This window comes from Malus domestica, chromosome 03 (genome assembly GCF_042453785.1).
Source record: "Malus domestica chromosome 03, GDT2T_hap1".
Taxonomy (NCBI): domain Eukaryota; kingdom Viridiplantae; phylum Streptophyta; class Magnoliopsida; order Rosales; family Rosaceae; genus Malus; species Malus domestica.
Window position 1 is genome coordinate 20628381 of NC_091663.1, and position 72089 is coordinate 20700469.

The 72089-nt window shown below is 36.5% G+C and overlaps 1 protein-coding gene across 3 annotated transcripts; it reads right to left on the minus strand.

Annotated features, from left to right (window-relative positions):
* Positions 1-47960: 47960 nt before the first annotated feature.
* On the minus strand, positions 47961-52118 carry LOC114823157 (Holliday junction resolvase MOC1, chloroplastic-like). Of its 3 annotated transcripts, none has more exons than XR_011579328.1 (6): positions 51418-52118; positions 50979-51084; positions 50859-50911; positions 49767-49884; positions 49308-49380; positions 47961-48372 (listed from the first exon to the last, which is right to left on the minus strand). XR_011579328.1 is itself a non-coding variant. In XM_029098536.2 (6 exons), exons 1-6 carry the CDS (start codon positions 51781-51783, stop codon positions 48281-48283), a joined length of 822 nt encoding a protein of 273 aa, XP_028954369.1. In that variant the 5' UTR covers positions 51784-52118; the 3' UTR covers positions 47961-48280. The 3 variants fall into 3 exon arrangements, 2 of the variants coding, with proteins under 2 accessions (XP_028954369.1, XP_028954370.1); XM_029098536.2 differs by having other exon boundaries at positions 49753-49884; XM_029098537.2 differs by lacking the exon at positions 49308-49380 and having other exon boundaries at positions 49753-49884.
* Positions 52119-72089: the final 19971 nt, after the last annotated feature.

Consider the following 72089-nt stretch of genomic DNA (forward strand, 5'->3'; position numbering starts at 1 on the left):
GGGTGGCCGGTTTTAGATAGAGTGAGGAATGCAAAATTTTGAAATTTTTCAACAAAGTCATAAAGCCATGCAAGTGGTGTGTGTGACATAAATTCATGCAAGTGGTGTGTGTGTAAGAGAAGTACTTCTTACACACCCATCACCATTTCTATCACCTTTCAAAATTTCAATCACATTAAAACATTTGATAAAGCACAAAACAAAGACTTTATGAAATAAATCAAAACTTTGAATCAAAACACCAAACTTTTTGTTCTTGGCTAAAATGTCAAGAACAATGAAGAACATTCATGAAAAACCCATAAAAGCTTCATGAACATTTTTCATCCAAAGACATCCCAAAAACACTCAAACTTAAGGGAAATAACATATAACCTAACTAGGGTACATAGGGGTTCCAAAAGTCACTTGAAAACACTTTTAACAAGTCAAACATGAACCCAAAAATCCACCCTTTGGATTTGGCCGAATTTTCCCAAAAACATGGCCCCAAATTTTAGCTCCAATATTCATGCTCATATGAACTACATCTACAACATTTGAGATGGCAAATTTTCTAACAAAATTTACATTCAAAGAAACAAGAATAAAGCTTGTAACATATTACAACTTTTAAATCAAAGACTACGAACTACAAAACCCAAAAGGATTCACCAACTACTAGACCTAGGCTCTGATACCACTTGAAGGAAATTTTGTGAAAAACATGTTCATTTAAGCAACATCTATAGCATGCAGTTAACAATTAAAAGGCGGAATCATGCTTGCATGCACTCAAAAACAAAACATTAACCATGAAATTCAAAGCCTAGTAGATTGGTGAACCTTGACTCAACTTAAAACAACATTTGTTAGTTGAGAAATTATATCTTTGTAGATTCCTCTTTGCATAAGCAAAGGCTAATCACCCAAAGAGAGGGCTGATAGGAGCATATTTATGCGCCTTAGTTAGCTAGTTCTGATGCATCTTTGTTATGTTTTCTTCGTTAAAGTAGTCTTTTAAGCTACTTTCATGTGTTTTCAGGTTTAAAGGACATGTTACATGAAATGATGCAATTTGGAGCTTTTGGAGCAAAAAGTGAGCTTGGAATGAAAAGGACATGCTTGGAACACAAGGTTGGGATGAAATTGAAGAGTTCGAGATTTGAGGTTTCCTACTTGAAGTAGGAAAGCTAAGCCTAAAAGTTTCCATTTTGGGTTGATCTTTCCTAAATCGGAATTGGCAACCAAAGTTTCTAAAGTTGGAAGTTTCTATTCTTGGAGGTTTCCATTTTCGTGAGTTTCTATTCTCGGCTTTGGGCTTTTAGATGACTTAAACCCTAATTCCTTGTGAACCCTAAGTCCATGCCGCATCCTAGGGCCTAATCATTCAATTTCTGCCATGTTAAACCCTAATCCATTTCTCCTAAGCCCATGCCGCACCTAATGTTCTAGAAACCCAATTTTCTGGTGGATTTCCAACCCTAGCCGCACCTAACCCTAGCCCATTGTCTAATCTGATTTCTTTAGGGTTTAGGTGCCTATATATATGTGTTTTACATCCTTTGGCCGATCCTCTCCCATTCTAAAAATCAGAAATTCATCCAACCCTTATTTCCCCACCTTGCCGCAGCCACCTTCATCCATTCCAGCCACTTCGCAACCTTGCCGCAGCCACCATCCACCTCCATACACCATTCTACACTTCCCTCCACCACCCCCACACCTTGCCGCACCACCATATCATCCTAACTCCATTCTTGAACCAAAACCACATCCAAAAACCCCCAAAACCATCTCTGCCGCAGCAAGGAGAAGAGAAGAGGAGCTTGACGTGCAGAAATTCAAAGTGGAATTCTTGGGCGTTTTAGGTGTAATCTTTCTTATGTCTTCGATGTTTCAATTCAATAAACTTTATGTTGTGAGTATGAGGAACTAAACCCCCTTGGTTGGGGGGTAATTCGAAACCATGTACATGCTTGCAATTTGATTCGATTACATTCAGTTGTTATTTCATAAGTTGTGGATTCAATTCGTTCATCTATTTGATTGATAACTTATTTGTGTATGTTGATTAAGAGTGCACGCTTAGTTTTCATGCATGAATATGATGCTAGATTATGAGGGAGTTTCACCTAATAGTTACAATCTTATAATCACAAGTAGTGAAGATCGCTTGAAAACGATCGCGTTGAATGAATTCTTAGCATAAGTTTCATGCAATTCATAGTAACAAATGCTTCGTCAATGCTTATGTTTTTCATAGAACGTAATGATTCTTGCTTGTATCTCTATTATGCAATTCATGTAGGGAACTTGTAGGGAATGTTTTGGGTTGTCGTATGCAATCATCCAACTTAATAACTTGTGGAAAAACTGAGGGTTAATTAGTGCAATTCACGGTTAATTTGGGGCGTTGAGTATTCATAGTTTATCGGAAGAACAACTGAAAATCGTTTTGTTTGCAAGTGTGACATGTGTGGAGAAGAACCTCCTAACTAGCCTTTTAACCATTGATTTCACCAAAATCGTTTTTACAATCTGTTTAGTTTCAAGTTTCTGTTTTGTGTTAAATTTTCGTCCAAAACAAATCCCCCTTTTATTTGAAGCCTTAGATTAGTTAGAAAGTGTTTTGATTTGTGTTTCTAAGTACTTTGATTCAAGTTTTCATCAAATTTCGTCCAAATTAGTGTAGGTGCTCAAAACTGCCAAGAAAGTGGTTTTTAGGCAGTTTTGAGCCTTCTAGTTGCTGTTTTGAGTTTTAGGTTTGTTTAAGTGTTTTAACCTTTACTTTTGCATTCTTTGAGTCTAGTTTAGTGTTTTAAACTTTGTTTTTGAGTTTTTAAGTCAGTTTCCAAGTGTTTAGCAATCCCTCCTAATCCCCGGTTTAGAACGATCCCTACTTACATCTTTGCTACAATTTGACAAAAAGAGGGTTTAATTTGTGTGCTTATCTATTTCGCATCAAGGGCCTTCATTCCTTGCATCTTAGATTTATGGATTTGGATGGATGAAAAGGTTCTCCAAGTTCCCAAAATTGAGAACCTCTAAGTCTGTTCACCAAGGTTAGATTGGAGAAGAAATGAGTGACCTTGGAGTAGTAGGATTGCTAGCTAAACCCTCCAAGGAGGCCGGCCTCTTAGAGAGAAAAGAGAGAGATATGTTCTCTCCAATTCTCTAAAAGAAACCCTAAATGAATTTTGGCTATAAAGTCATATTTATACCTTAATTCATTGGAGTGGCAAACTTGTAAATAAGTACAAAACTCACTCCATCTCTAAATGGCCGTCCTTAGGGTATTATTGGGCTAATTGGGCCTTTGTGAATCATTATTCATTAAGTTGTCATACAACTTAAGTCTATGGGCTTGACGTTCGAAGCCCATTGGGCCTTAAGGTCCAAAACTATCCCGAGGTCTTTAACGAACTTATTCGTTTGATTAATTAACATATTAATGAATCCTTGCCATAAATAATTAAACCATTTAATTATTCTTACTCATCTCCATTGTTTCTTCAATCTCCACCTTACACGGTGTATGATCCATTAGGTTCCTTTTAGCGAGGCAGTGGGCGATTAAAACCATTTCAAATCGATTGTGAATTGAAACTTACTTTCAATTCTCCTTTTAGTGATTATACATGTTTAGGGCTTCCACAAACCATGAGTGACACCTAGCAGCATATCATGGTTACCCAAGCTAATCAGAAGAGGTGGAGAACCTATTCAGTTTAGGATTACAAATGCAATACGGTCTTTCTCTAATACAATACTCTTGACCACATTGTTTGGTTTGATAGTTTATTCATGTCTACTATCCAATGTGATTCGTGTGCTTATATGATTACCTTGAATGTGATTTGGAACAACTTCCTAAATCTCTTTCATACTCTGGCCAGGGATTCTTAATCATATCATAGAGTATTCTCCCCCAAACGGTTTGAAGGTTAGAAATCCCTTGTTGCGCATTCACTTGCCTCCATGGCTGAGTGGCTTAACCCCGACGATGTCGTGGACACCCTCCTGATGGAGTGACTTTGACATAATCAAAGATCAAGGACTTAACCACAAGATAACTATGATGCCTTAGGTCAAAGGACTACTTTGCATTATCCCAACCATGAGTTCTCATGTGACATGAGTATGAGAACTCCTCGTTGATCGTGTTCAGTGGACTCATTCATTATTGAGCACCTACATGCTTGTCTTGATGTCACACACACCAATGACTCGAGACTAGTCACTCTCCCTAAGAGAAGACACAGCACGTACTGATCTTAACGGATTGTCAATGCCCAATTGGCAATCCTATGATCAGGAACGTTTAGGATGTGTCTACGAAAGAATGGTCTCATGAATTTAACTTCTTTAGATCGCATTCTCCCAATCACATATTCCTTGGACTTATCGTTTAAGCGTATAACATTTATATGAGACGGCTCAAACAATAATTTTTGCCCTTGATATTAAACTAGATTAGTTTAACATGTGAAATGTCCGTAAAGTATCATCATATGATTGGTTTTAGGGCACATTTCCAACACCTAGATCTAAAATGACAGATTCAAAGCGAGTATTTCCTATAACATAAGGAATTGTAAAACTGCCGGGATCTTTGCACATAGGAGGTAATTTTCGTTGCAACACAGTTGAGACATTCTCACTTATGCTTACCATCTCTTTGTTCGAAGCCTTCTTCCTTGTAGGGCACAGCTCCTTCAGGAACTTAGCATACTTGGGGACTTGTTTAATTGCATCTAGAAGTGGAATGTTGACTTGCGCCTTTCTGAATGTGTCAAGGATGTCTTTGTCCCTCTCATCCTTTTTTGATTGCATAAACCTACGAGGAAAATGTGCATTGGTTGGAATGGAATTAGAAGTCATGGAATTTGAACCCAACTTACCTTTGGTGGTCGAGTTAGGGCGTGTAGGTGGCTGCGGCAAAGATTGCTCAATCCTTGCCGAGGGCAAACCTTGTTCCTTCTCCCCAGATTGCATATTTTCGTCCTCCTTTTGATTGGATTTAGATGGGCTGGGATCAGATCCAGCTTCTTTTCCACTTCGCAAGGTGATGGCTTTGGCAGATTCGAAGCCTCCCTTTGGATTCACATCTGTCGAACTAGGTAACTTACCTGGTTCTCTACTAAATTGCCTTATAAACTTTGCCATTTGTCCCATTTGTCTCTTCAATTCAGTCACCTCTCGACCTTGATTTTGCACTTCCTTGGCGTAATTGTGCATATCTTTGGCTTGATTTTCCTGACTCTTTGCCAACGTAGTTAGTAACTGAATAACTTGAGCATTATCAAAAGACGAACCTGAGTTATTTTGGGCAGGTTGTGTTTGGGGTTGTGCGGGTGCATACGGCCTTTGATAGAATCCCGGAGGTTGCTGTCTGAATGCACTTTGTTGTTGGGTTTGTTGGGGATCCCTCCATTTGAAATTTGGATGATCTCTCCAACCTGGATTATATGTATTCAAGAAGGGATCATTCCTTGGTTGGTTTGGACTCCCAAAACCCACGGCGTTGGCAGATTCCCACCCTCCGTTCTCGATCAATTGAAGGCACTTATCCGTGAGATGTCCATTCATTGAGCACACGTCACAAGCGGCTACACTTTGTTCTTTTGGTTTTTCAACCACCTGTGAAAGAAGAGTAGTAAGATTAGCCATTTGATTTTGAAGTTCGGAAATAGCACTTACCTCATTAACTTGTTGCTACCGTGGGTTGTCTCTTTGACCAACGCCTTCATATTGTTGGGCATTCAATGCTCGGTTAGCAATTAAGGTCTTGGCATCCATGGGTGTTTTATCCACCAAAGCTCCTCCCGCTGAGGCATCTAACATTTGGCGTTCAATTGGTAGAGGCCCTTCGTAGAAATATTGAAGAAGAAGCTCATCATTCATCTGGTGCTGTGGACATGAAGCAACAAGGGTTTTAAAACGCTCATAGTAAGTGGGAAATGATTCACCTTGGTTTTGCTGAATGCCACTAATCCTTTTGCGTAGTAGAATGACTCGAGAAGTTGGGAAAAACTTCTCTAAAAATGCCCGTTTCATACTCTCCCATAATGTGATAGTTCCAGGGGCTAGCTCATACAACCAATCTTTAGCCTTTTCCAAGAGAGAAAAGGGAAAAGCCTTCATTTTCAGAATGTTCCCATCAACATTCACAGGGGTCATGCTCGAACTCCTTCAAATGTTTATTAGGATCTTCCATGGACAACCCATGAAACTTAGGAATATGGTGCAATAAACTGGACTTTAATTCGAACTCGTCGGTCTTGTTTTGGGCCGCTCTTGGATATTGAATGCATAAAGGCAGAGCATTGTCCAATCCCGAAGCGGAAAGCTCCTTAATTGTTCGATTGTCTACTACCATATCTTGGACTTCTTCAAAAGTCCTTGTCGTGGCCTCCTCTTACTCTTCTACTTTGTCTTCTTCAAGATCTGGTGCAGGTTGAGATGGTTGGGGATCTTGTTGATTCCTTGCTCGTGTCAAAGTTCGTTCAAAATCGTCGTCAAAGTCAAAGATGTGCTTATGAAGAAGTTGAGAATTTCGAGTCATAAACCACCTAAAACAAGAAAACAAGTAAAATCAGCAACTAGGAACAAAAACACATGAAAATAAACAAAAAGAAATAACAAGGGATCAGCAAAGTTGCTAATCCCTGGCAACGGCGCCAAAAACTTGATGCGAAAATTATCTTAACATACAAATTTAACCCTCTTTTGACAACTGTAGTATAAGTATAAGTAGGGATCGTTCTGGACCGGGGATTAGGAGGGCTTGCTAATAACCTCTAAACTGACTCAAAAACATAAAACTAAACTTAAAAATACTTAACAAGACTCACAAGACTCAAAGCAAACTTAAAATACTCAAAACAGCTTAAAACAACTAAATAAACTTAAACTAGACACTAGGAATGACTTTGGACGAAAATTGATTTTTACTTGAATCAAAACATTTAAAAACACAAATTAAAACAGATTCTAACTAATTAGACACACTAAAGTAAAGGGGGATTGAGTTTTGGACGAAGTTGAAACAAACAAACAAGTATGAAAAACTAGATAGATTGTAAAACAAATTTGAGAAATAAGATGATGGATGGGATAACTAGAGGCTTTTTCTCCACACATGACATGTATGCAAATAACTCGATTTCCAGTTACTACTTCATTGAATTATGAACGACAATGCTCCAAATTAACCGTGACATCACTAGTTAACTCTCAGAATTATCTTGTTTTATTGGATTGGATGACATCATTCGACAACCCAAAACATTCTTCTAAAGTTCTCTACATGACATCATAATAGAGATACAATCAAAGATCATTACGTTTAATGAAAATCATAAGCATTGACAAAGCATTTGTAACTATGACATCATGTCACTCATGCTAGGAATTGAACTTAACGCGATCGTTTATAAGTGACCTTCACTACATGTGAATATAAGTTTGTAACGATTATGTGAAACTTCCTTATATTCTAGCAACGGATTTATGCATGCCAATTAAGTGTCGACCCTTAATTAACAAATACAAATAAGTTATCAATCAAATAGTTAAGCCAATTGCATTCACGATTCAAGAGTTCATAACTGGAATTTATCAAATTATATTGCACACATAATCATGGCTTTAAAATCACCCCTAGCCAAGAGGGGTTTAGCCACTCATATGTACAACAAAACGAAAGGAAATGAATTAAAACATTAGAAACAAAAGAAAGAAAACACCTAAACGCTCCAACGATCCAAGTTGGATAGCAAGCACGTCCAAGCATTTTCCTTCCCTTCTTTTGCTACGGCACAAGGTGATGGTGAGTGTTTGAAGGTTTGTTTGTATAGAGGAATGGATATGAAGATCAATGGATGTGTTTGGATGAAGGTTGTGTTGAAATGGGAGTGAATGATCTAACAAAGTATGAACTCAATTTATGTTACACACATTTCCTTTTATAAAGGAAGTGCATGGCAATGGAGGGGAACATGGAGTGGTGTAGCAATTGAGTGCAATGAGTGGTGTTTGAAATGATTCAAAGGTGAAAGTGAAGTGATGATGCAAGCATGGGGGTAAAATGGAATGGTGTTGCAGCTAAGGAACATGAATGATTGTACACATGGTGAGAAAGGAAATGGAGGTGGAATGATGCAACAAATGAGTTAATTGAGGGAACATGGATGATGATGCACGGCATAGGAATCCAAAGGGAGTGCAATGGTGGTGCACGACAATGATGGAAAGGTGAATGGTGGAGTGACACCCCTTTGTGGCTGAGCTCTTTGTCCTTTTTACATTAATTCTTCTTTCTCTTTCACACATTCCTAGCCTCTTTAGTCTTTAATTTCATCCATCCACCTTGCTCCATGCATGTGCTATTCATTCCAAGCCCAAAACTACTCCAAAATGCACCAAAATGCATCTTATTGCTTCATAAGGCCTATGGACCTACAAACACACGAAAATAGCTTAAAATACATAATTAACTAAGAAATAACAACATAAATGCATGAGAACAAGCTAACTTAGTCTCATAAATATGCTTCTATCAGTAGTTGAAAGCTATGCTACCCTAACAAAGGAAAATTCAAGAAGAAGTAGAGAGGTTCTTGACCGAATGATTGCGTAACTTCCAGCGTAACGAAGTCACTGACAATGTGCTCTGACAAGACACAACCAACATAAGTAGGTCATATTTCATTAACGAGATCAAGCAGACAGAACCATCATCATACATTGGCAGATACAAAGATTACTTATGTTCAAACAAATAAACAACTTAACCTAATGGCACATCGGGGGCACATAAGTACCATAACGACACACAACCCAACCACCAAGAACCAAGGGGCATGTTTTGTTTTCATCACTCTAGAAGATTCATTACTAGAGTAACACATTACCAATAGCTGAACACCGCGAACCCAATGGTCCAATTTCTCTTGCTACACATAACTTGGCCCAAGTTAGCCCAGCTCCGTGCTCACAGTTGTCCCTACTTGCTTCTTGGTTCCCGACCTCCCTCGATCTGTCACCATGCCTCCCAACTGTGTCAATCTTGAACCAAGACTCCTAACCATGTTGATCTTGCACCACGGGTCCCAGTCGTGCCGATATTTCCATACGACTCCTATCTACGCCAACTAAGCCTACGACACTTCAAACATCAAAGCATCCAACGACGGAGCAGATTATGAGGCTTTACTGGCAGCCTTTGCTGGCGAAAGAATTAGCAGTGATGAAGCCTGCAATCCATGTAGATTCTCAGCTGATCACTAACTATGCCTCAAGAGAGCACGTGACAAAACATCCAAGGATGCACAATAAGGTCCGAAAGCAGTTCACTGCGCTCATACATACACCCTTACGCAGGTTCCATAAGCAGTTCAAAGTCTCAAGCAGATTGCCGAAGAATAGCTCACCGGTTGAGTATTATTTTAGTTATCTAGCAGTCTAGGTTTCCTTAGTTGTGCTCATGAAAACGACTTTCATGCTCTCCAGTGCAAGAGGGTAAACCAATCCCCGGACACCCATCTGGGTAAGCTCTCAAGTGCGAGAGGGTAAACTAATTACTCTCCAGTGCGAGAGGGTAAGCCAATTCCCCGACACATATATGGGTATGCTTTCCAATGTGAAAAATGATGTGAAAATTAACTTTACACACAAATTAAACCCTATTGAATATGTAATTGTAGTATTAAGCAAGTAGGGATCATTCTAACCAGGGATTAACTAGGTCTGCTAATCTACTTCAATTAAACTCTAAAACACTAAACTAGACTTAAAAACACAAGACTAGACTCTATAGACTCTAAACCAACCTAAAACACTCAAAACAGCAAAACTAACTTAAAAAGACTCAAAACAGGTTCTAAGGACTATTTGGACGAATTTAACACTAATGAGACTTAAAACACTAATTTGGACAGATTGAAACACCTTTTTAACTAATCTAAGACACTTAATTAAAAGGGTGGTTGATCTAGACGAATTTGATTAAACTAAACAGATTGTAAACTAAAGCAAACTAGATATGAAATTGGGTGAATTGAATGGTGAAATAGGTTAGTTAGAGGATCTTTCTCCACACATAAACATATGCAACATAAATCGATTTTCCAGTATTTTTTCTTTAAACCATGAACGACAATGCCCCAAATTAATCGTGAATGCACAAATTAACTCTCAGATTTCCCTAAATTCATCGAATTGAATGGACAACGCATCGCAACCAAATTATTCTCATCAAGTTCCTTATATGAACAACATGATAGAGATACATTCAAAGTTCATTTAGTTCCATGGAAATCATAAGCATTGACAAGGCAATTATAACTATGAACTGCATGATACTCTTACCAAGAATCTACTTAACACAATTGTGACTAACAATCTCCACTACTTGTAATTATAAGTTCCTAACGATTAGGTGAAAGTCCCTTATAATTTAGCATCAGATTCATGCATGCAAATTAAGTATGCATCCTTAATCAACACACAAGAATAAGTTATCAATCAAATAGATAAGTAAATCACATTCATGTTTTATGAAACAATAACTGAAAGGAATCAATTCATATTAACATATGTCTATGGCTTCAAATTCACCACTAACTAATAAGAACTTAGTTACACATGTCTTTAAAAACTGAAGATAACATTAAATTAAACATTGAACTAAAACTAAGGATAGAATACACCTAGAAACACTCCAATAATCCAAACTTGAATGGCAGGCACGACTCCAAGGGTCTCCTCTCCTTCCATCCTTACAAATCTGTGCAAAAATATGTATTTTCTGATGTTTTGGCTCTTGTATGTGTGGTGTGGATGAAGGGGATGAATTTGTGATGAAAGGTGGGTAGATGGTGGTGATTTGATGGTAGAGGGTGGTGATTTGATGCAGCAGGGATGTGTATTTATAGGTTGAAATACATGGCACAATCCCTAAGGATTTGGATTGCACAATCCTTGAGAAAAAGGACTAGGGTTTGGCAAAAATCCAAAAGGAAAAGGATTAAGGTTTCCAACAGATTCTAAGGCTTCTAGAACAAGGAAAAACGCCAGATTTATAGGGTCTTCTAGAATGGGTGGTCACGGCACCAATTTAGGGATTCTAGAACATTAGGATATGCCTTTTAGAAATCAGGTTTTTAGGTCCTCTTCCAGCTGGATTTAAGGCAGAAACTGATTTAGATAAGATAAGATAAAGCTAGATTAGGCAAGGATAAGATAAGATAAGATTGGATAAGATAAGGTTAGATAAGGTTTTGGATAATGTTCATTCTTTTAAGCTGATTCCTTATCTTCTTTGTCTTGAATTTATTTTCTTCATCTTTTCAGCACATTCCTAGCCTCTTGAACTTCAAATTCGTCCATCCATCTTGCTCCATTAATAAGCTATCAATTTGATACCCAAAATTGCCTTAAAATAATCCAAATTGCACTTTCTTGCCAACTTTGTCATTTGGACCTACAAACACATGAAAATAGCTTAAATCACTATAATAAACACAAACTAACTACGAAAATGCATGAAAACAAGCTAACTAAGTCGCATAAATATGCTCCTATCAAGAAGGTAAATCAATCCCCTGATACCCATCTGGGTAAGCTCTCCAGTGCGAAAGGGTAAACTAATTACTCTTCAATGGGAGAGGGTAAACCAATTTCTCGACACCCATATGGGTCTCCTCTTTAGGGTGAGCAGGTAAACTAATTGCTCTCCAATATGAGAGGGTAAACTAATTCCTCGACACCCATCTAGGTAAGCTCTCCATTGTGAGAGGATAAACCAATTCCCCAACACCCATTTGGGTAAGCTCTCTAGTGCGAGAGGGTAAACCAATTCCAAGCTCTCCAGTGCGATAAGATAAACAAATTCTCCGACACCCATTGGGGTCTACTCTTCAACAAAATAAGGCAAATTGCCTATGAATATCCACACAACTACTCATTTTGATGTGAGTAGTTAACGATTTTCATATTCCACATATCTTTATCATGTTGTGATGCAGGCCACACAGCTCAAAGGATCGAATACTCGAATACCAGCTAAGCAACAAACTGTTAGGGTGAGCCGATGACGAACTCAACAGCTCGACGCCCAAAGAAGCCAAAACTCACAGCCATAGTGACTTCGTGGGATCGTTAGCCTTTTTTGAAGCAGTGTGCCCCACCGATGGTTTTATGGCTAAAAGTTTTACAAGACGCTTCAAGCAAGCAAAGTTTCAAGAAAAACAAAGATGGAATAAAGCAAAAGCAGTTTATTAAATTTCTAGCAAATTGTAAACTTATACAAAGGTTGCCGAAATTCGACACAAGCAAAACAAAATAGATTACTCATTTAGCAGCTTGGATAACCTTGGGCTCTCCAGCAACCATCCTACCTTCAGCAGCCACTTCGCACTCAGCAGTTTGCTCACTCGACATTTCATCTTTAGCAGCTCTAATCTTGGCAACAAAATCTTCAATTACTCAATCTACAACAGCTGAGAAATCAAACTCAAGCAATTTCCTCCTTCTTGGCAAGCAGCACAGACGTGGCAGCCCAAATTGTGGCATACCACTTCCTTGGTCCATGTTAAGCCAACCCTTGGCTCTGGCCAAGTCGAGCAGCGTAAGCCATGGCCTTTGCCACACCGTCTTCTCGGCCTATGCCTAGCCGACTCCTGGCCCTTGTTGTCGACGTGCCGCACCACCCCGACAGCTGCCCCGCGGCAACACCACCTAAGAAGAAAACAAAGAAAATTAAGTTTTTCTTACCTTGGTGCGATGTGGAGAAGACAAAGAAATTAAGGGAATACGGTACTTTGCACGGGTAAGCGAAGAAGAATACTAGGGGATGGGGAACAAATATCCTCTAGCTTTCTCTTTTTCTTGTAGGGATAAATAATTGCCCTCCAAAGTTGATTTAATCCCCTACTTAAGGTAGGCTTAAATAGGCTTTGGTGGCGATTTATTTCCCTTTCCTAGAATAATCTAATTCCAAGTCCAAGTGCGATTTATTTCCATACCTGAGGTTCTTGATGATTTGTTCTCTTGAATAAAATTCTATGAGGGTCGCATAGGGAGAAGCTAATGTTTTTCATGTTTTCTTTCTTTTGCTCGAGGACTAGCAAAATGTAAGTTTGGGGGTTCAATTGAATTGGAAAATATCTTTGGCTCGAGGACTAGTCAATTGAATTGGAAAATATCTTGTGTATCGTTAACTTGCATTTGTGTGTGCCATTGGGTTCAATTGATACATCTAATTTTTCTTGTTCTGCATGAAAGTTGATCACCACATGTAGAATGGCCTTACTCTTTCTTTTTCATAAAAAAGAGAAGCTTCGCTTTCTCTTTGTATTCCCACCAGCTAATTAATGCATTGCTTCAAATATCAAGGGAAATGGAAATAAAGATGAAGATTAAGTGAGAGTAATTGGCATAAAGGCTACCAAGGAGTTACAATTGTTTTTCCATTTCTTCTCCCTTATTGTCATCATTAAACAGGGCATTAAGTTTGGTGAGTTATGGAGAAGAAACAAATAGAACAAAATCAAAGGAAACAAAAGGGGGAGCTGACAGGAAGAAAGGGGGATGAAGGAGGAAATCTTGGCATTCTCTTCTTTTGGTTTCTTTTAAACTCTTGAAACTCATGTCTTTATTTTGTTTTAATTTACGAATTATGTGTAACTAATTTCCAAAAGTTAGGGGCTGTTTTGAAGCCCTGTTTATAATTGCAAGTTTGTTATGACATTTTGTTTGAATTTCTTTTCTGAATGGATGAATTCTTTATGTGTTTTCTATGGATGCATACTTAGTAAGCATATGATTCTAATTCTATGAATATGTGTGTGCATGCCCTTACCGAATGAGGGTCTACATACGTTCTAGAGTTGTACTTGTTAATTGTGATTAACATGTGAACCAATTTCTAGGATAAGTAAGACAATGAGACCACCGAGCCACCTAGCCTGCCGTCTAGACACCGATTAATAGCTTGCTGATTTGTTGAACGATTTTAGGATAATCGCAACGGCGGACTGCCGTCGAGTGCCTAGGCACCGCTTGGCCACTTTTTTGAATAGTGCTCTTAACATACTACATGAGAGAGAGAGTAATAATAAGTTGAGTTCTAACAGTGAGCCAACCTGACCTGAGCACCTTCATCCGAAAATAAAAGGAATTTGAATGAAACATAACATGTTTGCATAATTATTTGGTGGTGGATAAGACTTTTCCTAACTTGTTTTCTTAACTTGTGAACTAAATTTTGTTTTTCGACATTTTATCATTTTATCATTGTGAACTAAATTTTGTTGGATTAAATTAAAATAGCAAATCAACTCCGAAAAATCCTGAAAATTTGTATGAGTGTACCTCTGTGTGTCTAGTATTTGCATATAAAATTACGTTAAATTTAGATAAGCTTAAGTTAGTCTAATAATTACTTTTCAGTGGCTGGTCAGTAGAAACAACCGCCTAGTTTTTGTGATATTTTAAGTAGTTGGGCAAGACAATCTTCTGAGGGGGGAAGACCTTATTCTCATATGCTACAATTGACAAATATTAGTGTTAATAAGGAAAATCAATACGGCATTTTTTGTGCTACTTTGTCGTGAAAATTTAATCCTATCATGGAGGTCTGCGAATTTCAAGTCTTCATCCCTTCTAATGGGAACACCAGACCACACTTGGGAATTGACAAGTGATTTGGGCGAATTCGGTCGCGGGCTTTTTTTTTTTAATTTTGGTTTTTTGTTTTTTTTTGTTTTTTTGTTAAACGATATATTTTGTTATATTAGATGTTAGATTAGCTACTGACGAGATTTGAACTCATACCATCATGTAAGGGCTCAACATCTTTCCAGCACTGTGATTAAATGACCACTTGCTTAATTTTTGGTTGAATAAAGTTAACCTTTCTTTGTTTTTTGGAACAAACATTATTATTTACACTAAAGGGATGGGAGAGTGGGGTCAGCCTCGCAATAGGCTAGTAATAATGTGATTTAAATTTACATTTGACAATAATCAAACTTAAAATTTTTAACTTTTTTTAATAAAAAAAACGGTACAATATTCTTTGATCAAGGAAAATATATAAAGCTTGAGGATAGTGTGCATAATAGGCGATGATAAAGAACTTGCCATGAATTTCAATTCAGTTCAAAAGAAAAAGAGTGCAGTACTAAGTCGCCGTTAACCTTGTTAAATTGGCGTCAAATGAAAGGACACTTGTCAATACCAAAATGCAGGTAAAGGGTGGGCAGAGGAAATCTCGGCACTGCAGATCTGTACTCAACTCGATAGGTAGCTGGAAGTTGGTCAATTTGTTTTATTATTTTTTATTGCTTGGTCTCTCCTCGTACACGGTTCCATTAATTCCCCACGCTATAGCCGTTGCCAATTCTTAGTGTATTGTTTTATTTCTTTTTCAATCATAAATATGGCTTTATTTCTTAGTTTTTGTTTCAATGCTACTTAGTATTAAATGTTGCAGGTTTTTTATTTGTTAAATTTGATATCACTTAGTGTCACGTATCATTGAAAAAAAAAATTGTTTTATTTCATAGATAGTTTAATTAATCTAAACTTTGAAAATATGAACACACACTATTTTAAGCAACTTATGAGAAGATGACTCTAGTTTAAAGGCTAGAGATTGGCAAATTCCATCGTCAATTCTTTTTTTTTTCTTTTTTTTAAGAGGCACTTGGCATTAAGAAGAGTCTCCTTATAAAAAACAATGAACGGAATAGGACACGAAAAGAAACGAGAAAGACAATTAACGGACCCAAAAAATAAGATTTAAAGAAATCATTGTCCACCTTGTCCCTTGTTATAATCGAAAGACAATTTAAAATTTGAGGATTTTTTGCATAAAGTATTTTAATTTGTGATTTATAAAATGAGTAGTTTCAATTATAACATGCATCCCGTGATCAATCATATTATACGGACAAGAAAGTAGGTGAATCTATGTATTGTACGAGGAGTAGGATTTTTTTCTTCCTTTTTTCCCCTCTCCATCCCTCCCCTCCTATTTGAACAGTCACGGTTAAGTCACGTCAATATCTTATATTAATTTTTTTATAGAAAAAGAAAGATAAAATAGAGAATGTGAGAGGAGAGGATGGAACGGAATGGAAAGAGGAGGGGATAGAATCCTAGTCCATTGTACGAAGCCTTATGATCATGAGGCTCACAATGAATGATATCCTAATTCACTCTGAAAAAAAAAGTCCAAATATTATGCATCAAAAATTATAAGTGGCCTCTCTATGGCTTCCCTAAATTTTGGACATGTCCCCTCATTGACTCCAACTTAACTACGCTATCATCATTGTTACCTCTACATCCCAACCACCACACTCTATTACTGGCACCATCATCACACCCTTACCATTGCTGCTGCCATCACTGCCACTACTCTCGCCATCGCTATTGCTATCACCACCGTACTACTTATGTCCATTTTTTGTCACTATATACAAATATTTCACTTTTACATTAAATTTACTAAATGTTTTTACACTGCTTTCATACTCACAACTCGTTTAAAATAGATCATACACACAACTGCTTAATTTTACTGCTGATTATTCTTAAAGCACATCAGAAACAGTTTTTAAAAAAGTACAGCAATCCCACTCTGGCATTCCAACATGCATTGAGATTCCATTTTAGTACATTGTGGCGGTGTGATAGGCACATTGACAGCACAACTAGAAATTCGTAAATGTGAAATGTTTGGCTGGTGTCTAAACACGAGTTGTAGTGAGGAATATTGATGGTTGGTAACATATCTCAATCGAACTAATTATGCAGCATGTAGAATAACAGGTCTCTATGCAGACATTTGCAATTTTGTATCATGAGAAGAGTGCGAGCGATTAATTAAAGTCGCTTGATAAACAGGTAATATGACCCTACCCCAACTCGAATCGTTAATATTAACGGGTAAAATGACTCAACCCGTTACCCCTTAAAGAAAATATTTTTTAAACCAATAAATAATCAAATGAAAAATATAATACTAAATTAGTATATACATGACACACCCCGACCCGGAATGTCCACCTAAACTCCGAATCGAGCTGTGATGGCCGATATCAGGAAGGTGACAAAGTCATAAAGTGTAGTGATGTGGAAATATGAGTAGATTTAAACCTAAAAGTGCCTAAATGCAAAAGCATGCTTGTGAGCGGGAATGAACCCATTTCACACGTGATGTCAGAGCACAAGTAAAGTACAATAAAAGTAGAATGAGAATTTATATCATTGAAGGTAATCTCCAATACCAAGATTTGCCAAGAATCCTCATCGACACAAAAACTCTGTCACTATAACCTGGAGCCTAGAGGGGTGAAAAACAAGGGTGAGTGGGCCTAAAAATAAAGTTTGTAAAAACCTTTTCGAAAATGTAATATCCCCTTGCCGTAAAATAAGTATAGTTTCCAAAATAACATATTAGGTATAATATGAAAATACTTACCGTAACTAGCAATATCTCAAGAATTCAATACGTCACAATATTTCAAAAATAAACACCTAACGTCTTGTAATCACTTAATCTCGCATAAATAAACATATCATATCGAGTGATCATTAACATATGCTGACACACAAGTTCATGCAAAGATATTCTGACATGAACATGATTGTGTGTAATAATGATTTACGCTCTAGTACTACAATCATGTCAAGATTAGCGCTGTGCGCATCACATACAAGTCCTAATTGCCTCTAACAATCTAGGACAGGACTAGCACCTACAATGGATCCAAAGTGAGTGTATGGTGCGATGTGAACATACACGTGAAGACTGACCCTGGCCCCGACGAGTACTAACACCAGTGTAGCACACGATGAGCAAAAAACATAAATATGATCATGCAACGGTAAAACAATAATTCTAGTTGACATAATACTATTCATAGCCATAAGTATCAATAAGGCATCCCTTAATAATATGCATACCTATGCATCCCATAGTATTCATAATGATCTCATAATTTTCATCATTGTGACAATTCTTATAACGTCAATTTAATTATGGCATCACTTAGAAAATGCATTATTAATATATGTACAGAAACTCAAATAATATATATATGTATACACACACACTATATAAAAGAAAATACCCACTCACATAACCATAGCTTGCTTGCTTTCGATAAGCCTTGTCATTCGTCGATCTGAATACGCTTGTATCAGAACCAAGGCTCCCCTAGGTGGCCGAGGAAGTTGAATTTTGCTAAAATTGTTGGAAATGTGCCCTAAAGCCAATCATATGATGATACTTTACGGACATTTCACATGTTAAACTAATCTAGTTTAAATATAAAGGGCAAATATTATTGTTTGAGCCATCTCATATAAATGTTATATGCTTAAACGATAAGTCCAATGAATATGTGATTAGGAGAATATGATCTAAAGAAGTTAGATTCATGAGACCATTCTCTTTCATATACATATCCTAAACGTTCCTGATCATAGGATTGCCAATTGGGCATTAACAGTCCATTAAGATCAGTACGTGCTGTGTCTTCTCTCAGGGAGAGTGACTATTCTCGAGTCATTGGTGTGTGTGACATTAAGACAAGTACGTAGGTGCTCAATAGAGAATGAGTTCACTGAACACGATCAACGGAGAGTTCTCATATTCATGTCACATGAGAACTCATGGTTGGGATAATGCAAAGTAGTCCTTTGACCTGAGGCATCACAGTTGTCTTGTGGTTAAGTCCTTGATCTTTGATTATGTCAAAGTCACTCCATTTGGAGGGTGTCCACGGCATCGTTGGGGTTAAGCCACTTAGCCATGGAGACAAGTGAATGCGCAACAAGGGATCTCTAACCTTCAAACCATTTGAGGGAGAATACTCTATGATATGATTTAGAACCTCTGGCCAGAGTATGAATGAGATTTAGGAAGTCGTTCCAAATCACATTCAAGGTAATCATATAAGCACACGAATCACATTGGATAGTAGACATGAATAAATAAACTATCAAACCAAACAATTTGGTCAAGAGTAGTGTATTAGAGAAAGACCGTATTGCATTTGTAATCCTAAACTGAATAGGTTCTCCACCTCTTCTGATTAGCTTGGGTAACCATGATATGCTGCTAGGTGTTACTCATGGTTTGTAGAAGCCCTAAACGTGTGTAATCACTAAAGGAAGAATTGAAAGTAAGTTTCAATTCACAATCGATGTGAAATGGTTTTAATCGCCCACTGCCTCGCTAAAAGGAACCTAATGGATCGTACACCGTGTAAGGTGGAGATTGAAGAAACAATGGAGATGAGTAAGAATAATTAAATGGTTTAATTATTTATGGCAAGGATTAATTAATATGTTAATTAATCAAACGAATAAAGTTCGTTAAAAGACCACGGGTTAGTTTTGGGCCTCAAGGACCAATGGGCTTCGAACGTCAAGCCCATTGACTTAAGTTGTATGACAACTTAATTCACAAAGGCCCAAAAGCCCAATAAAACCCTTATGGCTGGCCATGTTAGAGAGAATGGCCTTTTGGTTCTTTAGGTCACTTATTTGAAGTGACTATATAAAGGACTTTATAGCCTAAATTCATTAAGGGTTTCTTTTGGAGAAAATTGGAGAGAACATGTCTCTCCTTTTCTCTCTAAAGAGGCCGGCCCCCTTGGAGGGTGAATCTAGCAATCCTACTACTCCAAGGTCACTCATTTCTTCTCCAATCTAACCTTGGTGTGGATACTTAGAGGTTCTCAATTTTGGGAACTTGGAGAAACCTTTTCATCCATCCAAATCCATAAATTTTATGTTGGAAGTATGCCCACAAAGCCACTCATTTGATGTAATAGCTTTTTGGAATACTTAATGTATTAAACTTTTATATGTTTAGTGAAGGGCAATTCTTATTGTTAATCACTATTTATTGTATCATGTGTTTAAGCAATAAGAGAATCCAAGGAATGTATTTGTTCTAAGAGATAAGTGATCTAAGTGAGTTAGATTATCGAGACCTTTCTCTTATGTTCATTCCTAAAACGTTCCTAGCCATAGGATTGCCAATTGGGCATTGACAATCCGCTAAGGTTAGTATGTGTTGTGTTGACTCAAGCGTGAGTATGACTAGTCTCAAGTCATTTGGTGTTGGACACTAAGACAAACACATAGGTGCTCGAAAGAGTAGTCGAGTACACTGAACTACGATCAAAAGAGAGTTCGAACATACATGTCATGTATGAACTCTAAAGTTGAAATATGCAAAGTAGTCCTTTGACCTGAGGCATCATCGATGTCTAATGGTTAGGTCCTTGATCTTTGATCCTGTCAACGGCATTCCTTTGGAGTGTCCACGGCATTGTTGGGGTCAAGCTATCTAATCATGTAGGCATATGAATGCACAACAAGGGATCTCTAACCTTCCATGGTGGAGGGAGAATACTCTAAGATATGATTCTAAAGTCTTTGGCCAAAGCAAATGAATATGACTTAGGAAGTTTGTTCCAAATCATATTCAAGGGAATCATATAGGAAAGTATCACATTGGATAGTAGACATGAAACAAACTATCACTTAAACAATGTGATTAAGAGTATTGTATTAGAGAAGGACCGTATTGCATTGTAGTTGTAACTGGATAGGTTCTCCAACCAATTCTACTTAGCTTGGGTAACCATGACATACTGCTAGGTGTCACTCATGGTTTGTGGAAGCCCAAATGATTAGGTAACACTAATCATTAAAGGGAGAATTGAAATGTGGTTTCAATTCATAAATCGATAGTTAAGAGTAACATCGCCCACTGCCTCGCTAATTGGAACCTAATGGATCGTACACCGAGTAAGGATGTATGTGAAGAAATTATATGAAATGGATAAGCAATTAAATGGTTTAATTGAAGAATGGTCAAGATTAATTAATTAGTTAATTAATTTTACGAAAGGTTCGTATTGGGCTTATATGTTGGTTTTGGGTTTCGGGGCCCAAAAGCGTTTTGGTCCAAAAGGCCCATTATGTTCAAGTTGTATGACAACTAAAACAAAATGGGCAAATTAGCCCAATAACAAAGGATGGCCGGCCATAAGGGTGGATTGGCAAAGTTTGCTTAATTACAAGTTTGCCACTCACCAAAGAAAAGGTTATAAAAGCAACTTTATAACTATTTTCTCATTAGGGTTTTTCTTGTTGAAATTGGGTGAAACATTTTCTCCATTTTCTTCTAAGGAGGCCGGCCACTAAAGGAGGGGACATCTAGCAATCTCTTCTTCCTTTAGTCATCCATTCCATCTTCACAAGATACAACCTTGGTGAAGAGACTTAGAGACATCAAGCTTTTGATGTTTTTGGAGAACAAATCCTTTTTCCTCTAATCATCAAAGGAGCACTAAAGGGAGGAAAACACAAGGAGGATTCAAGGAGCTTGGAGGTGACTTGAAGGCCCTCCACTTGGGTGAATCCCTTGTGTAAACAAGGATGAGCTTCAAGGGTAAAGAATCACTAAATCTTTACTTCTCTTTAATTTTGTTAAAGAGTTTATTTTGGTTCACCATATACTAGGCTTTGAAAGTCATGGGTTTTATGAATTGTTTTTGGATGCATGCCTACTTTAAAGTGTTGATAGCTTGCATGTGTATTCAAATGTTCATACTTGTTCTTAGCTAGGACAAAATTTTTCCTTCAAGTGGTATCAGAGCCTAGGCCTAGTGTATGGTGAATCCTTTTGGGTTTTGTGATGTTCATATTTTGAGATTTAAATGTTGTAAATGTTACAAGCTTTGTTCTTGCTTTTGAATATATAAATTTTGCTAGAAAATTTAGCATCTCAAATGTTGTAGATGTATTTCATTTAAGCATGAATATTGGAACTAAAATTTGGTGCCATGTGTTTTGGGAAATTCGGCCAAATCCTTAGGGTGATTTTTTGGGTTCATGTTTGTCTTGTTAAAATGGTTTTAAGGTGACTTTTGGAACCCTTAAGTACCCTAGGATATTAGCCCTCTTTTGAGAGGTGAAAAATTGAGTTTTGGTGAATGAAAACATCCATGGAGCTATTATGAGTTTTCATGGTGTTCTTCAAATGTTCTTGAAGTTCTTGCCAAGAACAAAAAGGTTTGAAGTTTTGATTCAAAAGTTTTATGTTTTTCATAAAGTTTTGGTTTATTTTGATGGGTGATGGATATTGGTGAAGCATTAATTTTGGTTTTAATGTTAGACAAATATCTTTAATGTTTGACACAAAACATTTTCTTACAAACCATCAACTTCACCTTTACCTCACCCACCAAAATCAACTTGCATTTTGCACATGCATGCTCAACTTGCATAAAACCCTTTCACACTCATTCACACCTCTAAAAACCGGCCACCCCCTAGTGGGGGTACTTTTGGGGCCTTTTGTGCAATTACATAAAGTTGTGAAAATTTTGTGTTTTTACATTTTGGCCCAAAAGTTTACGTTTTTACGTTAAGGCCCTAAAACGCTAAAGGACAAATTGTTTTGATCCTTTAATGATGTTTTTACATTAATGAAATTTTGGGCTCTAGTTGAAATTACATGAAGTTGTGGACTTTTGTGTTTTTTCAAAGTGACCCCAAAAGTTTTTGTATTTGCCTTATGGCCCAATTGTTGTGGTCATAGTTTCCTTTTGGCCCAAATAAAATGAGAACAAAATTGTTTTGTCTCTTTAATGAGAATTGGATTTTCATTTCATTTAGTTCCATTTAAATCAATTCTATGGATCCAAAAACCAATTGTTTAAAGTTGTTTTCTTAGTTAATATGATTGATTAAGAAAAGGGTGATTATGAACCAAAGGCCACGATAATTGAGCTATGTGATTGGCCGATATACATTATGAATGTTTGGGTTTTAGTAGTGTAGATTTGAATGTAATTTGATTAATTCGAATTGTTGTAAATGGACATAAGTCCATCATTTGATTTATGTTGTAAAAGGGCATAAGCCCTTATTATTATTTCATGTATTCCTTTTGTTTATATGTATGCAAATGGAATAGTTGGGTCCAACGCCCAATAGGAAATAACAGTTTAATTGGATTAAACGCGTAACTAAAATCAACAACTATCTACCTTAAACCCAAGGTCCAACACAAGGCTCGTGTTGGATCAAATCGATCGGTTCATAATCATCCTAAAACCTAATATGACTATATAGTCCATATGAGGATGCAATGCATTCGTTAGTAGTTCTATATAGTCTCGCTTGTTTCTTCGAAATAGTGGGAGTATTATAAACTACTAAATCATATTAACTTGGACCAATGGTTGTGATAGGCCCAAGTTCTTTTAATATGATTAAAATGTTTTGATGTAGCCCAAAACTACTCCCTCAAAACGAATATTAAGTTGATAAGCGAGAGATGCTTTGAACATCTCTTCGTAGGCCTTCCACCGTGGTGGGATCCAATCGTTTGTGACTCATGCACCGACTTCACCCTATAATGGGGAAGTACAAAGTATGTGCTTACATCCAGGAGGAACCCATAAACATATGATGAGGTGAGTGTAGACAACGAGTATGACCAACATGATATAATTCTGAGGTTGTGCTTGAACCTCTACATAAACTAAGCATGGTGGGAATGACTTAACTAAGTGCAATGGTGCCAACATGATATAATTCTGAGGTAATCATTCTCTAGAGGCCAAACAAGATGGGTAATTACAAGAGTTGTAAATGAATAATGCGTTATTCTCTCATCATTATTTTTGCTAACCAACATGATATAATTCTGAAGTGGGCTTGGTAATGGTGAGTCTCCCATAACCCGCTAAGAGTTCAATATAACTCTCGAATTCTATTGAGGGATGTGGAATTTGCCAAAAATAGTGGGTGGTACTATTTGATTCAAAGACCCAATCAAATAGTTTTAAACAAACAATCTAATACGATTTCTGTTATGTTATGTAGTGAACGACATGCCTAAAATTATACCCACCATTATTCTTGACAAAAGTGGCCTTAAGGGCCAACGTTTCCTTGCTTGGTATCGCCAAATTGAGAATGTCTCAAAGGTGAAAGACATATTGTATGTGCTTAAGCAATCCCCTCCTCATGTACCTCCTACGAAACTAGCTTCAAAGGAGGAGTGTCAAAATTATGTTAGACACTATGAGGATGACTTACAAGCCAAATGCTTAATCCTTACTTCACTTAGTGAGGAGCTTATGAAGCTACATAAGCACATGGACACTTCTTGTGCCATGGTTGAAAGTTTGCATAAGATGCATGACATTGAGACTAGTAATGTACGATTCTCAAATGTTTGTAGTCTAATGAATGCCAAGATGGCAAAGGGGGCATCGGTTCATAAACATGGACAAAAGGTGGAAAAGATATTTAGAGATCTTAAAAGTTTAGGAACTTCCATCGATGGGAAAATGGCCCAAGACTTTTTCCTTGCATCTCTCTCGGATGATTTCACTAAGTTTATTGTAAACTATAAAGTGAATAGATTCGATCATTCTTTGAAAGAGATGATTGACATGTGCTGTAAATTTGAAAAAGGTTTCAAAAGGGACAGTGGGAGTGAGAATGCAAACACAAGGAAAAGGTTGCATAAGAAGAAGGCAAAGAAATCCAAAGGAACATGCTTTCATTGTGGAAAGGATGAACGTTGGAAAAAGAAATACAGGGTGCGCATTGCGAGCCTTATGACACGAACTTTTGAAGAGACTATTTCTGTCATAGAGAGTGCTTTTACAGTGAGCTCCAATTCCTGGATATTTGATTCAGGCGCTAGTCAACATATTTGCAATACGTTGCAGGGACTAGCAGGGAGCAGGTCACTGCGCAATGGGGAGATGGTTGTGCGAGTTGGGAACGGCACTAAAATCTCTGCAAAAGCAATAGGCACCTACATGCTTAACCTACCCTCTGGGGAAGTCCTGGAACTTAAAAATTGTTTATATTTTCCTTCATGTATAAAGAATTTGATTTCTATCTCTAAGCTTTTACGAGATGGGCACTCAGTATTGTTTGACAAAATGAGTTGCACTTTATACTTGAACGGTCGTATTATCTCTCATGGTAATATGATAGAGGGACTTTTTCACCTAGAGACGAATAGTGGGACGCACTGTATTGAAAGCGGGAATACCTCAAAACCCAAAAGGGCTAGAGAAGAAGTTAACCAAGAAAAGATGTGGCATCTTAAACTTGGACATGTGAACCTTGATAAGATTCGCAAGATGTCGAAAGACGGATATATCCGCCCATTAGGTAATGACCGGATGGGTACTTGTGAATGTTGCTTAAAAGGGAAGATGACCAAATCTCCATTTACTGGAAAAGGAGAGCGTGCCACTGAAATTCTAGGGTTAATCCACACTGACGTTTGTGGACCTATGTCTACTACGTCGAGAGGAGGCTTCTCCTACTATATCACATTCACCGACGATCACTCTCGGTTTGGCTATGTGTATCTTATGAAGTACAAGTCAGAATCCTTTGAAAGGTTCAAAGAATTCAAGAATGAAGTTGAGAAGCAAACTGGGAAACAGATAAAGACCCTAAGATCGGATCGAGGCGGTGAATATCTGAGTAATGAGTTCCTAGATTATCTCAAAGAGTGTGGAATTGTATCACAGTGGACTCCACCAGGAACTCCACAACATAACGGAGTTTCTGAGAGGAGAAACCGAACCTTGATGAACATGGTTCGTTCTATGATGAGTTCCGCTGATCTACCAATATCATTCTGGGGATATGCACTACACACAGCAGCTTATTTGCTAAATGCAGTGCCCTCTAAATCTGTTCCACAAACACCATATGAGATATGGTATGGGAAGAAGCCAAGTCTTAAACATCTTAAGATTTGGGGTTGTCCAGCATATGTTAAGAAACAAGATGCTGGAAAGCTTGAAGCGAGATCCGTTAAATGCTATTTTGTGGGGTATCCTAAACAGACTTATGGATACGAATTCTATCACCCTGACGACCAGAAAGTCTTTGTCGCCAGAACTGCTATATTCATGGAAGATGAATTCGTTCTTAAAGGAACTAGCAAGATAGAATTGAAAGAAATTAATGAGATTAATGATGAACCACAAACAAGCACTCGACAAGTTGACAACCCTGTTCCTGAACCCCTAGCTCCACGTAGATCTGAACGGGTTAGTAAGCCACCTAAGAGGTATGGCTTAGACAATGACTTTGATGAATTGTACCTTCTAGGTGACAATGAAACAAAGGAGGACCCTAGAGACTACACTGAAGCAATGTCCGACATTGATTCAATGAGATGGCAAGAGGCCATGAAATCCGAGATGGATTCCATGTATCAAAATCAGGTCTGGACTCTTGTAGACCCTCCAGAAGGTATTGTACCTGTTGGAAACAAATGGGTCTTCAAGAGGAAGATAGGCGTTGATGGGAACGTGGAGACTTATAAGGCTAGACTAGTAGCCAAGGGTTACAGGCAAAGAGAAGGGATTGACTATGAAGAAACTTTCTCTCCTGTAGCCATGATTAAGTCCATTCGGATTTTGCTTGCGATAGCTGCGTACCATGATTATGAGATATGGCAAATGGACGTGAAGACGGCCTTTCTGAACGGCTACCTAGAGGAAGAGCTCTATATGACTCAACCCGAGGGTTTCGTGTCCAAGTCTGAAAAGACTAAGGTATGCAAGCTTCAAAGGTCCATTTATGGACTTAAGCAAGCCTCCAGGAGCTGGAACATTCGTTTCGACAATGAGATCAAAACGTTTGGTTTTACTCAAAACGAAGACGACAATTGTGTTTATCAAAAGGTCGTTGGAGATGCAGTTGTATTCCTAGTGTTATATGTAGATGACATATTACTATTCGGGAATGACACTGCAGTACTTTCTTCTGTAAAAGTGTGGTTGTCCAAAACCTTCCACATGAAAGATTTGGGAGATGCATCTTATGTACTTGGGATAAAGCTCTATCGTGATAGATCCAGAAAATTAATTGGATTATCCCAATCTATGTACATTGATAAGGTGCTAAGTAGGTTCCAGATGGAACAATCTAAGAAAGGTTTTCTTCCTGTTGGACATGGAATTCACCTTTCTAAATCCATGGAACCTAAAACTCCTGAAGAGATACGGCAAATGAGTTGTATTCCTTATGCCTCAGCCATAGGAAGTCTCATGTATGCCATGATATGCACAAGGCCAGATATTGCATATGCTGTGAGCATTACTAGTCGATATCAATCTAACCCAGGATCAGAACACTGGGGAGCTGTCAAGACGGTCCTTAAGTACTTAAGAAGAACTAAGGACATGTTCCTCGTGTATGGAGGAGCATCAGAGTTGCGAGTGGAAGGCTATACAGACGCAGATTTCCAATCTGACGTCGATGATAGAAGTTCCAACTCCGGATATGTATTCACTCTGAATGGTGGGGCTGTCAGTTGGAAAAGCAAGAAGCAAAGTGTAATTGCTGATTCCACGACAGAGGCTGAATATGTCGCTGCAGCTGAAGCCGGCAAAGAAGCGTTCTGGATGAAGAAGTTCATCACTGAACTTGGGGTGGTTCCAACCATTACATCACCAGTAACTTTGTACTGTGATAATAGTGGGGCGATAGCTCAAGCCAAGGAACCCAGGGCACATCAAAAGAACAAGCATATTGACAGACGCTTCAATATCATTAGAAGATATGCTGCCGAGGGGAAAATCAACATCCTCAAAGTTGCTTCAGCCGATAACGTAGCAGATCCACTGACAAAGTGTCTCAGATCCAGCTTGACCGTCATATGGAAAAGATGGGTATTAGATACATGGGAAGGTGGCTTTGAGTGCAAGTGGGAGATTGTTGGAAGTATGCCCACAAAGCCACTCATTTGATGTAATAGCTTTTTGGAATACTTAATGTATTAAACTTTTATATGTTTAGTGAAGGGCAATTCTTATTGTTAATCACTATTTATTGTATCATGTGTTTAAGCAATAAGAGAATCCAAGGAATGTATTTGTTCTAAGAGATAAGTGATCTAAGTGAGTTAGATTATCGAGACCTTTCTCTTATGTTCATTCCTAAAACGTTCCTAGCCATAGGATTGCCAATTGGGCATTGACAATCCGCTAAGGTTAGTATGTGTTGTGTTGACTCAAGCGTGAGTATGACTAGTCTCAAGTCATTTGGTGTTGGACACTAAGACAAACACATAGGTGCTCGAAAGAGTAGTCGAGTACACTGAACTACGATCAAAAGAGAGTTCGAACATACATGTCATGTATGAACTCTAAAGTTGCAATATGCAAAGTAGTCCTTTGACCTGAGGCATCATCGATGTCTAATGGTTAGGTCCTTGATCTTTGATCCTGTCAACGGCATTCCTTTGGAGTGTCCACGGCATTGTTGGGGTCAAGCTATCTAATCATGTAGGCATATGAATGCACAACAAGGGATCTCTAACCTTCCATGGTGGAGGGAGAATACTCTAAGATATGATTCTAAAGTCTTTGGCCAAAGCAAATGAATATGACTTAGGAAGTTTGTTCCAAATCATATTCAAGGGAATCATATAGGAAAGTATCACATTGGATAGTAGACATGAAACAAACTATCACTTAAACAATGTGATTAAGAGTATTGTATTAGAGAAGGACCGTATTGCATTGTAGTTGTAACTGGATAGGTTCTCCAACCAATTCTACTTAGCTTGGGTAACCATGACATACTGCTAGGTGTCACTCATGGTTTGTGGAAGCCCAAATGATTAGGTAATACTAATCATTAAAGGGAGAATTGAAATGTGGTTTCAATTCATAAATCGATAGTTAAGAGTAACATCGCCCACTGCCTCGCTAATTGGAACCTAATGGATCGTACACCGAGTAAGGATGTATGTGAAGAAATTATATGAAATGGATAAGCAATTAAATGGTTTAATTGAAGAATGGTCAAGATTAATTAATTAGTTAATTAATTTTACGAAAGGTTCGTATTGGGCTTATATGTTGGTTTTGGGTTTCGGGGCCCAAAAGCGTTTTGGTCCAAAAGGCCCATTATGTTCAAGTTGTATGACAACTAAAACAAAATGGGCAAATTAGCCCAATAACAAAGGATGGCCGGCCATAAGGGTGGATTGGCAAAGTTTGCTTAATTACAAGTTTGCCACTCACCAAAGAAAAGGTTATAAAAGCAACTTTATAACTATTTTCTCATTAGGGTTTTTCTTGTTGAAATTGGGTGAAACATTTTCTCCATTTTCTTCTAAGGAGGCCGGCCACTAAAGGAGGGGACATCTAGCAATCTCTTCTTCCTTTAGTCATCCATTCCATCTTCACAAGATACAACCTTGGTGAAGAGACTTAGAGACATCAAGCTTTTGATGTTTTTGGAGAACAAATCCTTTTTCCTCTAATCATCAAAGGAGCACTAAAGGGAGGAAAACACAAGGAGGATTCAAGGAGCTTGGAGGTGACTTGAAGGCCCTCCACTTGGGTGAATCCCTTGTGTAAACAAGGATGAGCTTCAAGGGTAAAGAATCACTAAATCTTTACTTCTCTTTAATTTTGTTAAAGAGTTTATTTTGGTTCACCATATACTAGGCTTTGAAAGTCATGGGTTTTATGAATTGTTTTTGGATGCATGCCTACTTTAAAGTGTTGATAGCTTGCATGTGTATTCAAATGTTCATACTTGTTCTTAGCTAGGACAAAATTTTTCCTTCATTTTAGATGCAAGGAATGAAGGCCCTCTCTTTGGGTGATTAGCCTTTGTTTATGCAAAGAGGAATCTACAAAGGTATAATTTCAACTCACTTTGTTTTGAGTTGAGTTTTGGTTCACCAATCTACTAGGCTTTGAATTTCATGGTTGATGTTTTGTTTTTTAGTGCATGCTAGCATGATTCCGCCTTTAATTGTTAATTGCATGCTTATGATGTTGCTCAAATGAACATGTTTTCACAAAATAATCCTTCAAGTGGTATCAGAGCCTAGGTCTAGTAGTTGGTGAATCCTTTTGGGTCTTGTAGTTCATAGTTTGTGATTTAAAAGTTGTAATATGTTACAAGCTTTATTCTTGTTTCTTTGAATGTAAATTTTGTTAGAAAATTTGCCATCTCAAATGTTGTAGATGTAGTTCATATGAGCATGAATATTGGAGCTAAAATTTGGTGCCATGTTTTTGGGAATTTTCGGCCAAATCAAAAGGGTGGATTTTTGGGTTCTTGTTTGACTTGTTAAAAGTGTTTTCAAGTGACTTTTGGAACCCCTATGTACCCTAGTTTGGTTATATGTTATTTCCCTTAAGTTTGAATGGTTTTGGGATGTTTTTTGGATGAAAAATGTTCATGGAAAATTTTTGGGTTTTTCATGAATGTTCTTCATTGTTCTTGACATTTTTGCCAAGAACAAAAAGTTTTGTGTTTTGATTTATTTCATAAAGTTTATGTTTTATGTTTTTCAAATGTTTAAATGTTTTAGATATTTGTTTAAATGGTGATAGAAATAATGGTGGGTGTGAAAGGATTAATTCCCTTTCACACACACCACTTGTGCACTTGCATGCTTTATGTCAAAACTCACAAATCAACACACACATCACTCACATCTCCTCTCCAAAACCGGCCACCCTACATGTAGGGTACTTTTGGGGCTTTTATGCAATTACATAAAGTTTTGATACTTTTGTGTATTTGCACTTTGGCCCAAAAGTTTACGTTTTTACGTTTAGGTCCAAAAACGCTAAAGGACAAATTGTTTTGCTCCTTTAATGAAGTTTTTGCATTATTTAAATTTTGGGTTCTAGTGTAATTACATGAAGTAGTACACTTTTGTGTTTTTACAAAGTGACCCCAAAAGTTTATGTTTTTGCAATATAGCCCAAATGTTGTGGTTATTGCATTTTGGCCCAAATTAGGTTGAGAACAAAATTGTTTTGTCTCTTTAAATGAGAATTGGATTTTCATTTCATTTAGCTCCATTTAAATCAATTTTATGGATACAAAAACCAAATGAAAATGTTGCATTCAATTTAATTAGTTAAAGCGTTAATTAATTAAAGGGTGATTATGAACCTAAGCCTAATATAATTGAGTTATGTGAAAGGCCGTTTCAAATTTGTTTGAACCATGGGAATGTGTAGATTAGATTTTGGTTGTAATTTGATTTGATCAAATGTTGTAAAAGGGCATAAGCTCTTCTTTACTTTAAAGTAATTTGTTTTATTCAAATGTTGTAAAGAGCATAAGCTCACCTTTACTTTGAAGTACTTCTTTCTTGCTTTATTTGATATGCATGAAAATGAAGTAGTTGGGTCCAACGCCCCTAAGACAACACGCCTTAATGTGATTAAACGCGTAACTAAAATCAATCACCATCCCTAAACCGAGATTCAACACAAGGCTCGTGTTGAATCTATGATGCGAAATATATAAGCACACAAATTAAACCCTCTTTTTATCAATTGTAGCAAGTATGTAAGTAGGGATCGTTCTAGACCGGGGATTAGGAGGGATTGCCAAATCACTTGAAAACTGACTCAAAACTTAAAAACAAAGTTTAAAACACTAAACTAGACTCAAAGAATGCAAAACTAAACCTTAAAACACTAAGACAAACCAAAAGACTCAAAACAGCAAACAAACACTCAAAACTGCTTTAAAACCACTTTCTGGGCAGTTTTGAGCACTAGGGAAGAATTTGGACGAAAATTGGTTCTAACTTGACTCAAGACTCTTAAAAACACAAACTAAATCACTTTCTAACTAATATGACACTTGAAACTAAAGGGGGAATTGGTTTTGACGAATTTAAAAATAAAACAAGAACTTGTAAAACAAAACAGGTTTTAAAACGAATTTGGTTTAAATGGATAGATGGAAGGCTAGCTAAGGGGTTCATCTCCACACATGTTATACTTGTATTCAAAACGATCTCTAATTGCAATTCAATAAACCATGAATACTCAACACTCCAAGTTAATTAGGTCCACTTAAATTAACTCTCAGATTTCCCTTATGTCAATGAATTGGACGGAAAATGCGCATCGCAATCAAATTATTCTTCAAAAGTTCTTTATATGAAAGCGCATAATAAAGATACAATCAAAGATCATTACGTTCAATGGAAATCATAAGTATTGATGAGGCATTCATAACTATGAAAGCGCATGAAACTTATGCCAAGAATTTACTTAACACGATTGTGATCAACAACCTTTACTACTTGTGAATATAAGTTCATAACGATTAAGTGAAACTCCCTTATATCCTAGCATCAAATTCATGCATGCAAATTAAGTGTCGACCCTCAACCAACATACATAAATTAGTTTTAATTCTTGTAGATAAGCAAATTGAATTCATAATTCATGAAACGCAATTAGAAGTAATCAAATCATATAGCAAGCATAAACATGGTTTCAAATCCCCCCCTAGCCAAGGGGGGTTTAGTTCCTCATACTCGCAAAGCAAAGATACATAAATTTAGACATTAAAATCAAAGATAGAAAACACCTAGAATGCTCCAACTTGGACAGCAGGTGCATCAATGGATTTCCCTTCCTCCTTGCTGCGGCATGATGCTTGTGGACAGGTTTTTGGGTGGATTTATGGTGTAGAATGGATAGGGAATGGTATGGAAGGGTTTAGGGTTGATAGGTGGTGCGGCTAAGGGTGATATGTGGCAGAAATTTGGGAGTATGGTGGTGGAAGGGTGCGGCAAAGATGAGGGCAGATTTCTGGCGTGATTTTTGAATGTGAGAGGTGGTCAGTTTGGCCAAGGCTTAATATGAGTATTTATAGGCACTTAAAACCCTAGGTAAATCAGATATGGACTTGAGTAACCCAAATCCATAAGGAAATAGGCTTAGAAATCAGAATCCACAAGGGAAAAGGCCTCATAGGTGCGGCAGATTAGATGGGGGAAGGATTGGCCTTCTAGAATGCCTTGCAAGGCAAGGAAAAGGGTTTCTAGAAGGGCTTAGGTGCGGCATGGTTTGAATGTGAAGGGATAGGGCTTCTAGAAACCCTCCAATGCAAGGAAAGTGCATGGCACCATCTAGAATAAGGACAAGGTGTCCTAAAGTGTTTGGGACTCCTCTTTCTTCTTGGAAACCTTTTCCTTCTTCAACTTGGAATACTTCTTTGTTGCTGAAAATCAAAGCCAATTAGGGTTCACTTTCCTACTCCAAGTAGGAAACCTTGTTTGAGTAGGAAACTTCATTCGTCTAGGAATCCATCTTCAATTAGGAATCCTTGATTGATTAGGACTCCTTCTTGGACTAGGATCTCATCTTCAATTTGGCTCTTTTCCTACTTCAACTAGGAATCCTTGCTCAAGTAGGAATCATCATCTTCAAATCTTCATTTTCGTCCAAACCCTTGGCTCCAAATATGTGATATCCAATCCAAGCTCCATTTTGCTCCAAAAGGCTCCAAATTGCATCTTTTTATGTAATATGCCTTTAAAACCTGAAAACACAAGAAACTAGCTTAAAAGACTACTTTAAACTAAGAAAACATAACGAAAATGCATAAGAACTAGTTAACTAAGGCGCATAAATATGCTCCTATCAATCTAATCAAAGGTTCATAGTCATCCTAAGACCCTAAGGCAACTATATAGTCCATCAAATGAATGCAAAGTTTATGTTAGTAGTATCATATACTCTTGCTTTAAAAACCGTTTTATAAGCATAGTGGGAGTATTATATACAACTAAAACAATCAAATGGACCAATAGTTGTAATAGGACCAAAATTGTTTTAATAAGATTAAAATGTATGTTTATATATGATGAGACCTAAAACCCTCAACCAAACCATTATTAAGTTGACAAGCGTGAGAGTGCTTTGAACACTCTTTCGTGGCCTTCTACCGTGGTAGGCTTCAATCGTTTATGACTTGTACACCGCCTTCACCCTATCATGGGGGAGTGCAAAGTGCATGCTTATACTCAGGAGGAGTCTATATACATACTTGATGAGGTGAGTTTAGGCAACGAGGATGGCCAACATCATATCATTATGAGGCTATTCTTGAACCCCTTCACAAACTCAGCATGGTGGGAATGACTTAACTAAGTGCAATGGAGCCAACATCATATCATTGTGAGGTGACATTCTCTAGAGGCCAAATAAGATGGGTACTTGCAAGAGATGCAAATGAGTAAGCGTACTCTCTCATTATTATTAATGCTAGCCAACATCATATCATTGTGAGGTGGGCTTGGTAGTAGTGAGTCTCCCATACCCTACTAAGAGTTTCCTCCAAAACTCTCGAATTCCAATGAGGGATATGGAATTTGCCAAAAATAGTGGGTGGTGCTATTTGATTTAAAGACCCGAATCAAATGGCTTAAAATCAATCAATTTATATTCGTTATGTATTTGTTTACCAATATATTTGCAAACGTTATCCAAAACTTGACAAAGAAAAGCCGAATGCTTTAGTTTCCGGACATGGTACAACAATCCCAAAGATTCTCTTAAATGGATTGTAGAAGTACCTAAGTAGTCTCATCCTCACAATCTTCCTATTGATAATGTATCATTGGAAGAACATGTTAGATAAAGTCTATCATAAAGAGGACAACACTTTTAATGTCATAATTCTTCAATTACAATTTGTTGTATGAAGAAATAAGAGTTGCTTTGAACAACCCTTAATCAATGCAAACATTAGTGCTTGTTTCTTTGTTACATGAACAAGGAACTTTAGAAGAAAGCACAAAGGCATGGACACTTAATGTGTCATGATTCTTCACTTACAAATTGTTGTATGAAGAAATGAGAGTTGCCTTGTACAACTCTTGAAAGTTTGTAATTATGTTTAGAACATAATGGTTGGTTGACAAAAATAGTCCATCAACATGGACTTATGATGATTTTGAATCATTGAGTGTTGAAGTGATAAACCACTTAACGAGACGGAAACTAGGCAAGGACTTCACCTTTATGTCCCTATCCTAATGGTTCACTAAGTTTATTGTAAACTGTATGGTGAACAATAAACACATACTCCCCAAAATGTTTGATGTGTATAACACAATTGAAATAAGTTTCAAGAGAGATAGTGGGAGTTTAGGGACCATGACTAATGTAGTCAAAGGTGAAAGTCAAATAAAGAAGATAAAAATAACTCCAAGGGAACAAACTTTCTTTATGAAAGGATGGACATTGGAAGGGGTATTTGCAAGAAATGTCTTGCAAGTGTCAAGAACACACCTTTCGAAGGTGTTGTAAATTGTTCTTGAATAGTTCATAACAGTTGGTTCTTCTACTTGAATGCTTGATTCCGTATTAGCAACTATGTTTTACAATCGTTGTAAAAGTGTGACTAATAAGAAGTAGAAGATATATGAGAGAAGAAAAGGTGCTTCACATTCGGAACGTGAATAAAATAAAGATCTCTGCGAAAGCAGATAGTACTTACTTCCTCATATGAACTACCAAAGAAATTGGAAAAACCAAAGATTGTCTTTACATTCCAATTTTAAGGAATTTAATTCCGTCACTATAGTAGAGATGGATGAATGTTTTGTTTGACAAAACATTGTTCTTTATTAATCAATGATTGGATTATAGTAATCTAATTGATTGTCTCTATAGTAGAGATGATATGGTAGTGTTAACTGTTTAGAATACAATGATGCTTAAAACCCAAAAGGTTGCATGGTAGTGACTAATCCCAACTGAGTTGTGATACCTCTAAAACATAAATTACGAGTTGGTCATAGATGGATGCTCTGGATCGTTAGATCCGGATCCAATACCTTTTTGTTAAAAATTGTATAGAGGTGAAATGTTCGAATCTTTATTCTTTCGGAAAGAAGAAAGAATCACAAAGTTGTTGAGGTTAATTCACTTAGATGTTAGTGGCACTTGTCCACAACATAATACTACTCATGTTATATGACATTCACCGAAGATCACTCTCGGTTGGACTATAGTTTATTTTGAATAAACACAAATCCGAATACTTTGCAAAAGGTTTCAAAGAATTCAAGAAATGTAAGTTGATGAGTAAGACGTCTAAAGTATTTACCTCCTTAGATTTGATCCAAGGAAAAGAAACACTTTAGATGAGTCTCCTTGAAAGATATCAAGGAAAGAAGCATCATAAGATAATAAAATTCTCCATTAAGGAGAAGAACGAACTCGAATAAGATTTAGTTCGTTAGATGTTATCTATTAACCATATATAGGATATATACTTCTAAAAACAATATGATTGTCAATTAGAAGATCTTCCAAATTTTTCATGACTCCATAAGATGTAGTTGGAAAGAAAGACAAATCTTAAGCATGTTAAGATTTGGGGTTGTGAGCTAATAAGCAATATTTGTTTGATAACAATCTTGTGGGATATCCTTAAATTAACTTTTGGATATCGCTTTTATAAACCAACTAACAAATGTTGTTTTGTTGGGTAGTTCATTGTAATCCTACAATGTGATTTGCCTAAGAGCAAATGAACGAGAGATAGAACTCAAAGAATGGGTTCTTTGAGAGACAAGATGATAATCAACAAATATAACAACCTAGTTCCTATACCACAAGCTCCAACGTAGTCAAGAAGGATTTATAAACCGTCTCAGTTGAATGGTTTGAACTTTATGACTATGTCATAAAGTTGCACCTCTTAATTCGAAAGAAATAAGAAAGAAAATCCTTATGACTACATTGAGTGTATATATGATATATACTCAAGGAAATGGTAAAGTACCATTTGACCCGAAATAATGAAACCTTAAATAGCTAATTGGTAGCTTAAGGTAACTACAATCAAAAGGATGGTTGACTTTGAAGAAACCATCTTTGACGTAGTCTTGGTTTCAATTAATTCGAAGATAGCTAGCTACAACTAAATGGTGATTCAATGTTTGGACATAATATGGGTTTCCAAAACCATTATTAAGATAGTCTTAATAATATATGCTAAAACTATGAATCACAAGACATGTAAGTTGTAGAGATCCATCCATCATGAATCTAAGCAAGCTAGTGGGAGCTATGAGCATCTTATGAGAAAAGGATCAAATCGTTTGATTTCTCATAAAGATGTAAATGAATCTTTTGTTTACTAGGTTTACAAAAGATTAGTGGGAGTTAATCATGTTCCTAAAATTTAAATATATATGATATATTAATTTTGGAAATGAAAAGAATACTTCTTCATTAAAGTTATGACTTTAAAACATTATATGAAGATAGAATGTATATGGGAGTTAATCATGTTCCTAAAATTTAAATATATATGATATATTAATTTTGGAAATGAAAAGAATACTTCTTCTTTAAAGTGATGACTTTGAAACATTATATGAAGATAGAATGTATATGGGAGATATAGTCTATATACATAGGATGGAAATCTATAATGATATATTTCATGATATAATTGGATTATATCAATCCCTAATAATAGACAATAGATGCTAGGAAGTTTCTCATATGATGATAAACTTCAATTAGAAGGACAGCTCTAGTGAGACTAAGAAGTTGCTCTTCTCAAAGAGAACGTACTCTTTGACTCCCAAAGAAATAATGCATAAATAGAATCCTTTATGCATACGCATAAAGGTGATTTATGTATTTCATATTGTATGAAAAACATTGATATGAGTTGTACCTAGAACAGTACAAGACGATATCAGTGCAAGCCCAGGATCAGAACCATGGCAACTGTCAAGTGAGTCCTTAAGTATTTAAGAAATACTAAAGGATAGATTCCTCAAAGAATGAGGAAGAATTAGAGTAACGTAAAGGAAGCGTAAATGTATTAGATTATGAATCTAATCCATCATTGGATATTTCTTCATTATGAATGAAGAGATAATCAGATATCTCTTTATTATGACTAAAGAGATATTTGGATGGAAACATTAAAAGTAATGACTTTAGTATGTTCCATTATGAATGCAAAATATATATTGCCATATAGAAACTTACAACATTGTTGTTTGGATGGGAAAGTTCATTTATGAACTCTCTATTCGGTTCCAACCAAAAAGTGTCTCTAGTGTACCGACACTACGACACTAATGGGGCGATAGCTCAAGCCAAGGAATCAAGGTCTCATCAAGATCCGAACTCATATGAGAGACTGAACCACATGATTGAGAATCATGTATAATGGTGACGTCGTTATTCTCAAGGTTGCTTCTATGGATAACATATAGATATCCATTGTCTAGGCCTACTATTCAGCCATTTATGAAATGACCACAGAAGAGGTATCATCACTGATGATCAAGCTGATTGGCTCTAGTGTAAGTGGGAGATTGTTGGAAATGTGCCCTAAAGCCAATCATATGATGATACTTTACGGACATTTCACATGTTAAACTAATCTAGTTTAAATATAAGGGGCAAATATTATTGTTTGAGCCGTCTCATATAAATGTTATATGCTTAAACGATAAGTCCAAGGAATATGTGATTAGGAGAATACGATCTAAAGAAGTTATATTCATGAGACCATTCTCTTTCATATACATATCCTAAACGTTCATGATCATAGGATTGCCAATTGGGCATTGACAGTCCATTAAGATCAGTACGTGCTGTGTCTTCTTTCAGGGAGAGTGACTAGTCTCGAGTCATTGGTGTGTGTGACATCAAGACAAGTACGTAGGTGCTCAATAGAGAATGAGTTCACTGAACACGATCAACGAAGAGTTCTCATATTCATGTCACATGAGAACTCATGGTTGGGATAATGCAAAGTAGTCATTTGACCTGAGGCATCACAGTTGTCTTGTGGTTAAGTCCTTGATCTTTGATTATGTCAAAGTCACTCCATTTGGAGGGTGTCCACGGCATCGTTGGGGTTAAGCCACTTAGCCATGGAGACAAGTGAATGCGCAACAAGGGATCTCTAACCTTCAAACTGTTTGAGGGAGAATACTCTATGATATGATTTAGAACCTCTGGCTAGAGTATGAATGAGATTTAGGAAGTCGTTCCAAATCACATTCAAGGTAATCATATAAGCACACGAATCACATTGGATAGTAGACATGAATAAATAAACTATTAAACCAAACAATGTGGTCAAGAGTATTGTATTAGAGAAAGACCGTATTGCATTTGTAATCCTAAACTGAATAGGTTCTCCACCTCTTCTGATTAGCTTGGGTAACCATGATATGCTGCTAGGTGTCACTCATGGTTTGTGGAAGCCCTAAACGTGTGTAATCACTAAAGGGAGAATTGAAAGTAAGTTTCAATTCACAATCGATGTGAAATGGTTTTAATCGCCCACTGCCTCGCTAAAAGGAACCTAATGGATCATACACCGTGTAAGGTGGAGATTGAAGAAACAATGGAGATGAGTAAGAATAATTAAATGGTTTAATTATTTATGGCAAGGATTAATTAATATGTTAATTAATCAAACGAATAAAGTTCGTTAAAAGACCATGGGTTAGTTTTGGGCCTCAAGGCCCAATGGGCTTCGAACGTCAAGCCCATTGACTTAAGTTGTATGACAACTTAATTCACAAAGGCCCAAAAGCCCAATAAAACCCTTATGGCCGGCCATGTTAGAGAGAATGGCCTTTTGGTTCTTTAGGTCACTTATTTGAAGTGACTATATAAAGGACTTTATAGCCTAAATTCATTAAGGGTTTCTTTTGGAGAAAATTGGAGAGAACATGTCTCTCCTTTTCTCTCTAAAGAGGCCGGCCCCCTTGGAGGGTGAATCTAGCAATCCTACTACTCCAAGGTCACTCATTTCTTCTCCAATCTAACCTTGGTGTGGATACTTAGAGGTTCTCAATTTTGGAAACTTGGAGAAACCTTTTCATCCATCCAAATCCATAGATTTTAGATGCAAGGAATGAAGGCCCTCTCTTTGGGTGATTAGCCTTTGTTTATGCAAGGAGGAATCTACATAGGTATAATTTCAACTCACTTTGTTTTGAGTTGAGTTTTGGTTCACCAATCTACTAGGCTTTGAATTTCATGGTTGATGTTTTGTTTTTGAGTGCATGCTAGCATGATTCCGCCTTTAATTGTTAATTGCATGCTTATGATGTTGCTCAAATGAACATGTTTTCACAAAATAATCCTTCAAAAATGTCGGGCATGCAAGCTCTCTTGCTCCTCGTGACCAAGGAAGAAAATATCGGTAATATCGGAAATATCGGTAGTCCGAAAACACGGAAATATCGATGGAAATATCGGTAAAATATCGATATCGATAAAAATTACATGGAAACCACGGAAATTGTAAGAAAAACTTGGAAATTTTTATTGAAACTTTGTAGGATGTTTATTTAGTCAATTATCTATTAGTTTATCACAAAAAATTGGAAGGAAATGCATTGCATGATGGATTTAACATTATCAAGTTGATTATATATTGAGTTGACAAACATTGTGAGTGTAGAAAATATGTAGTAATTAATGAAAGAAGTCTAAACACACCATAATCATTTATATATAATGAATTAGTACAATATTTGGAGGTTTTATTTAGGATATTAAAAAAAAAAAAGGGAAGTGAATAAAATGATGAAGACTAATGTGCCGAATTTGACATTTTAAATTTCTTACACATAAGCATGCGTCTAGGCATTGAAGTTCCAAATTATAGTATATCAATTAACGATTGAAAATCAATACATTGAATAAAACTAAACTTTAATTTGGATGCCGATTATGTTTTTTCAAGTTTATATAAAGTAAAAGAATTGAATTTTGGAAGTCAGGAGTGTGTCAATTGTTTTATAATTCGTCCGAATACATATATCAGGTTGCTACTCAACGTAATTTGAAAGTATATCTAGTGCAAGGACTTGTCTTTTTTTGCTGATAAGCAAAGGGTTTGTAGCTTTTTTTGCTAAGCAGTAGAACATATTATGTTTGTTTAATCTTTAGCATTTGATGGTTGTCCACAAATATAGGATAGAAGGCCCCAAATTAGATTTGGCTCTTACCTAGTTAGAGTCACAAGTTCACATGTACCAGCCCTTGAGGCAATACGTTTTGGTTTTCCGGCCAAACCACGGCGAGTTGGCCGGCGTGCAAGGTATCAATCTCTTCGTCTCGTCGAGTAGTACAACTTTCCTTTTTGTTTCACTTAATTTCGTTGAGTATTGAAAAAGTTATACTCATTTGAATCTTACCCAGTTTTCGGCGACCTCAGTGGCTTTCGAGGCAATTTCTGGCCAAACCACAACGAGTCAGACATCGTGTGAGGTACTATTCTCTTCGTCTCTTCGAGGGCTACAACTTTCCTTTTTGTTTCACTCAATTTCGTTGCGTATTGAAAAAGTTATACTCATTTGAATCTTACCCAGTTTCCGGCGATCTCAGTAGCTTTCGAGGCAATTTCCGGCCAAACCACGGCGAATTGGCCGGCGTGCAAGGTATCAATCTCTTCGTCTCGTCGAGTAGTACAACTTTCATTTTTGTTTCACTCAATTTCGTTGAGTATTGAAAAAGTTATACTCATTTGAATCTTACCAGTTTCAGGCGACCTTAGTGACTTTAGAGGCATTTTCCGGACAAACCACGACGATTCAGATGTTGTGTGAGGTACCATTCTCTTCGTCTCTTTGCGGGCTACAACTTTCGTTTTTGTCTTGCTTGATTTGGTTGAGTTTTGACAAAGTTATGGCCGTTTAAAGTGGGTATGAATTTTCGGCCGAAATTCCTATTTTTTTTCCTTGGTCAGTCCCACATCGCCCAGAGAGGGCAGTGAGCATGCCAAGAATGCCTATAAAAGGCACATTCACTCGGTAAGAAAATCAGGTCTTGGTTAGCCTTTTGGGGCTTTGATCAAGTGTAGTATATGTTGATATTTTCAACATTTTAAAATATTTTTGAATATTATATTACGATATTATCGATAATTTTAAAAATATCGCGATATTATCGATATTTTCGATAATATCGCGATATTTTGACGAAAATTATGTGGATAGTTAAAAAAATTTCGGATCTCTAAAAAAACGATAATATCGGCGATATTTCGCCGATATTATCGATTTTTTCTTCCTTGCTCGTGACAATGGAGGTTAGAACCAAGGACTTAGTTTTGCCTAGAACAATAAGGTTTCGAAAATCGTTGTTGGAATTCTCAAGTTGAGAGCTTAAGAACTCATCGGGGTATGCGATGAATAGTAGTGGAACCCATTGTGCAGAGCTAGGCTTGGCTTGGTGTTCGTAGTAGATTCTATGAGGGTGTTGCCAACTATTAGTGTGTGTACAAAAGGTTTCAGCAAGCGATGGTGATGGTTTTTCTTTACTTGGCCGATATAAATGGAAAGTGCAGAGAGAGATAGAGACGGTTAAAAGAAAGTGTGTTGAGTGGGTAAAGAGAAGTGAAGCGTGGACGAGAGGTGATAGGAGCATATTTATGTGACTTAGTTAGCTTGTTCTTGTGCAATTATGTTGTTATTTCTTAGTTAATTTAGTATTTCAAGCCATTTTTGTGTGTTTGTAGGTCCAAAGGGCTAAAGTAGCAAGAAAGTGCATTTTAGGCCTTTTGGAGCAGTTTTGGGCATGGAATGGATATCACATGCTTGGAGCTAAGTAGATGGACGAAATTGAAGATCAAAGGAGGCTAGGAATGAATAATGAGATGAAAGAAATGAAGAAATCAAAATGAAGAACAAAGAGTTCAGAATTGGAAGCCAAAGTTTCTAAAGTTGGAAGTTTCTATTCTTGGGTTGGAAGTTTCCTAATCCTTCCTCACCTATGTTCCAGCCACAAAAGGGTTTCAAAACATGTTAGGTTACCTAATTACATGTTTCTAGAAGTCCTAGAACCTGCCCTAGATATTGCCGCAACACTCCTTTGATTTCTTGTTCCTTGCTGCACAAGACACAACCTTTCTTTCCTATTTTCTGCACCTAAACTACATTCCTGTTTTGTTCTATCCCTTGCCGCACAAGGGAGAGGTTCTCCTTCTTATTTTATGTCCTAAAACACATTTCCTTTTCCCTAAAACCCTATGCCGCACCAAATTCCACCTTTCATCTTCTCTGCCACAATTATTTACCTCTTTTCCTTCGAATCTGCCAAATATTTTCCTTTCCTAAATTCATTGATTTCTGTTAGCTTTTCTTGGGGATTTGGAAAGCTAAATCCTTCCCTAAAACTACTTCAAAACCGTGCCCTTTCCTCCCCCTATAAATAAAGCCCTTTTGCCGCACCATTGGGGAGATCCATCAACACATTCCATCATCCACCCATCCACCTCTCACCATAACTCACCTATATCCATCCACCACCATAATTTACCACTCATCCATCATCCCACACCTTGTGCCGCAGCAAAGGAGAAGGAAGGAGACCTTTGGACGTGCTTGCCATTCAAGATTGGATTGTTGGAGCATTTTTAGGTGTTTTCATTCTTTGTTTTCAATGTTTAAGTTTAATAATCTTTGTTCTGTGAACATGCGTGGCTAAACCCGTTTTTGCTAGAGGGAATTCAAAGCCATGAATATATTTGCAATATGAATTGATTACTTTCATTTGTGACTTCATAAACCTTGAATGCAATTTACTTAACAGCTTGATTGATAACTTATTCTTGTATGTTGATTAAGGGTCGACACTTAGTTTGCATGCATGAATTTGATGCTAGAATATAAGGGAGTTTCACCTAATCGTTATGAACTTATATTCACAAGTAGTGGAGGTTGCTAGTCACAATCATGTTAAGTAAATTCCTGGCATAAGTATCATGCAATTCATAGTTACAAGTGCCTTGTCAATGCTTATGATTTTCATAGAACTTAATGATCCTTGTTCGTATCTCTATTATTCAATTCATGTAGGGAACTTGTGAGGAATAATTTGGGTTCTCGCATGTAATCATCCAATTCAATGAAACTAGGAAAATCTGAGGGTTATTTAGTGCAATTCACGGTTAATCTGGGGCATTGAGGTTTATGGTTTATCGAAAGGACAACTGAACATCAATTTGTATGCAAGTGTGTCATGTGTGGAGAAGGAACTCTAGCTAACCAATCATCCATTCAAATCCCCAATTTTGTGCAAATCTGTCTAGTTCTAGTTTATGTTTTGTTTTTACTTTATTTTCGTCCAAAACCCAATCCCCCTTTACTTTAGAGTGTCTAATTAGTTAGAATCTGTTTTGTTTGTGTTTTTGAGTGTTTTGAGTCAAGCCAAAACCCTAAATTCGTCCAAAGTTGTGTTTAGAGTCAGAAACTACCTAGTTGGTATTTTTAGACATTTTTGAGTGTTTTTAAGTTGTTTTGAGTCTTGTGAACCTGTTTTGAGTCCTTTGAGTCTATTCTAACGTTTTTAACCTTGTTTTTATGTTTTTGAGTCAGTTTAGAGGTTTTAGCAAGCCCTCACAATCCCTGATTTAGAACGATCCCTACTTGCATTTATACTACAATTTGACAATAAGAGGTTTTAATTTGAGTGTTAAGTTAATTTTCGCATCAAGAGGGAGAGGAAGCAACGGGAGAGAGGGTGAGAGATGTGAGGTGACAGACCAAAAAGAAGGAAAATGATGAAGTGATGTGTGTGGTGGAACAAGTGTAGGTTTCTAAAACCCAAGATAAATATTTAATGGCCCATTTGTCCACAACCCATGTGATGTTCAATTTTTCAAACCCATGCATGCCTTTGGTATGCACGAGGGTCATTAGATAGACAAGACCAAGGCAGCCCACTGCACGAAGCCACAGTTCAAGTTTTGAAATTATCCCGATAGTTTTACACAGTGTCGGACATAACGGTTCGTCACAATTCCGAATTGAGTTCCGCTTGAGGTCATGTGTTTGTAAAAATGAGGACTATTTAAAAATAGTAAAATAAGAGTGGAAAAGTGAAGGGAAAATTGAGGTCCATGTGGAAGGCCTACATGGCATCTCAAGGGCATTTTGATAATTTCACTACTATTGAGAATAAAATATAATAAATCTTGGGACAACATGTCACAATACATACCACATTGTATTTAAGTATTACTTCAAAACATAAAAACACATTTGTCTTGTAAGTATTACATACTCCAAATAACAACCTATGAAAAGACATTATTCGTACTTGTAGATTAATTATTATAAAGGGATTAAGTACCTAAAAGTCCTCAACCTTTTAGTGTCATTTTAAATTGGTCTCAACCTTTATAAATATTCCAAACAAGTACCCAACCTATTAAAAATGTCAAATTTGTTAAGCCTCAGTTAAAAATTTGTTAAATTAACTAGGCTAATGTTGTCGCCAAAATCAATAGAAGGTCATGAAAACATAACATCCACCAATTAACAGTCACCACCACCCCTATCAAGCCATCACCTCCAAACTCAATGCAAAACCACCAACTCCATCCTACAACTCGAGATGCTAACATTGAGAAGAGGTTATAGGGGTTGCTAAAATTATATAGACTGCCATAATGCGGCCACCATCATCTTCACTGTCGACAAAGAAGAACTGGAAGCTTTGCGAGCTGAGAATCGGAAAATGAGAAATCACATGAGCAGAAACAAGCTCCTTGAAACCCTATCTGAATTCTTAACCCTCCTTTTTGTTAGGAGATTGCCTTCCTGATGTAACTTCAATTTGGGTCCATTTTCAATTCAATTTTATACTGATCATTGGATTCCATAGTATACCGTCTGCGTTTGAAATTTAGACTTTAAGGCAACTAGTTTTAATGTTGACCATGATAGACCTACTTGGTAGGTTTTGAATATAACATCTATGTTCGAAAAATTAATTGGGGTTTAACGGATGTGGCATTTTCAATAGACCAATTTGGAATGACACTAAAAAGGTTGTGGGGTTTCTGGTATTTAATCCTAATTTTTTTTATGGAATTGTATTAGCACTCCAAACTCTCTATAATTAGAAAGAAAAATACACGTGTGAGGAGTGTAGAATGAGATTTTTGGAGTGCTAATAACAATTCCGTTTTTTTTAATGTGTTTGATGTTTTTAAATTCCTTTGATATATTTATTTTTAATGTTTTTATAATGTTTTAATCTCACTTTTAAGAGGATAAAACATTTATGAGTATGACTGTATGAGAAAGAGTAAAAAACTTGTTAGGTTGTTGACTCTAAAATTGAAAGTTTGTTTTTTTGTCAATACTAATACTATACTAGTTGATTTGAATTTTGGACAATAGGCCAAGTAAATTTTATCTCAATAATGATAATAAGGAATTCTTATAATAAAAATAAATAAATATATAAAAATTAATTTTTTTAAACTTATATAGAAATAATAATACAATCATACATATTTAATATACACATGACTATTGTATTTGATAGTAAGTTTTTTTGTAGTTTAACTTTAAAATCATTAAAATAACTTTTTTTGTATGGGTCAAAACGGGTTACCCGTATGTAAATCCGCTAAGGACCTGTTATTATTGGGTTCTTTATGGGTGGCCCGATAACGACCTGATTAGTTATCGTGTTGATCCAAAATCCGTTATTTTTGTGTCGTGTTAACTGGTTGTGTAAGAAATTGTCAGGTCTAACCAAAACGATGAAATATCAAAATGGTCCACAAGGTGGTTGAATGAGCTCACAAATATTGCCTTGAATTCTTTGCAAAAATGATGAGAATCTAGTATCAATCTTTGATTGAGATGGTCTAATTACTAACTTCACTTGAGAAGAAACCTTGCATGGGTTATCATTTGATATAGCAATATGTTTGCTCAATAATGGATGTCCATTAAAGTTGGTATAGATACTATGCATCAAGGTGGATCATGTATGACCCAGACGATCATGTCAAAGCATGTAAATTTTTTGATCAGTGAACTTCTAGTTCACGACATTACGTGTTTTAATTGTCTTTATGTATGTGTAATACAATTCATTGATAAACCACGCAACTTCTTCAATGTGCGCTTTTGGGTATCATTTGAGGTATGCATATATATCCCATATTATCTGCATTTTTTGTTTCAATATAGCATCTATTCAAACATATATCTTTAAAGTTCAAGAAGTAGCGTGTAATGCATTTTATATGAATAATATTGTTCTGGTTGGTAATATGACCTGGGCTTTTTTGAAACCTTCAATTACGTCTAATTGGCCAAATATTATCGTTACTTTTGCTTTTGTAAAGTATCAAGCTTGAGAAATATTTTTGATCTCGAACTATCGTATACCTGATGAGTAAGACAATCTGAGTTAAAAGCAATGTATTCATAATAAAAAGAAACTACAATGCTACTTTTATTGAATTAAAATTACAAGCTTCAAACAACAAGTTTAGATAATGAAACAATAGTACATAGAATAAAATTGATTTGAGTACACTTATAAACTTAATTCCTCATTTCCACAATAAAGTTGGAAACATCTAGATGGGTTGTTTCAATTGACCTGATAAATTAGACAGTGGATCAGGTATATCTAACGAATCAGTTTGGTTGATGAAATTAGTCTTGACATTCTTTCTTATGAGTGAGGCTTGATAAAGATCCACAAAATGTTTTGGGATATGACATGTAAGCGCCCAACACCCATTACCGGCACATCCGTTGCAGACTCCTTCAGAATTTCCTGAGAGCGTTATTCATATGGGTTTTTCGTTTATAGCGATTGCATTCTAGATCCTTTAAATAATTTTTCACTCCACCGTTAAAAAGCATAAGATAGTTGGGGCTGGAAGTATATAGCTCTGATAATGTTTAGGGAAAATGTAAAATGGCAGGGGAAAGTTGTATTGAAAGGTATTACCGGAATGTGTTAGTTCAGTAGCTCGCTTTTTCCAATTTACAGGTATAACTGGAACACTGCCGCAGGTTTTGCAGGGAAGTTATCTTATTTGACTATTTTATGTTTGTTGTGATCTCTGATCAATCAATCCCCATCAACATTAATGGCTCGTTTACCAATCTGTAATCAGAACGAGGGAAGTTGAATTGAGGGATAGAATCAGAATCAAATTCATGTTGAAACTGTTTACTAAAATTTCTTGGGATCGGATTAGAAATTGTATTTATCCATATAAGTTGTTTACTAAAACACATGAATCAGAATGAAAAGTAAACGCATGAATGTTTCGAACACAGTGCAATTCCGTTTCTTGCTATTCCATTCCCGTTTCGTAAACACGCCCTGGATTTGAAGGCACTTTTTAGAGGGGGATCCCAAGCAAGGAAAAACTTCAACGGTTCACTAACCATACACTCTAGGAAATTACATTCTCAAAGTAATAATAATAAAAAGATTCTTCGTACTAAAAGCTAACATTAACCTCTAATAAATGGTCGCACCAATGATCTAAATCTGATAAAATCTTTCAAACTGCTGCATGCTGCATGTCATCATTCCTCTCTTTTGGTTTATAACAAGCAATCGGGGGCAATCTGCAAATTTTAAGTCACAAATACCTCTGGGTTGGACGATAGGTCTGACTTAATCTCCATCCCTTTTCCGTATGCGGCAATGAGTAGTGCATCGGCCCTCCCTAAATATCAGGAAAATTCACGACAATCTTAGAATTCAATGGAACAATGAATGTACGATGATATTTCAACACTAAAGACAGAAGAGAAAGAACATTTTAGAACTTTGAACTTGATTTATTACAACGTTTGATCCTTTATATGATTACCGCATTAGCTCCCTCGCTCATATAAGGGTTCATGTAGCAATGAAATTTGTCTAGAAAATGACATTAAGTAAAGTCACTTACGAGAGACAGTTAGGAGGGTTGAGTTTATATTGAATTTGCTCCAAATCAATAAGAAAATCTCCCAAGGGGACACGTCCAAAAGTCGAGATGAAAACAGCAGGCTTTGTTTTTTTTTTTTGTTTTTTTGTTTTTTGAACAAACGATATTATCTATATTAAGGGGGGAAGTGGGCTAAGCATATCAATGGGCTAACAATAATGTGGTTTAAATTCGTCTTTAGCAAGAATCGAACCTAAGACCTCTCACTTACAAGTGAAGAAGAATACCACTAGACCGTAGTACCAAGTGGCGAAAACAGTAGGCACTAAAATGATCATAAGATAGGAGATAAGCTTTTGCAAGGATTAGCACAAGCATATATACCACAGAGGAAAAGACAGGTGATATGAGCAAACATGTCTTCTACATAACAGAAGCGCAAACCTATAGACTATAGAGACGCCCTTTGAAACATGCACTTCCAACTTTCCTCTATTCCTAGATTAGGTAAAAGTAGACTAGAAGCTTCTAGTCATATATCCCCCGAGTTTTTTCTTTCCTTCCCAACTCTCTTTCTCAATTCTGAGAATTTTCTTTATTTATCATTTATTGACATAAAATAGTAGAAACAATATATACACACACACATATGTATGTATGTATGTGTATGTGTATGTGTATGTGTGCGTGTGTGTATATATATATAATTAAGAAGATAGATTTAGTACCGTGATCTTTTTTCCTTTCCAACATGGACTTCAATGATGGAAATAATGCAGACGCAACCCTCCGGCTATCATCCTATCAAGTCAATAAATAGAATAGAATTAATACCATCTTTTTTCCTTTCCAACATAGAACTCAATGATGAATTAATGCAATTCCAACTGTCCGGGTATCATCAAAACTTAGCGTTTGAAATTTATGCAATGGAACAATTCACAGAACATATTCTAAAAAATTAGTTAAGCAATGTCAAATACAATAAAGTTGTCCTAGTTTCATTTTTTCTTTTTTTCTTTTTTTTTATATATATATTTTTTTATACAGATGAAGGGAATCGAACCATTGGCCTAGCCTATTGTTTCTATTCAACAAAAAAATTATGATAAATTCTGAAATCAAAATGCTGTAAATAGGCTGTGAAAGCACATATAGTTGAGCCCAACTAACCTTTGTATACATACTTCCGCTGATTTCAAATTTGCTCTTCCACGAAACAGATGACACTGGAACAACAGAAAACCCCATCGCAACTAAGATCCCAATCCATAGTCCATATCCGAACCCTCCACTCCACCATCCCTTCATCCAGGAAAAGGCTCTCAGCAAGAATCAAAAGAATTCAAACAGATTTCTGTATTCTTTTTCCTATTCAGTTTCAAGGCAATCAGTCAAGCAAAATGGAAATTATAACAGTAGTCTAGGCTTACAGCTAAAATAATTGGCCGAAAGGCTTCTCTACCGCTAATTATAAACGATAAATGTCATGAGATAAACTGGAAAATATGGAGAAATATTCTCTTACAGAATCTACTGGAACCGAAAATCAGTTTGTAAAACTTGACGGGAATTTACTTTAGCATAGGCTCACATTTTCAAGGAATATGTAGTGTACATGAAACCTTTCTTTGTAAATTAGTTTCCCAAGGACAAGTTGAATCCATCGGTTTAACATGGGTTCTGATCCCAACTTCCAACTTGTAAGCGCGGTTTGCAAGGTGCAGAGTGGGGCTGTACCTGCACATTTCTCTCTTTCTCTCTCCCTCCATGTGTTGGCTTGAGGACGGGCGGTTACTTAGCTGATATGCATTGTTGGCCCATTCCCTAAAAACTTAATTTTTTGGAGTCAAATGGTTATCTAACACAGTATCAGAGCTGGTTTACCACAGGGATGGGTCTGCTTTGTATCTCTATGACGGTAATCTGATTCCATATATCAAATTACAGATCAAATGATTTGAATCTTGCCAAAAGTGTTCATCACACAAACTGCTTAGTATATTGTCTGTTATTTAACTTATTTTCAGGATCAACACATATGCAAGCACTACAGACCCTACTATTAAAGACTAACCAGCCTGCTAGTAATCTCTTATGCTGAAATAAAGACAAGTGTTTTAACGGCCCTGATTTTTTCCAATTTTTCGTAATACTGGGGATGACAATGGTGCCGGTCATACGCACAATTTATAAAAACAAAGGAACCAGATGTAAAATGGTTTATAAAATAGCATAATGAGACCAAGGAATAGTATACTGAGAGATATCACACTAACCTGCTTTCCATCTTGTGGAAAGGGGGTCGACTGCTCCACATATGCAACCGTACCTTAAACACGAAAGCGCAGTTAGGATTGAGGATAAAGGGAAAGAATGAAAAGAAGAAGAGAACATACCGGGAGGAGCATCAAAGCTGCCGAGCAACTGAACAATAGATTTTGCATCTAAACGCCTCCGAACTCTTTTACCAACCAGCACTTTCAAATGTGGAGAGTCATATACCTGAGAAATCGGAAAACAAAAGGAGATTGCATAAGTTGACAGGGACAACAATCCAAAGCAGGATTAGTAAGGAAAAATTCATGGCATTGTACCCAGATTTATCAAACTCATGTAGGAATCTCTTAAGTGTATAAAACAATTTATCTTAAACTGCCAAGAATCTTTCCTCGAATCGAAACAAACTGAAACAGTTGATACCCAAAATGACAAACAATGATGCCATTAAACTGAATAACTAACTAACTAACTGTTGCTAAAAATTAAAAGGAAAATAGCGGTGCAATTTGAAAAAAAATAGAGCATTTGAAGCAGGAAGGCAGTTAGTTAGTTAACCCGAGCGGAAGAAGAAGCAGGGTCATCATCATCCGCTTTCAAGAGGGCCAAAGCACCAGAAACATCCGGGTCGACCCCAATGACCCAACTGGAATCCGAATTGGTACGGGTCGAATCCAAGGTCTCAGGGGCGTGAGGAAAAGGGCACGAGAGAGAGGCCAACCAGTTGTGTTTGAGCTGAGCAGCGTCGGAGACCTTGGCGGGGGTGGCGGCCTTAACCCCATCCCCGGAAGCGGAGGCAGAGGAGAAGGGTGTCGTCGAGTGAGAGTAAAGCGAAAAACACCGATGGAGGTTGAGTTTGGAAGAGAAGGAGAGAGGAAGTCTTATCATGTGTTGGGGATGAAGTTGGGGGTGGAAAGCTTCCATCAAAATCCAATTTCAGATTTCAAATTCTCACCCACTCCCACTTCACTCCACCAACCAATTGGTCCAACTCATTCACATCATCCTATCAGGCGCCCACCTCCTCCAGTTTACGTCCAAGTCGAAAACTTTTTTTCTTTTTCTTTGGGGGAAATTTTGAAGGCAAAAATTATGTTTTTTTCGTCTCTCTATTTCTAGCCTCGAACAGAATTAAACACACTTGTGTTCGAGAATAAAATGTTGTAAAAGTCGTGCGAATTGAATGTCCACATGATTTAATCATAAGTAATTGTATTCCCAGATTTTCTTGGTGAAAGACGTTGTTTTCAACCTTCATTAATTTTTCTGCTAGACTTCTGCGCTTTAATTAAATAGAACTTTAATGCAAATGTCTTGTGCTAAATTTATTTTAATAAAAAATCATGTTATAACTTTATTTAATGAAAAAGAATAAAAATTTAATAAAAACTCCTTAAATTTTAATAAAAATGATTAAAAAAAACTTAATTTTTAATGAAAATGACACAATTAAAAAAAAAAAAATCTAACATGTGCGCAGGACTTGTACACCATTTATGAAACTGAACACTATTTATGAAATTGAAACTATTTATAAAACTAAATAGTATTATACTATTTATTGATCCAATTTCATAAATAGTGTCTAGTTCTTAATCATGTTTCATAAATAGTGTCTAGTTCTTAATCATGTTTCATAAATAGTGTCTAATTCTTGATCATGTTTCATAAATAATGTCTAGTTATTGGGTCCAGTTTCATAAATAATGTATAGTAATTGGTACAGTTTCATTAATAATATATCTTTCTTGATTCGGTTTCATAAATAGTATCTAGTTATTAGTCCACTTTCATAAATAATGCCTAGTTATTGGTCATGTTTAATAAATGTTGTCTAGTTCTTACTCCAGTTTAATAAATAGTGTATAGTCCAATTTCATAAATAGTTTCCACCTATTGGTTTAGTTTTGGAAATAAGGCCTAATTCTTGTTTTCGTTTCATAAATAGTGTCTACTTATTGGTCATGTTTCATAAATAGTGTCTACTTATTGATATAATTTCATGAATAATGTCTACTTCTTAGTGAAGTTTTATAAATAATGTTTAATTCTTGGTTCAGTGTCATAACGTTTGAAACTTAAGCCCTTTTTGGTCCTGTAAAAGCACCCATTGTGTCGAAAACGATGAACCCATAAGTGACTCTTTAGATCAAAACCTTGAGAAGATTATATTCTCAGTAATTATATTTAAAAAGCTCTTTTCAATTACCAAATTAAAATTTCCTCATTTTATTTCATATACCTACAATAATAAATGTAGCTCTCCATCCAATTTCTTGAGCTTGGGTGCCATCTTGGAGAAATTTTTTCTTGTGTCCATAACACAAATAGTATACCACGTGTTATTATATGAGTGGTGAAAATTTTTATTTTTTATGTTATTAATTTTTTAACATAAGAATCTCACAACTTGTATAAAAGGTACCATCCCGTGTTCTGGATATATTGAAAAGTTTCTCGCCACCATGACTACTATTGGAAAATAACACCACAAAAATAAAATAGGAGAATGTAATTCAATTCGAAGTATTTTTCTTATTCTAAGCAAAAAAAAAAAAAATCCATAAATGTAGATGAAGATGGGACAAAAAGATAGCAGGAAAAAGTAGAGTGTTTGAAGTTGGGGAGGGGAGGGGGGCTGGTACGCACCTAGCGCAAGTTGGGTTTGTTAGGTTTTTTTTTTTGTAAAAAAAATCTTTCCTATTAGTCTTTTATCCTTATTATTAAAATAAAGTTAGTGGGTGGTTTTTTTATTAAAATGTAAAGATTTGAAGTCATTTTCATTAGTTTTCTTTAAATTAAATGACTCTATATAAAGAGCATAGTGTAAGATCAAACAACACACAAGATCAAGAGTAAAAGTAACAATACCAATTTTCTTCCCCTCTCTTTACCTGCATCTTTTGTGTGATACAGTTACGAAAATAAACGCTGTGATAATGTTGCTAAAATTAGATTAATCGAAATCAACCCATTTAAGTCCAAATTTTAATGCTCGTAAGTGTACAAATCGTAGTATAATATAGTAGGCAAGCACAAGATCGTTCCAACTAAGATTGAATGTAATTCTAACTATCTAACTAAATTTAAGTTTCACTTGAATTGGAATAGAAAAATTGATGATTTGAATAAGAATTTTGAAATGGTGATTGTAAATAAAATGAAATGAACTTAGCTAAGTGATGACAACGACAAAGTAAACAAATTATAATTCAATTGTGAAAAACCCTAGAGCATCTGATTCACCATAATCAATCCTACTTAATTCCAATAGTTAATTATTAACGAATAAACATCCAACTTAACAGTCTAGTTCCTCTAATTCATATAGTATCCATGGCATCTAGATTACTACGTATACTCATATGTGCTAATAATCTATGGCATCTAGACTACTAAACACACACAAGTTCATTAAAAATTTGGGAACTAACTAAAAGACTGCATAAAACCTAGTGCATGGCATCTACAACAAGGAATTCATGGTATCATTTGCAAGACGCTAAAGCCGAATTAACAACATGGAATATGAGTTAGCTCGCATCACATACACTCGATTCAAACCCAAGTGGTAGCTAATCACCAAGATTAAAATTAAGCTCATAAGCATAACAAATGATACTCGAAGTGAATGAAAATTCATAAATAATTAAACTGAGAAATTAAGAATTCATAGTTAGGCTACATCGTAGCCCTAGCGAAACGAAATTAGTTCCTAAACATAATTGAAATTGGTACTGAATCCATAAGAAATAAGAAGAAAATTTAGTTTAGAAAAAGCCTGAAAAATCCCCTTGCTCTGCTGCTGCTTTCTTTATTTGCTTTGTCGATGCCTTCTTCAATGATCCTTAATGATCAGCAAAAAAGATTCCAAATTAATGCCAAGCATCCACTCCTTTTTCCTCCTTTCTCTTCCCCCTTCTGATTCATTTACTTTCCGTAACCAACAAAGGCTTGATCACCGATTTATTACCTTGTGCCTCTTGGGTTTAATCGCTGCAGATATAGCCTTCATATTGCCCTCTTAGATTCCCTGGTTGTTTCGGAACGGTAATCGTATTTTTCCTAAATGGACATCCTCTAATACTGAAGGTGATCAAATCCCCACACCAACTGAACCAACTCAGCATCCAAATTCTCATATTTATACTCTTGGTGAAGACCCCTGACTTGAAGATGGAATTAAGAGATTGATTCTCCATCTTTCTTTGATCTTTGCTCGATTGAAATCTCTTCGTCTGCTGCTAGAGTGTCGGTGGCTAGAGCTCCAAAAAAATTGGATTAAAGATGGACTTGCTTCTCTTTTGTCGGTTTGAATGAAAAGTAGGCCAGCCCTTACTTGTGCTAGTCATGTGTTGATGCATAAGGAAGAATCCTATGTGAGACAAATACTCTACTTTTCTCTTAATTTGTCATACTACATAACATTATTATGATAAAAACATATCACAACATGGACAATATGCCAACCAACATGTGCGACAAACAAAAAAAAAAGAAAATAATAGGATTTTTTCATCTCCTTAATTTGGCCATCAAAACATAATACCATGAAATTTCTTGCATTTAAGTTTAAAAATACATAAACATGTCATGACTTCAACTAAAAGCAAAGATATCACTACAAAATGTCGTTTTTAGGGATAAAATAAGTAGTACAATTTGTGCTTATGAATTACCCCCAAACTTACATTTTGCTAGTCCTCGAGCAAAAGAAAGAAAAACATGAAAAAGTAATAGCATGGAAAACGTCAGGTTCCCCCTATGATCTCAAAGAATCTCAATCAAGAGTTCATAATAAGCAAGAATTTTCGTAAGCACAAAGCAAGTGAATCAACCATTTCCAAATGTTAGCCGAAACCTTTCTATCATCCATGAAGTGTAGTGTGTGTAATAGCCAAGCCTATGCAATTCCAAGCTTCTTAAATCATCATATGCAAACACATGACCTTCTCACAGGGCATACACTCATTCACACATATTTCTTGGTTATGTATTTCACTCAAATGATCTCATTAAAACATGATGCCATATGCTTGCTTACCAGCCTAACTTTATATCAATTTCAAGTAATTCCTTGGATCAAAAGGTCTTTTGTCAGGTTGTAATGGGGCTAAGGGTTATTGGCTATTAAAAGAATGAATATGGAATTCAAACATTTTGACAAAGTATACATTAGAGCAAGCCAAAAACAGTAGCACCCCATCTCAATTTCGACTGGAAAATATGAACTTTGCATCACAAACTATCCCTCCACCTTATGCAATCGCATGCTCAAGCTTTCTACAAATGATAACAATGAATTAAGAATACAAGTATGCATGTACAAAACACATTGCAACACCATAGAACTCCAATTTGTTTTCTTTTCAATCTTTGCATAAATGAATGAAACCCACAAAAATAACGACCTTCTTGCGGATTTTTAATCTTCTCTTTTGTTTTATTTTTTATTTTTTTTATCATGCTCAAATCTACAAAGCTACAATGCCCCTCATTTTCACATGTCAATGTAACACACTCTCTATCCATTTTTCTATACAACAAAACCCCAATAGCTAGCACAACCTCGGTAATACTTCCTCAAAATTATAAAGGATAGGTATATGCATAAGGGCTCAACTCCAATATCGAAGAATGGTAGGGAGATATGGCTAACAAAGAAAAGGCTTATAGGCTCAAACGGTTGCTAGGATAAAATTAACATATAAGGGCATGAAAGGCTTAAACGATCCAAGAATGGCCAATATCCTTTCCAAGTTATTATATGAATTGATGAATGAATCGAGAGGTATAAAGCAAGTTCTAGAGATACATGTAAAAATGAGATCAAACACACAAGAATAAATGTGATTGATGCATGATAGTTCAATCATATTAGGCTCAAAATCTCACAAGGGTTGCATTAGATCACTAAATTTACACATGAAGCGCTAAGTCATGCTCTAGTTTCACACCAACAAGGCTATGTGCATTTGTGTTTGAAGGATGATTGGACATGTACAAACTAACAAGAGAATAAGGAAATTCACCTAAAACATGCTTACTAAATTCTCGATCACCATGTTTCGAATTCAATCCAATCATAACATTGAGTCAGGAAACTAACAAAAATCTAAAACAAAACAATGATTTTTGGATTTTCAAATTTTCAGATTTCTTTTTTCAAAATAAAAACTTCCAGTGCAATGCATGAAGCAACATAGAAACAAAGCACCAGTTCTTGTTCAATTCAATTTTTTCCTGTCATACCCCCCAACTTAAACTGGACATTGTCCCCAATGTTTAAAAACATAAGAACTAAAGACAAGCAAATGAAAATGAATGAGGAAAAACATTGGGAGTAAGACATTTCCCTAATTTATGCACCGTATGGCAGCCATTATTTTCCAACTCGTAAAGGCAATTTCCAATGAAATCACCACCCCTAAACTTCTATGTTTCAGAGTTCTAACTTGTGTTGGATGGCAGCAACATGAACCTACAAAAACAAAGGGTAAAAGGAAAGGAAAGGATCAGTAACCGAGCAAGAGAGAAACAAAATTCAAAACTAAATAAAATGACAGAAAATAAAAGGAAAACAAAGGAAAAATAAAGGAAAAGAAAATTTGGGTTGCCTCCCAAGAGCGCTAAATTTAGAGTCTTCAGCCGGACTATAGTGTTGCTCAGACTCGATCAAATAAAGGGATGTCAAACTTCATTGCATTGAAGTTGACTTCCAAATAAGGCTTCAATTGTTGACCGTTAACTTTGAATACATTCCTGATCTCCAAATTTTGCACTTCAACTGCACCATGAGGAAAGACTTGTAATTCTAGAAATGGGTCATACCAACGTGAACGAAGCTTTCCAGGAAAAAGCTTCAATCTAGAATTGTACAACAACACTTTCAGACCAACATAGAACTCTTTTCGCAGGATGTTTTTATCATGCCAACGCTTAGTTCTTTCCTTGTAAATTCGAGCATTCTCATAAGCCTCGTTTCTCAACTCCTCAAGCTCATCTAATTGCAAAAGCCTTTTCTATCTAGCAACTTGAAAATTGAAATTAAGCTTTTTGATTGCCCAATAAGCCTCGTGCTCGAGTTCAACTGGCAAGTGACAAGCTTTACCAAAAACCAATCTGTATGGAGACATCCCAATGGGCATTTTGTAAGCTATTCTAAACGCCCATATAGCATCATCTAAACAAAGAGAACAATCTTTCCGTGATGCATTCACCATCTTCTCCAGAATCCGCTTAATCTCTCTATTTAACACCTCTACTTGGCCACTAGTTTGAGGATCGTATGGTGTAGCGACCTGAAGAGTGATATTATACTTTTCCAAAAGAGCTTCAAACTACTTGTTACAAAAATGAGAACCTCCACCACTGATAATTGTTCTTGGTGTTCCAAACCGAGTGAAAATGTTGGCCTTGAGAAACCGTAGAACAATTATAACATCATTGGTTGGTGTGGCAATGGCTTCCACCCATTTAGACACATAGTCAGCAACCACTAGAATGTATTTGTGCTGATATGATGAAGGAAAGGGCCCTATAAAGTCTATGCCCCATACATCAAAAAGCTCAACTATCAAAATGTTGTTCAACGACATTTGATTTCTATGAGAGATATTACCAAGCCTTTGACATCGATCACAAGTAACAACAAATGAATGAGAATCCTTGAACAAGGTTGGCCAAAAGAATCCAGATTACAGAACTTTGGCTGATGTCTTTGTTGCTCCAAAATGCCTTCCAAAGCATATGTATTTCAATGGTTCAAAATACTTTGCTGCTTATCTTCAGGAATACACTTGTGAATGATTTAATGTGGACAATGCTTATACAAATATGGATCATCCCAAAAATAATGCTTCACTAGAGAGAAGAATTTCTTCCTTTGTTGAGAATTCAAATCCTTCGGAACCACCACACTTGCCAAGTAATTTACAAAGTCAGCAAACCAAGGGACTGCACCATGTTGGACAACAAACAATTGTTCATTAGGAAAAGTCTCAGTGAATGGAACAACATCAACATCTTCTTATCGAACTATCCTGGATAGATGGTCTGCCACCACATTTTCGGACCCCTTCTTATCTCAAATCTCGAGATCAAATTCTTGGAGAAGAAGTACCCATCTGATTAACCTTGGCTTTGCATCTTTTTTGGATAGAAGATATTTCAAGGCAGCATGGTCAGTGTACACAATGACCTTTGAATAAATAAGATAGGATCGAAACTTGTCAAGCGTAAATACAACAGCTAGTAACTCTTTTTCAGTGGTTGAATAGTTCAACTGGGCATCATTTAGTGTGTGACTAGCATAGTAAATAACATGCAGTAATTTTTCCTTTCGTTGTCCCAAAACTGCTCCCACATCATAATCATTTGCATCACACATCAACTCAAATGGAAGACTCCAATTGGGTGCTGTAATAATTGGAGTTGATGTGAGAAACTTCTTCAAAGTGTTAAAAGCTAACAAACACTCCAAATTGAACTCAAATGCGACATCTTTTTGCAGTAGGTTGCTAAGAGGCTTAGCTATTTTGGAGAAGTCTTTAATAAATCACCGGTAGAACCCCACATGGCCAACGAAACTTCGGACTCCTTTAACTGATGTAGGTGCTAGAAGCTTTTTAATAAGCTCAATTTTTGCTCGATCAACCTCAATGCCCATGCTAGAAATTCGATGCCCCAATACAATGCCCTTTTGAATTCCCAGTTCAACACTAAGTTCGTCTCTTGACACCATTTCATTACAAGAGTCAAATTGTGAAGACAATCATCAAAGGAAGATCCAAAGACAAAAAAATCATCCATGAAGACTTCGATAAACCTTTCAATCATGTCAGAAAAAAATACTCATCATACACCTTTGAAAAGTGGCAAGTGTGTTGCAAAGTTCAAAAGGCATTCTTCAATAAGCAAACGTCCCAAATGGACAAGTGAATGTTGTTTTCTCTTGGTCTTCCGACATAATGGCAATCTGGTTATATCCAGAATAGCCATCTAAAAAACAGTAGTGGGAATGACCTGCAAGTCTCTCCAACATCTGATCAATGAACGACATAAGGAAATAATCCTTGCATGTGTCATTGTTTATCTTCTGATAATCTGTGCAAACTCGCCAATCTGTTTTCGGTTATGGGCACTAACTCATTGTTCTCATTTTTAACAACAGTGATGCCTTTCTTCTTGGGAGCTACTTGAATCGGATTCACCCATTTACTATTAGATATTGGAAAGATAACTCCCACATCTAAAAGCTTGAGAACTTCTGCTCGAACAACTTCCCTCATAAGCAGATTGAGTCTTCTTTGTGCCTCAATAATAGGCTTGCTACTTTCTTAAAAAAGAATTTTGATGCATACATAAGGTTGGCCTGATGCCTTTGATGTCAGCTATAGTCCATCCCAATGTTGTCTTGTATTCTTTGAGTACTCGAAGCAATTTTTCTTCTTCGAGAGAAGTTAACTTGGATGCAATAATCACTGGCAATGACTCAGAAGCACCTAAAAATGCATACCTTAGATGGGTAGGCAATTGTTTCAAGTCTAGCTTTGGTGCAACTTCAACAGATGGATAAATTTTCACCAGGGTAGGTCCCAAAGCTTCGTAATGGTGTCTCCAACGCAGATTAGGTAGAGGGGTAGAGTTGAGAATATTGACAATTTCAGTAACTTCTTCCATTTCAACTCTAGGCATGGATGAATGAACTAGACAAGCTTCAAGAGGTTCAATTGGATGTTGTGCTCAGAACTGCCCGCTTACAATTTGATTCAAGATATCAATACTAAAACATTCTTCCTGCTTTCTTGGATGCTTAATAGCTTCAAAAACTTTGAACACCACTTTTTTGTCTTCAACTCGCAAAGTAAGCAAACCACTTTTAACATCAATCAATGTACCGGCAGTAGCTAAGAATGGACGACCAAGTATAATTGGAATCTCTCTATCTTTTTCCATATCAAGAATCAAGAAATCAACATGTAGGCTTAAATAATCAACTCTAACCAACACATATTTGACAATGCCTCGTGGATAAGTGGCAGATCGATCCGTTAGTTGTAGAGACACAAGAGTAGGTTTCATCTCGCCCAAACCTAGATGTTTAAAAATAGAATATGGCATCAAGTTAATACTAGCACCAAGATCACATAAAGCTTTTTCAAAGGAAGAATTTCCAATTGTGCAAGGAATCGTAAAATTCCCTGGATCGGTCAACTTCAATGGCAACTTCTTTTGTAAAATAACGCTACACTCTTCCGAAAGCATTATTTTTTCATGCTCCAAAAACCTCCTCTTGTTCGTGCATGCATCCTTCAAGAACTTTGCATAACTAGGAATTTGTTTCACTGCATCAAGTAGAGGTATGTTAATGTTCACTTTTTTAAATAACTTTAAGATATGAGAACAATTTTGGTCTTTCTTAGCCTTATGAAGTCGCTAAGGATATGGAACGAGTGCAACATTGGCCTTCTCCAAAATCGAATCGCCTAGATGTGTAGAATTTGATGTATAAGAACTTGAGCAGCTGAATTCATAAAACTCTCCTCTTTTGCTTTGGTGACAACATTCTTAGACTTTTCAACCAACGACCCATTTTCTTCACCATTCATCTCTATAGTGCTCCCACTCCTGAGTGTAATAGCATTTAATTGCTCCATATTCCTCGGATTAATCTCAGTTTGACTGGGAAACTTGCCCTTCTCCCTCTCAACCATTGCATGTGCAATCTGCCCAACTTGATTCTCTAGCTTCCGTATAGATGCTTGCTAATTTTGTAGAGAAGTTTGAGTTGCTTGCACGAAATTATTGGTGTTTTGAGCTAGAGTGTTGGTTGTTTGAGCCAATTGAGCCATCATATCTTCCATTGAACTTTTCTTAGCTTCATTGTTTTGGAACGGTGGAGGTGGGTTCACTTGACTTTGTTGATTGTTCTTCCAAGCAAAATTTGGATGATGACGCCAACCGGGATTATACTTGTTAGAGAATGGATTAAACTGTTGGCAATTGAAATTTCCAATTTGATTGGCTTGTTCTTCAATGAACTTCGGAAATGAACCTTTCATAGGACAATCCATACTAGAACATGTACCTGCACAAATTTCACACATATTAGAAACCATTTTTGACTGATTAGAAGACATTAAAGAATCAAATTTCTTATTTAAGTTAGAAATTTGGGCAGCCATAGCCGTAAATGCATCAATCTCATGTACGCCAGCTTTCTTTGGTTATTCTCTTTCTCCACCCCAGTTTTGAGAATTGGCAGCCAAGGTATTGAAAAGTGTAGACGCCTCGCCAACAGTTTTAGTCATTATAGCACCCCACTGGCAGCATCTATCATTCGTTTATTGTCAGTGCTCAAACCTTGATAGAAAGACTGAAGCTGCAACCATTTCGGCAAACCATGATGTGGACATTTTAGTAACAAATCTCTAAATCTCTCCCAACTCCCATAGAAAGGCTTGCCTTGGAATTGAGCAAAAGTCATTATTTCATTCCTTAGCTTTGCAATCTTGGGAGGGAAAAATTTCTGCAAAAATTTGTTGGCCAGATCATTCCAAGTAGTTATTGAATTCAGTGGAAGTGAATAAAGCCAATTTTTCGCCTTGTCTTTCAGGGAAAATGGGAACATGCGTAATCTGATAGCCTCACTTGGCACATGATGAATCTTGAAAGTATCACATATCTCGAGAAACTCATTGATATGCAAATTAGGATCTTCAGTAGTCAAGCCATAAAATGATGGTGTCATTTGAATGAAAGATGGCTACAATTCAAAGTTGTTCGCAGCAAATTTCGGTCGAACGATGCATGACGGTAAGGTTGTCATAGTAGGAGCAGAAAACTTCATCAACATTTGGTTCTCGTTAAGATTAGGAAGAGCCATTTCGTCAGTCAGTTCTTGCTTAGTTTGCTCTCTTCGTAAGTGATGGAAAGTCCTTTCAATCTCTGGATCAAACGGTTCAAGCTCTAAACTTCGAGAACGGCGACCATGCATGCACTTCAAAACGTACCTGAAAGCAAAAGAAAACAAACACAAAAATTAAAATCACACAAATCACAATAAAAATAAGTTAGAAAAAGAACTAACTCAATCTTCGTCAACGGCGCCAAAAACTTGTTGCTAAAATTAGATTAATTGAAATCAACCCAATGAAGTCCAAATTTTAATGCTCGCAAGTGTACGAATCGTAGAATAATATAGTAGGCAAGCACAAGATCGTTCCAACTAAGATTGAATGTAATTCTAACTATCTAACTAAATTTAAGTTTCACTTGAATTGGAATAGAAAAATTGATGATTTGAATAAGAATTTTGAAATGGTGATTGTAAATAAAATGAAATGAACTTAGCTAAGTGATGACAACGACAAAGTAAACAAATTATAATTCAATTGTGAAAAACAATAGAGCATCCGATTCACCATAATCAATATTACTTAATTCCAACAGTTAATTATTAACGAATAAACATCCAACTTGACGGTCTAGTTCCTCTAATTCATATAGTATCCATGGCATCTAGATTACTACATATACTCATATGTGATAATAATCTATGGCATCTTGACTACTAAACACACACAAGTTCATTAACAATTTGAGAACTAACTAAAAGACCTCATGAAACCTAGTGTATGGCATCTACAACAAGGAATTCATGGTACCATTTGCAAGATGCTAAAACCGAGTTAACAAAATGGCATATGCGTTAACTCGCATCACATACACTCGATTCAAACCCAAGTGGTAGCTAATCACCAAGATTAAAATTAAGCTCATAAGCACAACAAAATGATACTCAAAGTGAATGAAAATTCATAAATAATTAAACTGAGAAATTAAGAATTCATAGTTAGGCTACATTGTAGCCCTAACGAAAAGAAATTAGTTCCCAAACATAATCAAAATTGGTACTGAATCCATAAGAAATAAGAAGAAAATTTAGTTTAGAAAAAGCCTGAAAAATCCCCTTGCTCTCCCACTACTTTCTTCTATTTGCTCTGCCAATACCTTCTTCAATGATCCTTAATGATCAACAAAAAATATTCCAAATTAATGCCAAGCAGCCACTCCTTTTTCTTTTTTTTTCTCTTCCCCCTTCTGATTCATTTACTTTCGGTAACCGACAAAGACTTAATCACCAATTTATTACCTTGTGCCTGTTGGGTTTAATCGTTGCAGATATAGCCTTCATATTGCCCTCTTCGATTCCTTGGTTGTTTCGAAACGGTAATCGTATTTTTCCCAAATGGACATCCTCTAATTCTGAAAGTGATCAAATCCCCACACCAACTGAACCAAATAAGCACCCAAATTCTCATATTTAGGCCATCTCTAACCGAGGCCTGGCCAGAGGGCTCGTTTGAGCCCTCTGGCCCTCCAAGATTCCCCAAGATATTAATATTTTAATGAACAGTACAGGGCCATATTTGCCTCCGTCTCCAACCGAGGGCTAGAGGGCCAAAGGGCTCGTTTTAGCCCTGTCACAAAAAACCATCTCCAACCGAGGGCCAAAGGGCCATAGGACCAAACATAATTTATTATTTAAATTTAAAAACTACAACAACTTAAATTTAAAAACAACAACTTATATTTAAACACTACAAATTAAATTTAAAAACAACATTAACTTAAATTTAAAAATTACAACGACTTAAATTTAATATCCATAATCAATATCATCTTCATCATCCGCCATTGTAGGAGTATAGTCAGAGGTAAACAATTGCCGCCGAGCCATAATTTCTTTTTTTTTCCTATCAAAATAGGCCTTACTCATTGGAGTGTAATTCGAAGTGTTCCTTTCCATATTCTTATCATCCATCTCTTCTTGTATTTGTTTGGCTCGCTCTTCATGTCTACACTTCCTTTCTTCCGCCTCACGGGCATTTTGCTCCGCCAGTAATCAAAATAAGGCCGCCACTTCATGTTGAGCGGCGTAATCAGCATTTGCCTTGCCCTTTTCCCTCAACCTTCGGGCCTTGTTTCGTCCCATAGCCCTAGGTAAAGAACTTTCGGACGGAGTCGGATTTTCTACCCTTGTTTGTTGAATGGTAGGAAATCCATCTTCATTCATATCTACAGGTGGGGATGCAGCTTCCAAAGGATCCACTATATGTTGAGGTGGATCTTCAAATAACACCCACCCTTTACAAATTTCCCAACAACCGTGAAACTGAAAGGGTTTTGAGCTGCCCTCCATATACAAGTCCTCCGCTTGGCGTACCTAGAAAATATAATTAAAAAAATTTTAGGAAATTAATTCACGAAATTAATGTAATATAATTAAACATTTAAAATAAACTGTAAAAACACTAACTTCGTCATAGTAATTGGCGCCGCTTTCATGTCTACTTGCTGCTGCTAATAGTGCTTGATGTCATTTATTCAAACTTGGATGAAGATGTTTCTTCCATCTTGAAGAACAATTTTCGTGGTTTCGGGTATTCGGTGGAATGGTGCCTTCGTAGAACTCTAAGTATTTTTTGGACACACGAGTCCAAACACCTTCACTTGTTTGAGAAATCCCCCTCACACTATCTTCTGAGATCCATCTATAAGCCTTGCAAAGAGCTTCATCTTCTTTTCGGGTCCAAGCCCTACCTTTCATTGCAGATGAGGCCATTTTTTTTGAAAAAAAAATGAAGGAAATATTGAAGGAAATATTGCAAATGAAGTGAAGAAATATTATAGATGAAGGAAATATTGAAAAATTGAAACAAATATTATAGATGAAGGAAATATTGGAAAATATATTGAAGGAAATATTGAAAAATTGAAACAAATATTATAGATGAAGGAAATATTGAGAAATATATTGAAGGAAATATTGAAGAAGGAAATATTGCAAATGAAGTGAAGAATTGAAAGAACTTCACCATATTTATAGAAGAAAAAAATGTTTAAAATTAAAAAAAAAAAAAAAAAAAAAACCCAACGGCTAGTCAGCTAGCCGTTATATTAAAAAACATTTCAAATTATTAGTGTCGGTTATAACCGACACTAATAGTAAAACTATTAAAAAAAAATAATCTCTTTAATGCTGTCGGTTATAACCGACAGCAATAGGAAACCATTAAAAAAAAAATAGCCAGCCCTCCAGCCCTCTCCGATCCCGTGGGGCCCTCCCAGATTCCAGAGCCCTCTGGCCCTAGCCCTCGGTTGGAGACGGTTTTAGGGCTATTTTTAGCCCTCTGGCCCTCTGGACCCTTCGGTTAGAGATGGCCTTATACTCTTGGTGAAGACCCTTGACTTGAAGATGGAATTAAGAGATTGATTCTCCATCTTTCTTTGATCTTTGCTCTATTGAAATCTCTTCAACTATAAGCAAAGATAGCACTACAAAATGTCGTTTTTAGGGATAGAATAAGTAGTACAATTTGTGCATATTAGATACATGCACTCGTTCCACTTCTATTTCTAGCAATTGGTACCTCTCTCACTTTTACCTATTTATACCACGTTTATAGCACAATGCTCGAACCCTAACTAGTTTTCATTTCCTTTGCCAAAAAATGTTTCGCATAGGATGTTATTGTTCCTCTTCCTTATCTGCCTCACTTGCTTTGTGTTTCCTCACCAAAAGCTACTAGCACCATGCGTTTTCCTAGTCCTCAATTTAATAATTACTTATATTTTTTTTATTTCTTATTTGATGTAGCTCCTATTACTAATTATGCACTGCAATTTTAGATGGTTTGGTATAATCGCCCACTTTGAACTAAATATTTAATTTTACGACAATTTTAGATGACGCGGTGTAGTCACTCATCCTGCATTGCATATTTAGTTTTCCTGCTACTTGAATGGTGCAGTATAATCGACTATTCTACACTATATTATCTTAATGAGAGTGGTGTAGTAGAATCAACTTCCTCATTAATTTTCTTTCTTTCTGGTGGTAGTGCACAATACTGATGGCAGTGTCTGCGTACTAGAGTATTACTAACTACCTAATAATATTTGAATTAATGTCTAAATTATGTAAATCTCGAGCTTAAAGTTTCGAGTGCTTATCATTTTGACTTGAAATTCAAAATGAAAAATTTGTAAGAACCAGAAGTTCTAACACTACATTCCTCTAGAATTTATATTATTACAAGTTCTTACACATCTCATTTTTCTTTCAGAAAAGGAAAATGGTGAACTGGCAAAGCTTGATTTTGTTGCACTTAATATCACTAGGCAAAACTACCTTACCTAGGTCGTGGATGCCAAGATCCATCTAGAGGCAGGAAATATTGGAGACACCATGAAGGAGGGAAGCACTACATCCTCCTAAGATTGGGCGAAACCCATAATCTTTATTTGCCACCACTTCCATGAAGGATTGAAAAGCAAGTATCTAACAGTTGAAGACCCATTGGCTCTCTAGAATTCATTGAGAAACATATATAATCACCAAAAAACGGTGATTCTCCCAAGAACTCGTTATAAGTGGGCACACATGAGAATCCATAATTTTAAGACGGTTGTTGAGTATAACTCTGCAATGTTCAGATAATAGTTCATAAAACAATTAACACAACATAGTGCAGTGTCATGCATAATCAGATGTACGATCTTGCAATTATTACAAACTAGATAAAAGTGCAGTAAAGGAGTCATCACCCAAGTCCGTAGGTGGAAGCCTCCTTGCCAAGCCCACTCGTCACTCCCATGAATTTCCTTGTTCTCGCTATGTCCTAAGGGGTCAACAAAACATAGTGTGAGTGGATCAAGTTTATCTAGTCAAAATCCTTTGCACATACTAACCTCCATTTTTAAATCACTTATATAGTCAAAAACTACATAAATATCATACTACCATAATAGTAAACAAGTTCTCTTCATAACACTCATAATATCAAAGAAAGTAAATCAATCAAACACTCCAAGTAAATCAGTTTGTGTAGCAAGCATGTGAAATGACATCTACCTGATTTATGACTAGCATTTATTAGTCATAAATCAACATACATAAATAACCTCTACTAGAAATAGTTTATTTAAAAACATTTAGTTTTCGAAGGATAATGAGGATGGGCGATAAACAGCAAAGAGAGAGAGATATCGATGAAAAGTCATCTTCCACATGATCCGATCCGTATCTCATCTAACTTTCAATCTCCGATACCACTACATAAAAAAATTAAAAATTAAAAAATAAAAAAAAAAATAAAAAAAAAACACTTTCCAAATAAAAGGATTTCGTCAAGCCAAATAAGGTTTCGTCTGGCAAAGCTCGCTGCGCAAAAATTTGCTCAATGAAAATTTAAAATCCATCAATGAAACTATTGACGACTAGTTTTGTCAAGCGAAGTGCGTTGACCAACTTGGCTCGATGAATATAACTTGCCTGACGATAGTTTTTTCGTTAGTTAACAATGCTGTAACACCCTGAATATTTTAGAAATGATATGGATATTCATTTTATTGTTTATGTGGAGGAAAATAAAAAATAAATCGATTTATGGTTATGAAACTCGAATGGGGAAAATGTGAAATTCTACTTCCATATTTTATTATTATTATTTATGTCGTATAATTTTTCGTTAAGTGGGGAATGATGAAAATACCTCTATGTGGTTAACGTAATTATACGAGGACGTATTTTATCGTATTTTTTGGTATATTTGAATATAGGACGACATTACCAGCGCGTAGATGCAAACGGATCTTAATTCTGAGTTAGAGCGAATAAGTTACGAGCTTTGGAAGTAGTGAGACCTTTTAGACACGTGGACTTACTATTGGTAGTAAGTTTCCACTGCCTAAATTAGCAGGTTTCCATTTTGGGAAACCTGGTTCAGATGCCTAAATAACCTAGAAAACACACCCCATTTGACCTTCGCAACCTCCCATTTTCAGAGCTCGATTTTGGCCAACTCCGGTAGCATTTTTCGACGCCACCACCACCATCTTGAAGCACTCATTCCCCTCTACAAAACCCAACCAAGAGACATCTTGATTAACCACCGTACGTGGCGGTGCAAGGCCACAAAAACTGACGAAAATCAACAGTATTTTGGCCCTTCTCATTTTTCTGGCGAATCGGCAAAGCGATGGCTGATGCCACCACTTGGATTTTGTAGCCCATCATCCCAGGAGTAAATCCCGACCAGCTTTGACCTCGTTGGACCACCGTAGGCAACAAATTGACACTGGGAAGCTTTAGGCACATGCCGACTTTATTAGCAAAATTGACCTTTTTCCGTCCACTTTGGGACATTGTGGCAGTCATAAAACTTGTTCCTCTTGTTGAGCTCTATCTTGTTATAAAATTTGGTAATTTTTGGAGTTCGTCAGAAAACTGAGTTTTTGTTTGTCGGAAACCGCCACTCATAGCGGCGCATGGCCAATGGGCTGATGATGCCTTTTTATGCAAATTTTGATATTCTAAATATGTAGTTGGTATTCAATTGATGTGTTTCGATTATTAAAACTAATGTTGGTTATTTCTGTTATTTGAATGATTTAGAAAATGGATTAACATTGAATTGTGAACTACGAAGGACTTGATCCTTTCGTAGGATACGTAGGCAGTCTAACCACACAGTTAGATGAAGCCATAAACTAACCCAAATTTATTATTGTACTTGATTTCTTTAAGGAAAGAAATTTGTTATGGTTCATAGCATAAAGATGACTTTGTTTTGGCCTATCACCTGATTTAGCTTCCAAATAAGAATTTTGGGTTGTTACAAAGTGGTATCAGAGCAAATGATCCTGCTTTACAATATGGAACATTATGGAGCTTTGTGGATGTGAATTATGATTTGCATTGATATTACATTATTTCATAATTCCTATGATTAATGTGGCATTAATGTGAAATACACATGTATTATGAATCTCGCACTGGTAGGAGAGTGAATGTATGTGTGTGTGTGTGTGTGTATTCTCGTGTGTTTAATGATGTGAAATATGATTGCAGTGATATTGAAATATTTCATAAGTTTTATGAATCATGGGGCATTTATGTGAAATGCATATGTATTGTGAATCACTCACGCGTGAGGTTGGGCATGTAGTTTCATGCGGATTGTGAATGCAGGTTCCATGGATGATTTTGATGATCTGAGAGTGAAAGGGACTGTGAAGTTCCCCTGGGTTTCGATCCCCGAAACCTTCAGAGGGTGTTATACGGACGAGCTACTCCTGCGGGATAGTCTATGTGGTATAGTTGTTGGAAATAGACACTCCAAGATTGAGAGACACTAGGAGTGAGAGGCATCGTGCACTTCCTTGGGTTTTGATCCCCTAAACCTCTGGAGGCCTACACGGATAGACTTGTACCATATCTCGTGGCTGATGCGAAAATTAACTTAACACACAAATTTAACCCTCTTTTGACAATAGTAGTATAAGTATAAGTAGGGATCGTTCTGGACTGGGGATTATGAGGGCTTGCTAATAACCTCTAAACTGACTCAAAAACATAAAACTAAACTTAAAAACACTTCACAAGATTCACAAGACTCAAAACAAACTTAAAATACTCAAAACAGCTTAAAACAACCAAATAAACTTAAACTAGACACTAGGAATGACTTTGGACGAAAATTGACTTTTACTTGAATCAAAACACTTAAAAACACAAACTAAAACAGATTTGAAACACTTTGAAACAATAAACTAAAATGGGGATTTTGATTTGGATGAAATTGTAACAAACAAACAAGTATGAAAAACTAGACAGATTGTAAAACGAATGTGAGAAATAAGATGATGGATGGCATAGCTAGAGGCTTTTTCTCCACACATGACATGTATGCAAATAATTCGATTTCCAGTTACTACTTCATTGAATTATGAACGACAATGCTCCAAATTAACCGTGACATCACTAGTTATCTCTCAGATTTTCCTTGTTTTATTGGATTGGATGACATCATTCGACAACCCAAAACATTCTTCAAAAGTTCCCTACATGACATCATAATAGAGATACAATCAAAGATCATTACGTTTAATGAAAATCATAAGCATTGACAAAGCACTTGCAACTATGACATCATGTCACTCATGCTAGGAATTGAACTTAACGCGATCGTTTATAAGTTACCTTCACTACATGTGAATATAAGTTTGTAACGATTATGTGAAACTTCCTTATACTCTAGCAACGGATTTATGCATGCCAATTAAGCGTCGACCCTTAATTAACAAATACAAATAAGTTATCAATCAAATAGTTAAGCTAATTGCATTCACGATTCAAGAGTTCATAACTGGAATTTATCAAATCATATTACACACATAATCATGGCTTTGAAATCACCCCTAGCTAAGAGGGGTTTAGCCACTCATATTCACAACAAAACGAAAGAAAATGAATTTAAACATTGGAAACAAAAGAAAGAAAACACCTAAACGCTCCAACGATCCAAGTTAGACAGCAAGCACGTCCAAGCACTTTCCTTTCTTTCCTTTGCTACGGCACAAGGTGTTGGTGAGTGTTTGAAGGTTTGTTTGTATGGAGGAATGGATGTGTTTGGATGAAGGTTGTCTTGAAATGGAGATGAATGATCAACCAAAAACTAAACTCTATGGCTACCACACACACTTCCTTTTATAGAGGAAGTGCACGGCAAGGAGGGAAAAAATGGTTGTGTGTGCAATGATTCAAAGGTGAAAATGAAGTAATGATGCAAAGCATGGGGGGTAAAATGGAGTGGTGTTGAAATGTTTCAAAGGTGAAAGTGAAGTGATGATGCAAAGCATGAGGGGTAAAATGGAGTGGTTTTGCAGCTATGAATGCAAGTGGGGAACGTGAATGATTGTGCACATGGTAGAGAAAGGAAAGGGAGGTGGAATGATGTAGAAATAAGTCAAAGGTGCAACAAGACTCATGATGCATGGCATGGGATTCCAAATGTGGTGGATGGTGCATCAATGAGTGCATGTAGTGGAGGTAAAAGTTGTATGAAATCTGATGGGTGAAGGGGACAAGAAATGTGCAGCAATTGAGTGCAATGATTCAATGTTTTGATGCATGAAATCAGAAATAATGAAGGAGACAAGGGTGGTGCACGGCATGGGTGGATAATGAGTGTAATGGTGTATGAAATAAGTGCAAGAAATCTGGTGCATGAAGGGGACAAGGGTGATTATGCGTGGCATGGGTGGAAAGGTGAGTAAGTGGTGAATCAATGAGTGCAAGGAGGTGAAAGGATATTGTGCACATGGTAGACAAAGGAAAGGAAGTGGAATGGTGTAGCAAATGAGTGCAAGGAGGGAACATG

Excerpts from the sequence above, each read along its gene's own strand:
- LOC114823157 (XM_029098536.2), bottom strand. The coding sequence starts at position 51,783 with ATGGAAGCTTTCCACCCCCAACTTCATCCCCAACACATGATAAGACTT. Across the intron at positions 49,885-50,858 it reads TTCCACAAGATGGAAAGCAG|GGATGGTGGAGTGGAGGGTT; the intron begins GTTAGTGTGATA and ends TCCTGGATGAAG. Across the intron at positions 48,373-49,307 it reads GGAAAGGAAAAAAGATCACG|GGAGGGCCGATGCACTACTC; the intron begins GTACTAAATCTA and ends CCTGATATTTAG.